This window comes from Aegilops tauschii, chromosome 2, assembly GCF_002575655.3.
Source record: "Aegilops tauschii subsp. strangulata cultivar AL8/78 chromosome 2, Aet v6.0, whole genome shotgun sequence".
NCBI lineage: Eukaryota > Viridiplantae > Streptophyta > Magnoliopsida > Poales > Poaceae > Aegilops > Aegilops tauschii.
Window position 1 is genome coordinate 293,968,162 of NC_053036.3, and position 72,089 is coordinate 294,040,250.

Genomic DNA, 72,089 nt, shown 5'->3' on the forward strand with positions numbered 1-72,089 from the left:
ATGCCTAGCTAAGGGCGTAAAACTATAGCGCTTGTTGGGAGGCAACCCAATGAGTATTTTTTTCTTTTTGCTTTCCGTTCTTGAGTGTTAGCACAATTATGCTAATGTTATGATTGTGTTTTTTGTGTTTTAATTAGTGTTTGTGCCAAGTAAATCCTATAGGATCTTCTTGGGTGATAGTTGTTTGATCTTGCTGAAAAAGACAGAAACTTTGTGCCCACGAAAATAGTTTTCATAAATCACAGAAAAGAGATTTTGCTCTGATTCGTTTTGCATAAGATTAATATACAAATTACCCTGGTCGTCCTACTTTGGTAGAATTTTTGGAGTTCCAGAGGTATTCGTTTAAGTCAGATTGTTACAGACTGTTCTATTTTGACAGCTGTTTTCTTTGTGTTGTGTGCTTATTTTGATGGCTCTATGGTTTTCTTTGATGAGTTTTTGCCATAGAAAAGTTGGAATACAATAGATATAATATAAAAACAAAATATGAATTGGTTTGATACATCACTTATAGTAGTGGTTTATTTTTCTTATACTAACGAATCACACGAAGGTTTTGTTGAGTTTTGTGTGATTGGAGTTTTCAAGTTTTGGGTTATCTTACGATGGGTGAAGGAAGGATGTAAGAGCCTAAGCTTGGGGATGCCCTGGCATCCCAAGCTATTATCCAAGAATGAGCAACCAACTAAGCTTGGGGATGCCCCCGAGTGGCATCCTCGCTTTCTTCCAACAACTATCGGTATTTTACTTGAAACTATATTTTTATTCGTCACATGATATGTGTTTTGCTTGGAGCGTCTTGTATGATATGTGTCTTTGCTTGATTTATTTTGTGTTTTAAGTCATCAATCCTTGCTGGACACACCTTTTTGAGAAAGCCAAAATATTATCATGACTTGTTAGAATTGCTCTCTATGCTTCACTTAAATCTTTTATGAGCTAGGACTTGCTCTAGTGCTTCACTTATATCTTTTTGAGCACGGTGTGCTTTGTTAATTTTGAAGAAATGCTCTCTTGCTTCACTTAGATTTATTTGAGAGTTAGTAAAATTTTGAAGAAATTCTCTCTTGCTTCACTTAAATTATTTTGAGAGAAAGAAAATTTGTTATGCTCATGATCTTTACTTATATTTGTTTGAGCTTATGAAAAGCAACACATGAAAATTAGTCCCAAAGTGATAGATATCCAAGAAGGATAAAGTAAAAGAAAATGTCATGAAGATCATTGGACAAAATAAACTTGATTCTTAGTAATAGTTTTGAGATATGATGATGTGATATGTGAGTTATGTTGATGAGTAATTGTGCTCTAGTAAGAATATTGGTGTTAAGGTTTGTGATTCCCTATGCATGCACGAAAGTCAATAATCATGCAATGAAAATTATATCCTACTTGTGGTGCATTATTCGGTGTTAATTATGCTTAATGCTTGCTAATGAGATTATTCGTTTCTTGGTTGGTCGCTTCCCAATCTTCTAGCCTTCATTTTGCACCAAGTATGATCTCTACTTGTGCATCCAAAATCCTTTAAACCAGTTTTGCCACATGAGTCCACTATATCTACCTATATGCGGTACTCTTTTGCCGTTCTAAGCAAATTTGCATGTGCCATCTCTAATATTCAAAATAAACTTCTCTTTTGTGTGTTTGTTTTGCTCGCGGAACGGTAACGGGTGGCTAATATTTTCCATGCTAGATGTGTTATTCTCAAGATGAGTGTTTATTCACTTGTCATTGCACGAGAGTAAGGCAAAGGTTTTAGCGATGCCCAGTCCTGAAATGCAAAAAAAATTGAATTTACTTTATGTTGTCAAATAATAAATTCCTTGGAAAGTGTTGGTATGGAGGGCACCCATGGATACGGCTAGCCATGGAAAGTGAAAGAATGGTGGAAAAAGGAATAAACTTTATTTTCTGTTTGGGAACCGCCTATGACATATCTAGCATGGAAAGTGTTCGGCACTCTAAGTCGTTTTCGTTGGTGGGATGGATACACCTCCCAAAATGTTTTATCTCTAATTTTTCGCTTTGAGCTCTGGCACCTCTACAAATCCCTACTTCCCCCTGCGAAGGGCCTTTCTTTTACTTTATGCAATTTTTATTTCTGAAATTTGAGTCTCCATCTTCTCTCATAAAAATCACCAACTAGGAGGCAATATGATCGTGCTCAAGTATTGGGTGTAGTTAATATTCGAGTGTGTTTCATGAATGGATCAATGTTTGAGCATGATGGGCTAGGGATAACTTATTTTAGCATTGATATTTTGAAAGACATGGTTGCTTGTTGATATGCTTGAGTATCTAAATTATTATGGCAAAACTAGACTATTGCTTTGAATCGCATAAAAGTCCAAAAGTCCATGCTATAAAGAAAAGAATATGATATGACTCGATGAACAGCACTCCACATCAAAAATTCTGTTTTTATCACCTACCTACTTGAGCACGAGTAGGAGTTAAGCTTGGGGATGCTAATACGGCTCCAACGTATCTATAATTTTTTATTGTTCCATGCTGTTTTATTATCAATCTTGGATGTTTTATAATCATTTTATATCATTTTTTGGTACTAACCTATTGACATAGTGCCAAGTGCCAGTTGCTGTTTTTTCCATGGTTTTTTACATCGCAGGAAATCAACATCAGACGAAGTCCAAATGCCATGAACCTCCACAATGATTTTTTATGGGCCATAAGAAAGGCAATGGGCCCTGGTTGCACCTGGGGGGTGCACCGAGGGGGGCACAACCCACCAACGCGTGCCAGGAGGCCCAGGCGCGCCCTGGTGGGTTGTGCCCACCTCGGGTGCCCGGACCACCTCTTTGCTCTATAAATACCACAATATTCCAGAAACCCTAGAGGCGGCGTCAAAATATTCATCCAGCCGCCGTAGAGTCCAGAACCACCAGATCCAATCTAGACACAATCACGGAGGGGTTCACCACTTCCATTGGTGCCTCTCCGATGATGCGTGAGTAGTCCTTTGTAGACCTTCGGGTCCGTAGTTAGTAGCTAGATGGCTCTCTCTCTCTCTCTCGCTAGATTCTCAACACAATGGTCTCTTGGAGATCCATATGATGTAACTCTTTTGCGGTGTGTTTGTTGGGATCTGATGAACTTTGAGTTTATGATCAGTTATATCTTTTTATATCCATGAAAGTTATTTGAGTTTCTTTGATCTCTTATATGCATGATCTCTTATAGCCTCGTATTTCTTCTCCGATATTTGGGTTTTCTTTGGCCAACTTGATCTATTTATCTTGCAATGGGAAGAGGTGCCCGGTAGTGGGTTCGATCTTATGGTGCCCGATCCTAGTGACAGAAGGGGAACCGACACGTATGTATCATTGCTAATAAGGATAAAAAGATGAGATCTATATCTACCGCCATATAGATAAACGGATCTTGTCTACATCATGTCATCGTTCTTATTGCATTACTCCATTTTTCCATGAACTTAATACACTAGATGCATGCTGGATAGCGGTCGATGTGTGGAGTAATAGTAGTAGATGCATGCAGGAGTCGGTCTACTAATCTTGGAAGTGATGCCTATGTAATGGTCATTGCCTGGATATCGTCATGATTATTTGAAGTTCTATCAATTGCCCAACAGTAATTTGTTTACCCGCCGTTTGCTATTTTTCTCGAGAGAAGCCACTAGTGAAACCTACGGCCCCCGGGTCTTCTTTCTCATATATTTGCCTTGCGATCTACTTTTCCTTTGCATTTTTATTCAGATCTATTAAACCAAAAAATACAAAAATACCTTGCTGCACTTTATTTATTTGTGATCTATTATTTTAATCTACTACAATTTATCTCACGTCCGCTTGCCAATTTCTGGCGCCATTACCCGAAAGGGATTGACAACCCCTTTAACACGTCGGGTTGCGAGGTGTTGTTATTTGTGTGCAGGTGCTGTTTACGTTGTGTTGCTTGGTTCTCCTACTGGTTCAATACCTTGGTTTCATAATTGAGGGAAATACTCTACCGTCGCTGTGCTACATCATCCCTCCCTCTCCGGGGAAATACCGACGTAGTTCTAGCTACCATCATGGTGGCGTAGTGAAAGTAGATGAAGGAACAGACGTGACTATCGTCCCCTCCGGAGAGGAAACTGAACTCGTCCTGGCAAGATCAGGTGCATATCAGAACAAAGAGGAGCGGGGCCATGGAGAAAATTCCAAGATCACGACAAGGAAGAAGGTGGTGCAACGGCCAGTGCACTTTGTTAGCTCCCTACTGCAGGGGGCTAGATCGAGGTATTCTGGCGTGCAAAAGTTGATCTTTGGCCTCATCATGGCCTCAAGGAAACTGCACCACTACTTCCAAGCTCACGAGATCAAGGTTGCCACCCGCTTCCCCTTGCAACGCATACTAAGGAACCCCGAGGCCACTTTCAAAATAGTGGAATGGGCTTTGGAGTTATCAAGCTTTGGTTTGAAATTTGAGAGCACGTCAACTATTCAGAGCAGAGCACTGGCGGAGTTTATTGCGGAGTGGATGCCTATGTCGGTGTTCTGGGAGGGGGTCCCCCGACTTGCCTGCCTGCGGCCCACGGCGTGGCTAAGTCAGCGGGCCGTACGGCCCATCTTCATCAACAAGGCATCCAAGACCCTCGCGAGGGGCCAAGCCTCGCAAGGCGGACGACGCAAGACCTCCTCAGGAGCGGACCCTCTAGGCGGGCTCACGAGGAGCGGAGATATCAAGGTGGGGCAAACCTCACGAGGCTCTCGTGACGTGAGCCATGACGATCGGCACCAGGCGGGCGCCAGGCGGGCACCAGCGCGCGCAGCATCCTTGTTTCCTCTTTGGTGCTAAGGAGGCAAGCGCAGGCGAGGAGTACCGAGGCATCGGGCAAAAGGTTGCCATATCGGTGCAACGAGACCAAGACCAGAAGGACGGCAGGACGGAGGTCATCGCGGAGCCCAAGACTGCGTCACCACCAGAGCCTTTCGCAGGCGAAGACCACTTTTGTCAGGATAGCTTGTACTAGTTGTCCCCCTTCAAAATTGCCCGCCGTTGTTGGCTCCCTTCCCGCTCAATATTTGGGGAGAGGACCAGGGTCTATATAAGTAGAGCTAGGCACCACAGTAGAGGACAGAGTTCTGATCTGCAGTGTTCTCATCCACCAGTTCACCGAGCACAAGAACATCTCAACCTCAGGAGGCTGTTCTTCCCCTTGTACTGTTCATCATCAGCCCAAGAGGCAATCCACCACCGCCACACTGGAGTAGGGTATTACACCACAACGGTGGTCTGAACCAGTATAAATCTCATGTCTTTCTGTGTTGCGAGTTCGTCGAGTTCGTCCGCGAGATCTTAGTGAGCTAGGGCGTGGATCGGTAGGAGGGAAAGACTTCGCGTGCACCCCAGAGTTCGAACCTTAAGGGTTTGCCAGAACCCCACATCCGACAAATGGCGTGCCAGGTAGGGGTGTGCCGGAGCTTCTTCTCCGCCAATCGATTTGCCGACGCTCCGCGGCCATGATGTCCAGCGACCCAAGGGCTGACTCCGACCGCTGGGCAGCCTGGCCGGCCCGGGCGGCGCCACCTGCCCACGAAGCCCTCGACCCCGCGCTCCAGGTGGCGCGAGCGCCGTCCAATGCTGCAGGGCGCGGGCGGTGCGGCCAAGCGTCGTCCACCCTCACCTCGCGGCAAGTGCGAGCCGCCGCAAGGGCGGCAAGCCACGCCGCAACGACGGTGCCGCATTCACGGCGGGAGCAGGCAAACATGCGAGCAGCACTCACGGTGGCGCGAGAGCTGCTGCGGTGCCGGCTGATGGAGAGCGGCCGGGATGCACTGCTGGAACGCGTTGCCGAGCCGCTGGATGCAGCGGCATCGGGAGCACCGCCCTTCTGTCATCAGCTTCCTCCTCAGGCCACTACAGGGTCCCACGGCGGGCCCTGCCGCAACCACGCACCATCAGGTGTGCCAGGGGGCTTCGTCAACACCAGCACGGCTGACGGCGCCGGGGGCTCTGCCGCCCCCGTGTCGCCCGCGGCAAGCATGAGCACAAGCGTCGCCTCCCATTGCCCAAGTGGGATGCCGCGCTAGCATCCTCAGGACGCCACACTGGGCCGGGTAACATGGAGTGTGGGGCACTACAGCCAGGTGTTCGGGGTGACGGCCCCGGAAGCCTACGTGCACCGCATGATGGACCAGGATTACGCACAGGAGGACGATCCTGGCTCGTTCACCAGAGAAGGTTGGGAAGAAGAGGTGCTGGGAGTCGAGGCCTTCCAGGAGCCGTCGGGGAACCACCACGACCGCGTGTGCAACGACAAGTACAGGGTACCCCTAATCCCTCAGGAGCAAGCTTACGCTAACCATGAGTCGCAGGAGGAACAGATCACCACAACGGCTGGCGGCCCAAGCTCGACGGCCTCCCTGCCAGCAGGGGGATCACGTTGGGGGCTGCAGGAGAGGGGTCGGGAGCCAGGCCCCTCCCCATGGCGCGCGAAGCCAGGGGACACCCGGAGGTAGGCCCTCTGCCAGGGAGGTGCCGGCGAGCCTTCCCCCGGCAGAGGACCCGTGGTCGCCGAGGGCACCGCTGGCGTCCCCTTTTCCCCCTTTGTGTCGTCCTGGTAGCCGGTCGGCTCAAAGGTGGTCGAGGGTGGCGCAAGGCGGGCCCCTCGTCTGGCGATATAAAGCAAGGCCGGTACCTGTGAAGAAGGCCCAGTGCCTGTGAAGCTCGCCGCCCGTGACACTCTCACGTAATAATGAGTTGGGGCTGTACACGCCCCGGAGTCTCAGGGGTGCCGGCCTCAGGCCCTGGGGCTCCCTCCCACACCTAGTGGCAGCACTTAGCTCCGCGCTGGTGAGAAGACTTGAAGACCAGAAGACTAGACTAGGTGCCGGACGCGTCCATTTGCTTTGGATCTCTCTTTCTGTAGCTTTGCTTTCTGGATCTGGATTTAAGTTGAAGCCTAGTTTTTGTCGATGCGCGCGGGGGTGCCTCTTCTCGTTTGAGCAGTTTATTGCTTTCTGGATTTCGTTTTGTCTGGGACTCATGTCCGTCGCCTTCCCCTCACAAGCCCCTCGCGGGCGGGACTGCGCGAAGCACACGCGGGGCGAGTGCGCGCTAACGCTGCAACTGGCGCTTGCCTCTCGCGGGGCCCCTTCTGACAGGTCGACAAGCTCCGCAGGATTCTCAGAAACTCGTAGCCTCGTGACCTAGCTCGAGGCTGGCACTGACTAAGGTAAACCACGACGGGGAACTCGCTCCTGGACTCATGAGTCCACGAGGGCACAGATTCAATACCGCATAGGAAAGTAAAGGTTGCAACCTGATTACATGAGGGGCTCCCCCTCTCAAAATGCTCTTACAAGTTTTCCAAGGGCCACGCCCGAGTTTTTGCGTACAGGGTAAAACAACAGGGGAACATGGGATCAACCAGATATGTCACTCGCTACATCGCCATCGGACGCGTCACTCGCGTCGTCGTCATCTTCGCCGGCACCATCGCCGCCTTCGGCGACGCCTCCGTCGCCGTCGTCAACCACGTCGCCTTCGTCTGCGGCGACCACCACCGCGTCGTCGTCAGAGGCAAAGGCTCTAACCAGCGCGTCCACGTTGTCCTCCACCCACCGCACCAGATCGCCCCGGACGGCCTGCGGTACAGGGGCAATGGCGGCGTCAAAGTCGAAGTCGGGGAAGGTGTTCCTGAGGTGGCTAAAGACACGGGAGAACGCGTGCCCGAGCAGTCCCCGACTTCTCTCCTCCACGAGCCGGCGAGCCCTGTCAGACCGGGTTTCCAGGCGCGTCACCACGTCGGTGAAGAAGGTCAGGTGGCTGGCATAGTCATTCGAGTGGGGGCAGGAGCATTCTTGTCGCAGATGTAGCCCAGGGCGGTATTGGCCCTGTTCCGGAGGTCCTGAAGCATAGGAGCATGCTCGCGCTCTAGCGTCCGATGTTGGAGCACTTCCTCCCTGTTTTGCCATGCGACGGCCTCGGCGTCATCGACCCGCTCCCGAAGAGAAAGCAGCTCGGCGTGGGCGGAGGCCAAGTCCGCCTGCGCCGTGACCAGGGCGGCAGCCGTGGCCTCCGCACGCCTCTCAGCCTCGTCCAACCTGGGCGTGAGGGCAGTAGCCCTGCCCGCACCCTCCGTACGTGCGAGCTTCAACTTCAAGTCATACCTTCCCTCCAGGTCTGCGCGAACCTCGGCCACCCGGCGGTCCACCTCCTCTTGGACCCTGGCCTCGCGAATCCCGACGGCATCTTCTGCTTGGGTAACTTGACGCTCCCTCGTCTCCAATTGCTCAAGCTCGAGGTTGCGCTCCACGGCCTCCAGCACCAACGCCTCCTCGCGCTTCCGGACCTCTTCCTCCTCGGCGGGCGTCCCCCTCGGCGACGCAAGGGCGGCTCTGCGCGCCTCGACCTGCTGCTCTAGGGACACGCTCCAGGCATGGAGCTCTGTAACACCCATGATGCGGCTATAACTCCCACGTGTCGAGGCACGACTTAGAGGCATAACCGCATTGTAGGTATTGTCGCAAGAAGGGTCATCTTCACACAATCCCATGTAATGAACAAGAATGGGATAACGAGAGTTGGCTTACAATCGCCACTTCACACAATACATAAATTAATTCATACATCATCCAAAATCCACACATAGACCGACTACGGTCAAATCCAAATGAAAATAAGATGACCCCAAATGCCAGATCCCCGATCGTCCCAACTGGGCTCCACTACTGATCATCAGGAAACGAAACATAGTAACGACCACGTTCCTTGTCGAACTCCCACTTGAGCTCGATTGTGTCACCTGCACTGGTATCGTCGGCACCTGCAACTGTTTTGGTAGAATCTGTGAGTCACGAGGACTCAACAATCTCACACCCGCGAGATCAAGACTATTTAAGCTTATAGGAAAGGATGGTGGTAATGAGGTGGAGCTGCAGCAAGCACTAAGCATATATGGTGGCTAACTTACACAATTGAGAGCGAGAAGAGAAGCAACGCAACGGTTGCGAAGCTAGAAATGATCAAGAAGTGATCCTGAAACTACTTACATTCCTGCATAACTCAAACCGTGTTCACTTCCCGGACTCCGGCGAAAAGAGACCATCACGGCTACACACACGGTTGATGTATTTTAATTAAGTCAAGCGTCAAGTTCTCTACAACCGGACATTAACAAATTCCCATCTGCCTCATAACCGCGGGCACGGCTTTCGAAAGATAATACCCTGCAAGGGTGTCCCAACTTAGCCCATTATAAGCTCTCACGGTCAACGAAGGATAAACCTTCTCCCGGGAAGACCCGATCAGTCTCGGAATCCCGGTTTACAAGACATTTCGACAATGGTAAAACAAGACCAGCAAAGCCGCCCGAATGTGCCGACAAATCCCGATTGGAGCTGCACATATCTCGTTCTCAGGGCACACCGGATGGGCAAGATGTCGGGTTGGCATAGACCCTGGTTGCCAAGGGGGCGCCGGACATCGCCCAGTTTGGGCCAGCACTCGAAGGAGCACTGGTCCGGGGGTTAAATAAAGATGACGCTCGGGCTCGCGAAAACCCAAGGGAAAAAGGCTTAGGTAGGCAAATGTAAAACCAAGGTTGGGCCTTGCTGGAGGAGTTTTATTCAAGGCGAACTGTCAAGGGGGTCCCATAAATCACCCAACCGCGTAAGGAACGCAAACTCAAGGAACATAACACCGGTATGACGGAAACTAGGGCAGCAAGAGTGGAACAAAACACCAGGCATAAGGCCGAGCCTTCCACCCCTTTACCAAATATATAGGTGCATAATTAAATAAGAGATATTGTGATATGCCAAAATATCCATGTTCCGACATGGAACCAACTTCAACTTCACCTGCAACTAACAACGCTATAAGAAGGGCTGAGCAAAAGCGGTAACTTAGCTAAACAACGGTTTGCTAGGAAAGGATGGTTAGAGGCTTGACATGGCAATATGGGAGGCATGATATAGCAAGTGGTAGGTAGCGCAGCATAGCAATAGAATGAACAACTAGCAAAGCAAAGATAGAAGTGATTTCGAGGGTATGGTCATCTTGCCTGCAAGGTTCTCAGAGTTGTCGAAAGCTTGATCCTCGTAAGCGTACTCAACAGGTTCCTCATTCATGAACTTGTCTCCCGGCTCTACCCACAGCAAGAACACAAGCAATGGAACCACAATCAATCACGGGAAATGCACAAGCAACATGATGCAATACATGCATGATATGCGAGATGTGATATGCGATGCATATGCGTGCTCCGGAAGAAAAAGGATGAAAAAGGCAGTAACTTGGCAAACCAAGTATGCCACTGGAAATATGAGATGATTTCGGTCGAAGTCGATATAAAGATCACCGGAAACAGATGCACGGTTTGCAAATGGCAAGCAAAACAAGAATGACACGATTCTGCGATTAACAGCATGATAGCACTTAGAATACATCAGGTAACTATACTACAGCACCCCAACATAGCAACAAAGCATATGACAGTGATCTACAGGAGATTCTTGACAAAAGATGAACAATGAGCTACGGCTAGATCACACAATAACAGGCTCAAACAAGCATGGCAAAAGTGCAAAAGATATCAGCTTAACAGACAGTGAAAATACTGAACATGACTGAAACAACATCAGGTAGCAATGTTCAGAGCAAGCAAAACACATGCTACAGGAACTTAACATAGCAAAACAAGGCATGGAATGAATCTACTAAATGCATAGAACAAAAGTACCTTACTGACCATGAGCCAAAAAGGATCAGAAGATATGATGGCACCCATGTAAACATAGCAAGTTTCGTTAACAGGTTTCAGACTTGGCAGAAAACAGAGCATGGTATTAACAGAAATTATGAGGGCACCCTTGTGAGCTTGATTCACTCATCACAAAGCAATTCATGACAAAACAAGCATACCTACAGCAAGATGGCATGTTCAAGAAGCTAACCATGGCAAGAGCAAGTTCATAGCATGTATGGATCAACTACAACAACCTTGGCAAAATTGAATATCATGTTAACAATCTGCCAGGAACATTTTATAGCAAAAGTAGAGCAAGATTAAGATATGCTAGGGTACTCCATAATTGCAAACAGGGGCATGGATGGATAGAGCACAACTATATCTACAAAACATCCTTACTTAACACACTCAAAAGAAGCATGGATCTCACTGTAGACACATGGATACATGGCATCAAAATAACAGCAGTAACAGACAGCAAAATTCTAAGTCCCTGAAAACAGAAACATCACGAAGCCTAGTTTGCATGCTTGTGCTAGTCACCACATAGATCACAAAAATACATGGCATACACCTCTGTAAATCCGGCTGGCATAGATCAAAACACCTGTAGAGCTCGTGCCCAGAAGATGCACACATCAAATGCAACAAAAATAACAAAACACGAAGTTCTGATAAGTAACAGCAGTAAACATCATATAGCACTCTTGCACCAGAGATTTGGGCATCAAGATGGACTCAAACGAGCATGGCACAAGGGAACAAAATGAAGAGCATCTTGTAATGAACATTTCGATATATCATGCGAATGAAACGGAGCAGTCTGCAATGAGATATGCCATGATGAACAGAGTAAAATAATGTGAAAATATTTGGGACTTGGAAGATTTTTCGGGGTCAGCCTCTCCGATCCAGATCTAGGGATCCGTGGCACGCGAACCGAGGCAGGGCGGCTCGCCGGAGTTGGGCGGAGACGGCCGGAGCTTGGAAAGTAGAGGGAGGAGGCGCCGGAGCTTGGGCGGAGGGCGCGGCGTTGGGGCACGCTGGCGCGGGACGCGCGGGCCCCTTGACCGGGCGCGGCGGCGAGGGAGAGGAGGTGGCGGCGGACGGTGACCGGTGGGCGAGGCGGCGAACGGCGGCGGGGCTTGGGGCGGGGCGGCGCCGCGGGAGGAGGCGGAGGTGCGCGAGGGCACGGGCGGCGTACGGGCTCGGGTGGGCCCGACTCGGGCTCGCCGGGCCACGCGGTGGAGGGTGGCGGCGGTGACAGGTGGCAGCGCGGGATTGGACGCGGGCGGCAGTGGTCGTGTCCGGCGCCGGGCGGACACGTCCGGCGGCGCGGAGGAACGGGGCTAGGGTTGATCTGTGCGGAAATTTCGGGGGCTCACTTATTTATAGCTAGAGGGAGCTAGGAGACTCCAAATGGAGTGCGATTTTCGCCCACACGATCGTGATCGAACGACCGAGAGCATGGAAGTGACTTAGGTGGGATATTAGGCTGTTTGGAGGGGGGTTTTGCTACAACACACAAAAGGCCTTTGCGGTTACCCGGTTAACCGTTGGAGCATCAAACGACCTCCAAATGGAACGAAACTTGACAGGTGGTCTACCGGTGGTGTACCAAGGCCACTTGGAAAACCTCGGTCCATTCCGAGAACGTTTAACACTCTCTCACGAAAAGAGACAAGAGGGGGTGCGCCGGTGCATGTAGGAGTGTCGGGTTGCAAAACGGACAACGGGGAAAATGCTCGGATGCATGAGACGAACACGTATGCAAATGAGATGCACATGATGACATGATATGAGATGCATGACATGAAAAAAAATGCAAAATGAAGACGAAACCCAACCATGGAGGGAATATCATAACACATAGCCGAAAATGGCAAGAGTTAGAGTTACAAATATGGAAAGTTACATCCGGGGTGTTACAAGCTCCCACGCGTGCTTCTCCGCGGTCTCGCGACGGCGGTCGGCCTCATGAGACTCCTCTAAGGCTCGGGAGCAAGCCTCGCGAGAAACCTTGAGGGATGCCTCAGCCTTCGCATTGTCAAGATCACGCTGGTAGCGGCCGAGATTGATAGCCACCCTCAGGTTGCGCCATTCCTCCGCCAACCGGAGACCTTCAGCCTCAAGGCGCGAGTCGACACCTGCGAGTTCTTCACCGAGCCGGCTCATCGCACCCATCGCCTCTTGGAAAAGCTCGTGACGAACGACGCTCCGCACGCACTCGAACTCGAACGCACGGCCCGCCTCGTCCATCGCCTCGGGGGCTGCGGGCGGGGTATCAAGCGGCGCACCACCTCTCGGTAGGGGGCTGGGGGCTGGCGCTGCACCTGACGTCAACCAGTCCTCGCGAGGAGCCCAAGCCAATCGGGGCTCGCTGCTTGAAGAGGAACCGAAGATCGAAGGCAACCAGCTACTGTCCATGACCAAAGGAGGGGTCTTGGGCACGCCCGCCAAGCTCCACGCCAGACCGTGGGGGAGGGGCGACAAAGCCGCGGGTTCAGCGTGCCATGAGGGCAAGAGTGCTCCTTTAACCAACCCTGCCCCAGGGGCAGCAAGCGGACTCGGAGCGCTCAAGGCCAACGGGGGAGTCGAGAAAGGAGGAAGCCGTTTCTCAGAAGGCGCAGCCGCCTCGGTGGAAGGAGCCCTGAAGAGCTGACGTTAGGAGAAGAAAATAGCGCGCAAGAAACCATAAAAGTACGGTACTTACACGTTGACGGCGATGTACTTCCTACGCTTCAGCGGCCAAAAGATGTTGTTGCCGCTCGAGGATCCTTTCCTCTTGTGGAGCTCCTCTAAGTCCACACAGAGTCAACCGAAGCGCTGGATGTGGCGGCCTGCGTGTAGCGAGGCCGAGGAGGAGCTCGGAGGGCCTACTTCAGGGGTGCGCGGCTGCGGTGAACAGTCGGGCGCCGCCTCACCACAACCTCCCGAGGCTCCTGGAGCCTTGGCCTCGGGAGCCGCATGCTGCGTCTCCTCAGTGACCGACGCCCCAGGAGAGGGGTCGCAAGCTCCCGAGGACGACGCCCCAGGACCACCACTCAGCATGTGCTCCTCAGCACTCGAGCCACTGGCCCTCGTCGGAGCTCGCCCTCCTGCACCCTCACCTGGGGCGAGCTCGGCACCGGCGGCAAGGAAGGGAACCACGTCGACGGGGTTCTCGCGGGACCCCACCAGGCCGATTGGGCGCAGCCCCCACTCATCAAAGGAAGGCATGCTCGCAGAAAATGCGGCTTTGTTCTCGCAGCAGTACAGCAGGCAGCTATTCCTGGGCATGTCGTCCGGTAGAGGGACACCTGATAGGACCGTGAGCACCGTTTTCCGCGTCGTAAGAGGAAGCCCCTTCTCCTGAAACCTCATATGGTCCTGACTACTGAGCAAGTCCCACATTGGGCGGGAATGGCGCTAAAGCGGTGTGACTCGGCGCTTGACGAACTCCTTCACCACCATAGGCTCAGTCACACCGCGCTCCTTCAACCTCATCAGCCTAGCCCAGACGGGAGCGAGGCGGGGGATCGTGAGCTTCTGATGGCCCCAGCCGGAGTTTGGAGCAGCAGGCCCCGCCGGAACTTGGAGTAGAGGGCTGAGCACGCCGGCGTCAACAAACACCCATCATGTACGGAACTCGCTCGTGGATGAAGGAAGCTCGAAGTCAATCCCCGCGCCCGCCATCGCGGCCACGGCCTGGAAGCTCATGCACCCCGAGCTCTGACGAGGATCAGCTAGATGCAATGAGAAGAAATGGCGGAGAAGGGCCGCCGAGGGAGTGATGCCCACCATGGCTTCGCACAAGAAGGCAAAGACGGCAAGAAGGGTCACAGATTGAGGGTCAAGGTGCAGCATGTGGATCTGATAATGCTCGAGCACTGCGTTGAAGAAGGTGGAGAAGGGAGGAATCAGGCCAGCCCAGAGGGCATCTATGAAGATCGGGACCTCAGTGGCTGCCCATGCCATGCGAGTGCGAGACGCGGGCCAAGCCACCATCTCTCCCCACTCATTGGAACTGGAGGCAAGCATGGGGCGCACCTTGTCCATGGCCTCGTCGTTGAGCGCCCGAGGCCGGCCGAGCGCAGGCTCAAAGGGCGGAGGCGCACTTGGCGAAGACAGAGGTTTCTTCCCCTTTTCAGCCTGTTTCGGCGCCATGGCGATGAAGCAGGCGGAGCGCAAGTCAGATTGGAAGGGCGAAGCAGAGTCTCGAGGAAGCAGGGAGATTGGGAGAGCCAGGCGTGGGCGAAGGAAGAATAACTGTGTAGGCTGCGCGGGCCGCATAGCCAGGCGGATTCAAAGGCAGCGTGGGGAAGCGGAGACGCCCACGTCCAATCAACCGCCACACGTCAATTGAGGCCGCAGGCTTTTGGGGCCCGCGATGCTCCGTACTTGACCCTTGGCTTCGCCTCGAAGCCAAGCCCAAGCGCCTTGGGCCCGGGGGCTACTGTCGGCGTTCTGGGAACGGGGGTCCCCAGACTTGCCTGCCTGTGGCCCATGGCGTGGCTAAGTCAGCGGGCGGTACGTCCCATCTTCATCAACAAGGCATCCAAGACCCTCGCGAGGGGCCAAGACTCGCGAGGCGGACGGCGCAAGACCTCCTCAGTAGCGGCCCCTCTAGGCGGGCTCACGAGGAGCAGAGATATCAATGCGGGGCAAACCTCACGAGGCTCTCGTGACGTGAGCCATGACGATCAGCACCAGGCGGGCGCGAGGCGGGCACTAGCGCGTGCAGCGTCCTTGTTTCCTCTTTGGTGCTAAGGAGGCAAGCGCAGGCGAGGAGTACCGAGGCATCGGGCAAAGGTTGCCATATCGGTGCAACGAGACCAAGACCAGAAGGACGGTAGGACGGAGGTCATCGTGGAGCCCAAGACGGCGTCACCACCAGAGCCTTTCACAGGGGAAGACCACTTTTGTCAGGATAGCTTGTACTAGCTATCCCCCTTCAAATTTGCCCGCCGTTGTTGGCTCCCTTCCCGCTCAATATTTGGGGAGAGGACCAGGGTCTATATAAGTAGAGCTAGCCACCACAGTAGAGGACAGAGTTCTGATCCGCAGAGTTCTCATCCACCAGTTCACCGAGCACAAGAACACCTCAACCTCAGGAGGCTGTTCTTCCCCTTGTACTGTTCATCATCAGCCCAAGAGGCAATCCACCACCGCCACACTGGAGTAGGGTATTACACCACAACGGTGGCCCGAACCAGTATAAATCTCGTGTCTTTCTGTGTTGCGAGTTCGTCGAGTTCGTCCGCGAGATCTTAGTGAGCTAGGGCGTGGATCGGTAGGAGGGAAAGACTTCGCGCGCACCCCAGAGTTTGAACCTTAAGGGTTTGCCGGAACCCCACATCCGATAGCCTACCCCTGACGAAGAAGCACTGGAGACAGTTATCCCCGGCAAGGAAGCACCCCAAGAATGGATCATGTACTTTGATGGTGCCTTCTCCCTACAAGGTGCAGGAGCTGGCGTGCTTCTCGTCACACCCACTGGGGAGCACCTCAAGTATGTGGTTCAAATGCATTTCCCCCTGGTGAAGGCTACCAACAACACTACGGAATATGAAGGACTCCTTGTCAGGCTCAGGATCACAACAAAATTGGGAATCAAGAAGTTGATCATTCGCAGAGACTCCCAACTTGTGGTGAGGCAGGTGAACAAGGATTATCAATGCCCATTGATGGAGGCATACGTGGAGGAAGTAAGAAAGTTGGAGGAGCACTTTGATGGATTACAAACAGAGCACATGCCACGTGCGAAGAACAACATTGCTGGTCATCTGTCAAAGTGCGTTGCGCAAAAACTTCCTATGGAACCAGGGACTTTTGTTCTCCATCTGACTCAGCCCTCCGTATCCCCGGCAAGAATGGCCAGAAAGAGGAGGAAACTGGACTCCGGCAAGCCTCTCCCGGCAAAGCTTCCCGAAGCCCCCGACGGAGAACTTGGCAGGAACAACTCCACTTCGCTCGGTGAGCAACACCCTCCCGCCCAACTACCAGTCTTTGCGATTGAGGCATGAGCTCCCACGAACAAGGAGGTGCTGCTGACCCTTGTTGTCGAGCCTCAGGCTCCAACTTGGGCGCGACACATAGTCCATTACCTCCAAACAGGATAACTTCTCGAAGAGCAAGAAGAAGCTAAAAGAGTAGCCCAGAGGGCCAGTATGTATCAGTTCGTCGATAACACGCTATGCAGAAGGAAGCCCAATGGTGTGAAATTGAAGTGCATTTGCCGGGAAGAGGGGAAGGAACTGTTGGCAGAGATACACAAAGGCATGTGCGGCTCCCATATTGGATCAAGGGCCCTGGTTGGAAAATCTTTCCGACAAGGTTTCTACTGGCCCACAACCCTCCAAGATGCAATTGAGTTAGTCACCAGATGTGAAGCCTACAAGTTCCACTCCAGGAATATCCATCAGCCTGCTCAAGCTCTCCAGATGATTCCTTTGTCATGGCCATTTTCGGTCTGGGGGCTCGACACCTTGGGACCCTTTCCCCATGCTACCGGGGGCTTTGAATTCTTGCACGTCACCATCGACAAGTTTAAAAAGTGGCCGGAAGTGGAACCCGTGGGGAAGGTAACTGCACAGTCAGTTATCAAGTTCTTAAAGGGATTGGTGTGCCGATTCGGAGTACTCGCCAGAGTCATCACTGACAATGGCACCCAATTTACAAGTCGCGCCTTCATGCAATATGTTCAAACCCTCGGAAGCAAGGTCTCATTTGCCTCTGTTGCCCATCCCAGAAGAAACAGACAAGCTGAGAGGGCGAACGCTGAAGTGTTGCGAGGACTCAAGACAAGAACATTTGATAGGCTGCAAAAGTGTGGCAGACGCTGGATTGATGAGCTGTCGGCGGTTCTTTGGTCCCTCCGTACAACACCAAATCAAGCCACCGACCAAGGTTGTCAGAATCGCGATTTTGAATCAGATCGGAGCTTCGATAGTAGGATCGCAAATCGTAGAATCTTCACTATCAGGATCGTAGAAACGTAGATTCTAAGAACTAAAATCGTAGAATCAAAGGGCTAATCTTGGATCGTAAAGTCGTAGAATCGTATAACAGAATCACGATTCTGATAACCTTGCCACCGGCCAGACTCCCTTCTCCCTAGTCTTTGGGGCAGAAGCAGTGATCCCCACGGAACTCATATACGGGCCACCTCGAGTATTTTCCTACGACGAAGTAGAGCAATAGCAACACTGGCATGATGATGCCGTGTTCCTCGAAGACAACCGTCTCCAGGCTGCTACGCGTGTCGCACGCTACCAGCAAGCTCTGCGTCGCTATCACAGCCACATGGTTCATGCCCGGAGCTTTGAGGAAGGCGACCATGTCCTTAGGCGTGTTCAGTCCACCAAGGGTACAAACAAGTTGACGCTAAAGTGGGAAGGCCCTTACTGTGTAGTACGAGTCACCAGACCTGGCGCAGTCCATCTGTAGACGGAGATGGCATTTAGTTGAAAAACTCATGGAACATTGATCGTCTCTGTAAGTTCTACCCGTGAGGCAGGGCTATCGGGCCCTACCCGGCAGCCACACTTTTGTACAAGCCTTGCCGATGTTGCATGTAACCCTTTGTACAAAGATAGGTGCAGACCTTGAGCAACAGATAAATAAACAAAGCGCCGGGGGCCCCATAAACTTGCATGCATGCATAAAGCATATCATGAGCATAGCATGATCATGTAGATAAGTTCATATGTAGCTTTGTTTTCATCCGCGGTAAGCTACAAGGTTCTTTGCGCGGACTCAGTCCCGAAGAGAACAAACAGAGACAAGCCTACATATCGGTCCCCTATAAGGCAAACAGACAAGTTCCTTCTTATCCATACGCGTTCTGTAAAGTGAAAACTTGTCCATATGAAAACCTCGTCACCTTCAAAGCATAGGTGCTCCCATCCTATGTCCCGAACATTGCTTCAGGTCAGGGTGGTTGTAGTGGCCTTTAGCGAAGGAGGTTCGACGAGGAGCTGGTCCCTTTCCATAGTTTTGTGCCCGGCAGGCCAAGCCCCGTAGCAACAAACAGAAGGCACCGGCAAGATAGCTTGTCGGAGAAAACTTGTTTACTCAAACGTATAGAGGCATTTCACCTCTGCATGGACATGGTACATGCACAAGTACCCGACAAGGTTGGGCTTTTTCCATTAATATTCAGATAAGCAAGTACAGGTCTTATAGAACACAAACATGGGTAAAGAAGATTACATATTTTAGACTAAAGTTTGGCAAATGCCTACACATTTTAGACTGAAAAAAGATAAGTGCCCCATAATCCCTTTTTTTTCCCTCTCCTCGTAGGAACTATCGCGGGAGGTGAAGAGGGCAAAAGGAGTGCCTAAACGGGAGCCCAGCCTGACCCCGTCAGGACCTGCCAGGCATAGCCTGACAAGATCGGGAGTGGCGAGGCTGCAAAGGAGGGGGACGAAGAGAGCAGCTCGGCGGTGCCCTGGCACCACCCCCAGGGCCAGCAAGATGCCCCAACACAGGCACCGGCGAGGAGAGCCTACCGGAGCTCAGCTGGAAGACTGCTAGAGGAGGCGAAGGCACTAAGAGAGCATCCCCGTCCTCGGCAGACATCCGGAAGAGGCCGGTGATGATGGTGCCAGGGAAGGAGGGACGAGCGGAAAGATGAGGCAGCGGGCCGGCAATACGAGACGAAGGCGTCGGTGCCATCGTACTCCGACCTGACGGCTGCCACCCGCTTTCTCCGTCTTCCCTCATTTTTTCTTCATCACCATCGCTCCGGGAGGACGTCGACCCCTCAGCTCGTACCTCCCTCGGAGAAGCGGCAGACGGCGGCGTCCGAGGCGTGCGAGGAGCGCCACTCCCCACCTTGGTGGACAAGAAGATACCGCCATCTTCAGAATCAACCCCGACCCCGCTACAAGGAGCAGTGCTGGGATTACTAAGGATCCCGAGCACTGCACTACAGGCGGGCGCAGGAAGCCCCAGAGGCCTTGCCGACGGGATGACAAGCCTCGACGACTTGTGGCAAGGGCAAGTACTCCCCACCAGGCGGCTGGCTTGTGTGGGGGAAGCGGGCGCTCCACCATTTTGGGGAAGCGCAACGCCTCCCACACTGCGATCGATTCGGTGCCCGCATCTGCGACCGCCGCATCTCCTACAACCCCGGAGCATACACACTCCCCGAACATCAACATGAGTACTCGACGTCATCACCCCTGAGCTAGAGCCCGAGGCCTGGCCCCGGTCTCCCCCCTCGACATAACAAAGGAGAGGGCAAGAAATAAAAAGGAAGAGGTGCGTGGATGGGCTCCTTCTGATCCGACCCGTCCAAGCTACCACTAACGGCCGGATCCGATTACTGCCCCCTTACGCCAATGCAAGAAGACCCGGCCTTCGCCATGACACTCTTTTCCGCACCACGCGCCTCCGTTACCTACCCCACTCGATGCATGCAACATACGTGGCAAAGGATAAGGGCGTGGTGGGATGAGTGAATTGGCAGTTACTCCCCCGTGGGTTAAAGTCATTCATGGGCCATTACAGAGATGGCCCCACTACAATTGGCATCACGCGATGCACGGAAAAACCGGAAACTGACTCAAGCGCAGGTTAATGAAGAAGCAAAGAAATTCTCAAGAGATGAGCTACCACAAACTCTTCGCCTATGTACTAGATAGGGCCTACCCCGACAACGCTCGACAGCGCGTTCGGGCCAGGCCCGGGGGCTCCTGTCCGTGCAACAAACCCTGGTGTGTGTTGCCTGGACTATACACAGGCCCAAGGGCAAGGTTACAGCATCCAAGACAAGGCCACACAGAAGAGATAGCTCTTTGAGAAATTAGAGGGTGGATCAAGAAGACCAAAACAAGCCAAAGGGGCAAGATATCACTAAGGAAAAACCTCCCTTGCTGGGCAGGCGAGCCTGGTCAGGTCGAGGCCACACCACAGACAAGTCTCAAGACTCTTGCCGGGGATGCCAAGGGCGGAACACCCCGCCAAGGCTCCATCGCTCCACCTCACAGCAATGCAATTCACCTATCAGTGCGGTGTCGAGCCCCCAGGTGATTAAGTGGCAGCCATTTGGCACGTGGCAACCATTTCTGAGGAAGATCACCCCTAAATGACACCCGTCCAGAGGCGTGTCACATAGGCAGGCAAGAAGGTAGTTGAATAGCATGGCAAGGCTTGCCAGGCTACGCCCATGACGTGACACTAAGCGGTGCATTTAATGCGCCTTGTCCTATCTGCAGAGTTAGGTATGATAGCACTGTTTGCTATCTAATCAGTGCATAATGACTGATTTGCCACTATGGTAACCCCTTGACCTATAAACCCAGGGCCGAGGCAACCTTAGAAAGGATTCGGACACTTGTACACTTATACATGCGTAGCCGCTCTCGTCCTGAGGCGACCTTGCCAGGCTTGAGCACTGCGCATTCATCATGGTCCTCCCATCAATCCACCAAAGCAGGAGTAGGGCTTACGCCTCGCGGCGGCCTGAACCTGGGTAAAAACCACCACGTCACCATTGTTGTGCTGCCCTATGGCCTCCGCTCTATGTGCAACGCGCCCTCCCCCCTTGCCGAACCACAATGGGCCGATGGCCCCATAGGTGGCCGTGTTGAACCACGACAAAAACCCAAAAAGATTTCTCGTTCTTCTTTTTCTTGTTGGGAGCTTTCCTGTGTAAATAGTTTTTCTCGTTCTTGTTTTACTTTCTTCAGAAAAACAAAAACTCCAAATATATTTCAGTGTGTTTCTTTGAAATTATTTTCTTTTCTTTGGGTCGAAAGGAGAAGACCATGATGAAAACTTTGAGTGGCTCTCATATGCATTGTTGTTGATCCAACAAAGAGCCCATATTACCTTGTCTTCTGCTTTGAATAAATGTTTACAGATTCGAGCTTAGTTCAATGCACGTGCACTCTTATTATTATTCACACCGTTCGGACCGTTTGGTCATGCAAGTGAAAGGCAATAATGACGATATTTGATGAAAAGATTGAGATGGAGAAAAGCTGGTACGAACTCGACCTATTTTGTTTTTGTAAATATGATTAGCTCATCGTTCTTGATTCAGGCCATTATGAATGAAACATGTTTGCAATGACAATTAGAGATTATAGTTACTCATGCCATGCTTAATTAGCTAGGAGTTGATAATGGTTTACCTTGCGTGCCAACATGTTTTTTAAATGGTTATGATGTAGTATGATAGGATGGTATCCTCCTTTGGATGATTTAAGTGGATTGAGTTGGCACATGCTCAGGAATGTAGTTGAATCAAAAACAACATAGCCTCTACGATATTTATGTTCATGGTGATTTATATCCTACTCATACTTGCACTCAGTGTTGATTAATTTCAATGCATGTTTATGACCATTGTCGCTCTCCAGTTGGTCGCTCCTCAATCTTTTGCTAGCCTTCACTTGTACTAAGCGGGAATACTGCTTTTGCATCCACTTCCTTAAACCCAAAGTTGTTCCATACGAGTCCACCATACCTACCTATATGCGGTATTTACCTGCCGTTCCAAGTAAATTTGCATGTGCCAAACTCTAAACCTTCAAATAATAATCTGTTTGTATGCCTGAATCGCTCATATAGCGACCGGGGGATGTCAGTATCTTCCATGCTAGGTGGGTTATTCTCACGATGACTGTTTATTCACTTGTCATTCACGAGAAAGTGGCTGGTAATTGGGATGCCCAATTCTATGCTCAAAATCAAATCAAAATATAACAATAAAACAAAACTCCCCCAGGACTGTTGTTGGTATGGACGGTACCCGTGGATGCGTTTAGCTGTGGAGTGTGATTGTTGGTGGAGGGGGAGTAAAAACTTTACCATTCTGTTTGGGAACCGCATGTAATGTATCTAGCATGGAAGATAGTGAGATCTCTTGGTTGTTATGTTGACAATGAAAGCATACCGCTCAAAATTATATTCATCTCTGTTTAAAAAAATCCAAGCTCTGGCACCTCTGCAAATCCCTGCTTCCCTCTACGAAGGGCCTGTCTATTTACTTGTATTGTTGAGTCATCATCATCTTATAAAAAGCACCAGCTGGAGAGCACCACTGTCATTTATATGCTTTGTTTTTAACTGATGTAGAGTATGAGTGTGACTGGATCTCTTTTGCCATGAATTATAATGTATAGTCAGTCCTTGATCTTTAGGGGTGCTCTGCATTTATGTTTTGCGGTCTCAGGAAGGGCTATCGAGATACCATTTTGTCACATTATATCATGATTGTTTTGAAAAAGTGTTCTCATCCGAGATTTATTATTATTACTCGCTAGTTGATTATGCCATTGATATGAGTAAATGTGAGACCTAAATGTTATTGTGAATACGGTTATTTCATAATCTTTGTTGAAAACCTGAATATTGGCTAGACATATTTGCAACAACAAGACCAAACAGAGTTTGTAGAAGTTTTTCTTTGTCACTTTCAGTTTGTCGACTGAATTGCTTGAGGACAAGCAATGGGTTAAGCTTGGGGGAGTTGATACGTCTCCATCGTATCTACTTTTCCAAACTCTTTTGCCCTTGTTTTGGACTCTAATTTGCATGATTTGAATGGAACTAACCCGGACTGACGCTATTTTCAGCAGAATTGCTATGGTGTTATTTTTGTGCAGAAATAAAAGTTCTCGGATTGACCTGAAAATTTACGGAGAATATTTTTGGAATATATAAAAAATACTGGCGCAGGAATTAACCAGAGGGGGTCCACCCAGAGGCCACAAGCCCGGGGGTCGCGCCCCCTAGGGCGCGCCTACAGGGCTTGTGGGCCCCCTGGACCTCCTTTGACCTCAACTCCAACTCTATATAACCCTATTCGGGGAGAAAAAAATCAGGGAGAAGGATTCATTGCGTTTTATGATTCGGAGCCGCCGCCGCCTCCTGTTCTTCATCGGGAGGGCTGATCTGGAGTCCGTTCGAGGTTCCGGAGAGGGGAATTCATTGCCATTATCATCACCAACCTTCCTCCATCACCAATCCGCCATGCGTGAGTAATTCCATCATAGGTTTGCGGGACGGTGTTTGGTTGGATGATATTTATCATGTAATCGAGTTAGTTTTGTTAGGGTTTGATCCCTAGTATCCACTATGTTCTGAGATTGATGTTTCTATGACTTTGCTATGCTTAATGCTTGTCACTAGGGCCCGAGTGCCATGATTTCAGATCTGAACCTATTATGTTTTCATGAACATATTTGTGTTCTTGATCCTATCTTGCAAGTTGTAGAAACCTATTACGAGTTATGATCCGCATACCCCAAGGTGACAATAATATGGATTCTTTCCGGTGAGTTCGTACCAGCTTTTCTCCACCTCAATCTTTTCATCAAATATCGTCATTATTGCCTTTCACTTGCATGACTGAACGGTCCGAACGGTGTGAATAATAATAAGAGTGCACGTTCATTGGACTAAGCTGGAATCTGCAAACATTTATTCAAAGGAGAAGACAAGGTAGTATGGACTCTTTGTTAGATCAACAATAATGCATATGAGAGCCACACAACATTTTCATCATGGTCTTCTCCTGAAGACCCAAAGAAAGGAAAAAGAAATTCAAAGAAATGCACTGAAAATGTTTTTGGAGTTTTTTGTTTTTCTGAAGAAAGTAAAACAAGAACGAGAAAAACTATTTACACGGGAAAGCTTCCAACAAGAAAAAAAGAACGAGAAATATTTTTGGGTTTTCTTTTAGTACTACTACTAAATAAACATGGAAAGGAAACTAAAAAGAAACTACAGCTAATTTTTTTGGATTTTCTCAAAGTTTTTTAAACACACAAGAAGAAAGCGAGAAAAAGAAATAAGCTAACATGGATAATACAATGAAAAAGTATGAAAACCAACAACTGAAATGAACGTGTGAACATGAATGTAATGACGGTGAGAAATACGTACTCCCCCAAGCTTAGGCTTTTGGCCTAAGTTGGTCTAGGGCCACGGCTGGCCTGGCGGATATCCAAAGTTATAGTCGGGGTTGTACTGGGATGCGACAGCTACTGCCTGAAGGGCTGCAGCATGGAGGCGAGTGGCCTCCACCTCTCTCTCATACTCGTTTGCCTCCTCTCTAGTTATAAAATATCTCCCTCTTACCTGAAAGTTAAAGAAGGCAGGAGCAGGAAGGGTAATACGGACAACACACTGCTGGTCAAAGATTAGTTGGTACTGGAGGGGTTGTTCGTTCCTCTCAAGAAACTGGTAGCGTACCATAGCATTATAATCAAGAAAAGCAGGTGGTAACTCAATGTCATTCCCCCTTATGGGTACCCCAAGATAATTAGCTAAACGGGTTGCATAAATCCCACCAAATAAATCTCCATCTTTAGCATTAAGATGTAACCTCCTCGCAATAATGGCCCCCAAGTTATATCGTTTATCACCCAACCACCGCACACTTGAGGACACTAAGATCCGATGCACAAAGGTGGCTATGATCATGTTTACCATTAATGCATCTACCTATGAAGAGAGCAAAATAATGTATGGCAGGAAAATGAATGCTCCCCATTGAGGCTTGTGTAATATTTCTAGTTTCTCTCATAGTAATGCTAGCAAGGACATCATTATACTTAGTTTTGTGAGGCTCGCTGTGAGTGCCCCATTACGGGATTTTGCATGCAGTATTAAAATCTTCAAGGTCCATGGTATATGATTCATCATAAAGATCAAATAAAACTGTATGGGTATTGCGCTGAGATGTAAATTTAAACCTTCGCTCAAATGAATCAGTGAGTTGATAGTATTGAGGACACTTATCTGATACGAAGTCCTCAAGATCCGCATTCCGTACATACGCATCAGATTCCTCTTTGAAACCTGCATGAACCATTAATTGATCCAACGACCTTTCGCAAGGCCGTACTTGAGCTTCTCTTGGTGGTTCAAGGTTCGGCTCATGTATTGCGATCCTTGGGGGTTGCTTCCTTGAGGAACCACCTTGGTAAACTTTCCTAAACATTTTTCTTCCTCTGAAAAATTTCTGAAATTTTTAGTAACTCAAAATAAAAGTGAACCAAACTCAACAAAATTGATAGCAACTACTCCTACAAGTGTCCAGAGGCTATGTCATGCATCAAAACTACTTTCGACCATATAAATTTGACATGCGAGCTCAAGAACAAGGTCACCGCAGCAGCAAAAATTTACAATAAATAAAGCACTAGAACAAAAACTAATTGGACCACTGGAGGAGTCACATACCGAAGAACAATCCCCCAAAACATTTTTGCAAATGGACCTTTGCACAAGGAGATCGAAAATGGCAGCAAGATGAGCAAGAACACGGGTTTGAGCAACGGGGTGATTTTTCTGGAGGAAGACGATGTGGATGGGTGCTGGAATAAGTGAGGGGGACCCACGTGGGACCCACAAGGCAGGGGGCGTGCCCAGGGGGTAGGGCGCGCCCTCCACCCTTGTGGCCCACTAGTGCAGTCCCCTGGTGCATTTTCAGTGCCAGAAATTCTAAAATGTTTTATAAAAAAATCATACTAAATTTTCAAGGCATTTAGAGAACTTCTATTTTCGGGACATTTTTTATTGCACGGATAATTCAAAAAATAGACGAATAATACTATTTTTGCTTTATTTATTCTAAATAACAGAAAGTAAAAAGTAGGTACAAAAAGTTGTGCTTCCTAAATTCATCCATCTCATGCTCATGAAAAGGAATCCATTAACAATGTTGATCAAGTCTTATTAACAAACTTCTTTCGAATAAGAATTTCCGAATAACACTAGGTTACCTCAACGGGGATATGTATGTCCCCAACAATAAGAATATCATATTTCTTTTTGGCAGTAGGAAGAGGGAATTCAAAACCTCCAATAGTAATAGTTGAAATTTTTCCAATAGAATTGATACTATGAACTTGAGGTTGTTTCTTCGAAAAGTGTACCGTATGTTCATTACCATTAACATGAAAAGTGACATTGCCTTGGTTGCAATCAATAACAGCCCCTGCAGTATTCAAAAAGGGTCTACCAAGGATAATCAACATACTGTCATCCTCGGGAATATCAAGAATAACAAAGTCAGTTAAGATAGTAATGTTTGCAACCACGACAGGCACATCCTCACAAATACCGATGGGTATAGCAGTTGATTTATCATCCATTTGCAAAGAAATTTCAGTAGGTGTCAACTTATTCAATTCAAGTCTACGGTATAAAGAGAAAGGCATAACACTAACACCGGCTCCAAGATCACATAAAGCAGTTCTAACATAGTTTCTTTTAATAGAGATGGTATAGTTGGTATTCCTGGATCTCCTAGTTTCTTTGGTATTCCACCCTTAAAAGCATAATTAGCAAGCATGGTGGAAATTTCAGCCTCCGGTATCTTTCTTTTATTTGTAACAATATCTTTCATATACTTAGCATAAGGAGACATTTTCAGAATATCGGTCAAATGCATACGCAAAAATACATGTCTAAGCATTTCAGCAAAGTGCTCAAAATCCTCATCATCCTTTTTCTTGGATGGTTTAGGAGGAAAGGGCATGGGTTTTTGAACCCATGGTTCTCTTTGTCTACCATGCTTCCTAGCAATGAACTCTCGCTTATCTTAACGTTGATTCTTTGATTGTGGGTTATCAAGATCAACAAGAGGTTCTACCTCCACATCATTATCATTACTAGGTTGAGCATCAACCTAGAAATCATCATTAACATTATCACTAGGTTCATGTTCATTACCAGATTGTGTCTCAGCATCAGAAATAAAAGGTGCCTTTTTCTTACTCAAAGCATGTAAAGGAGATGCAATGGTGCTAAAATCCTTAACAAATCGACGGTAGAAACCGGCTAAACCAAGGAAGCTATGCACTTGTTGCAAGTTGGTTGGTTGGGGCCAAGTTTTAATAGCATTGATCTTAGATTCATCAACATGAACACCCTTAGAAGACACAACAAAACCCAAGAAAACAAGCTTATCAACACCAAAAAGGCATTTGTCCATATTAGCATAAAGGTGCTCTTTCCTAAGGGTTTGTAACATGGTTCTAAGATGGGTGACATGATCTTTGAGCGATTTGCTAAACACAAGAATAGCGTCCAAATAGACCACAACAAATATGCCAATATAGGGTCGAAGAACAAAATGCATGACTCTTATGAAAGTACCGGGTGCTTCGGATAAACCCATTGGCATAACAAGCCATTCATATAAGCCAAATTTGGTCTTAAATGCGGTTTTCCATTCATCACCTTCTTGGATGCGTATTTGATAGTAGCCACTTTTAAGATCAATTTTAGAGAAAATGGTGGCTCCTCTAAGCTCATCTAGCATATCATCTAGGCGTGGAATGGGGTAACGATAATGCACAGTAATAGCATTGATAGGACGACAATTGGAACACATGCGATATGTACCATCTTTCTTGGGAACAAGGATTACCGGTACGGCACAAGGGCTCAAACTTTCTCATACATGTCTGTTGTCGATGAGTTGTCGTACTTGCCGTTGGATCTCCTTTGTTTATCCTCTGGGTTGACATGGTAGGGAGCCTTGTTAGGAAGGGGTGCTCCGGGGATGAGGTTGATTCAGTGCTCGATGCCTCGTAGTGGAGGTAGACCCGGAGGTAGCTCGTCAGGGAATACATCTTGGAATTCCTGCAATAGAGAAGATAACACTAAAGGTAGATCGTGAGAGTTGTTAGTTTTGGGTGCCTCGTCCTTGCACAAAAGGACATAGTGCATGGCACTTGATGGGTTCTCACACAGTTCTCTCATCTCACTTTTGGTGGCAAATATGACGAAGTTCTTCTTGTCGCTCATCGTGGAGGCACTCAATTTGGGCTTGTGGCGCTCACTCTCTTTTGGGTGGTTCACGCTCTCACTATTCTCTCCACGATGGGTGGCTTGCTTGTCGGCGATCACTTGACTTGGAGACATAGGTCGTAGCACATACTCCTTTCCCTTCATCTTGAAGCTATAATGATTCGTTCGCCCGTTGTCGATGACACCTCGGTCAAATTGCCATGGTCGTCCAAGTAGAAGGTGGCAAATGGACATCGGAATGACATCACACTCCAAAGTGTCTTCTTATGCTCCGATCTTGAAGGAAACTTGCACCATATGCTCGACGTGGATAGTGTCGGAGTCGCTTAGCCATTGGACTTTGTAGGGATGCTGGTGCTTCATCTTGACCAATGGAGCTTGGAGCATAGTTCTTCACTTGCCAAGTTATGACAACTCCCTTCGTCGATGATGATCTTCACGGACCTTCCATTGATGTCGGCCTTGGTGTGGAAGATATGGCCTCTTTGGTCTTTGTCTTGTTGATGTTGAAGTGTCAAGACCTTGGAGACAACGAGAGCGGGGCTCGAATCCTCGTCACAAAAGACTTGATCATCTTCATCTTCGTTCACGCGCCGGTGCATGGCCACTTGCTCAAGGGCTTCCATCTCCTCTTCACTCATGGAGTCATATGTTCCGTCGTTGTTGTGGATCATGGTGCGCTTGTTGGTGCACTCAAAGGACTTGTGGCCTCGGCCACCGCATGTGAAGCACTTGATTATACTTGTCTTTACGGTCTCATCGGTTGGGGTAGATGTTGATGAAGCTCTCGGCATGAAGTTTCTTGTAGTAGGAGGACGACTTGAGGTTGTCGAAGTTTTCTTGTAACTTGACTTGTCGCCGATGCTTGGGGTAGCTTTGGTTGAGGTATAAGGTGTTGGAGTCGTTGAAGCTTGGTTGTTGAAGCCGTAGCTCTTGGAAGAGTACTTGGTGTACTTGAAGTCATCTTGCACTTGCCATTCCACCTTGGTAGCTTGATGCACTAGCTTGATGAGGTTGGAGTAAGGATGGAAGTCGGCGATCTTCTTGATAGGATGATTGAGTCCATTCAAGAAACGTGCCATAGTTTGCTCATCGTCTTCCATGAAATTTGTTCAAATCATGGCGATCTCCATTTCCTTATAGTACTCTTCAACGCTCTCTGTTCCTTGCTTGAGGAGTTGGAGTTCCTTGAAGAGGTCGCGGTTGTAGTAGGTTGGCACGAAACATGCTCTCATGACATCCTTCATTTGCTCCCAAGTGGTGATGGTTGGTTCACCTCTTGTTTCTCGTCGCTCAAGGACTTGTTCCCACCATATGAGGACAAAGTCTTGGAACTGAAGGGATGCCATGGCGATCTTCTTCTCTTCCTCATAGTTGTGCAAATGAAAGATCTTGTCGACCTTCAATGCCCATGATAGGTACTCTTCGGGATCGTTGCTTCCGGTGAACTTGGGCATGGTGAACTTGAGCTTGTCGTAGTGTTGCTCTTCATTGTGTTGGGGTCGGGGATGATGACACCCATGTGTAAGTGCATCTAGTGCCCCTTAGTGATTTTGGTGTATTGAAGACTTATAGGTTAAGGGACTGGTGCGTTTGTGAGTGTACACAGGTTTATAAGTCTATGAGGATTTGATATTTACAGAGAAAGTCGACCCCTAAAAATGAATGTCTTCGACTGAAGACTCTGGATTTCTGAAGACTTTGAAAGTTAAGAAATTGGTCTGACCATGAAGACTTAGTATTCATACGAGGAACATGAAGCATGAAGACTTTTGTTTTCGTAGTTTCATTTTCTCTTTCTTGAGTCATAGGAAACACCGTACTATTAAAGGGGGTCGAGGAAATACTAAGAAAAAATTTCCATGTGATGCTCATCTCAAAATCCTACACCTACCAATCCCTTCGAGTGAAGCCATTGGAAATCTCATACAGCTCAGTCAATTTCTTCAGTGACAGAGATGAAGTTCTTCTGGTCTCTGAGGAATTTGTTCTGACTGAGGAGTTAGGAATTCGCCAGTGCGGATTGCCTACAAGTGAGGAACATGATAGCCCTGAGGAATTTGAGCCTCAAATTTCGGACCGTTGCTGTGCTACGAGCCAGCTGTCTACCCACCTAACGGTCATATCATTGAAGGGCATTTATGTCTTATCATGTCGGGCTGCTCCCTAGGCTATAAATAGCCGCCCCCTACAACCACTAGCTGGTTGGCTGCTCCAAGAGAAACTAACACTTGTCATTGAGAGCATCCCATCCCCCGAGGACTTTGAGCGAAAATCATCAAGTGAGGAAAACCCAAACCCAAACACCTACAAACCCAAAGTGATTGAGCACCACTGAAGAGATTGATCCTGCGTGGATCCGACGCTTGTTACCTTTGAAGACTGTGCATCTTCCAGACGGTTAGGCGTCATGGTCTGAGCATCCAAGAGGAAATTGTGGTCGCCGAGCGACCGAGTTTGTGAAGGTTTGGGAGTCACCTAAAGACTTACTACGAGTGATTGGGCGAGGTTTGTGCGACCTTAGCTCAAGGAGAATATGGTGAGGACTATGTGTCCGGGACTGGGTGTCCTCAGGTTTAAATACCTAGCCGCTCCAACCAGACGCACAACTGTCACAGTAGTTGGAACTGCTCTACCAAATCATTGTCTTCAACAAGCCAACTGGTTCTATTTCCTCAACTCTCTCATTTCCTCATCACTGTGTTGTGTGCTTGTTCATATCTGCTTGAAGACTTTGACTGAAGACTTCCTCAATTTCCTCAGTTCAATTTCTTCAGTGTGTTTGTCTTCATCCTGTTATCCTGTGCTTACGCTTTCCGTACTCTGTGCTTGTTTTCATTTCATCATGATGACCATGCTTATGTTTTGTTATGTTTGCATCTGAGTACTTATTCCACTGCAAGTAGTTCTTCGCTTAGGAATTTCCTCACCCTGAAATTCCTCAGTGAAGAATTCATAAAAATCGCCTATTCACCCCCCTCTAGTCGATATAACGCACTTTCAATTGGTATCAGAGCAAGGTACTCCCTTGTTCTGTGTGATTTTGGTTTAACCGCCTGGAGTTTTAGTTATGTCGACCGTAGGTATGATCAAGGTCTCTGCTGGGTGTCCTACCTTTGATGGGACATACTACCCCTACTAGAAGAATAAGATGCGAATGCATCTTGAGGCAATTGATAACGATCTCTGGTATGTTGTGGAAAATGGTGTTCCCTCTGTCACACCTTCTGTGAGTGCTGCTGATGTGAAGAGATTCAAGCAACTCGATTCTCAAGCAAAGAGCATCATATGTGGCCATCTGAGTAAAGGGCAGTATGGCAGAGTGAGTGCTTTGGAAACTGCTAAGCTTATCTGGGATAGGCTGTCCAAAGTAAATGAAGGAGACTCGACACAGCGTGACTCTAGAGTTGACGTTCTTCGCAATCTCTTCAACCGCTTCAAAAGACTAGACAATGAAAATGTTCAGCAAACCTTTGATTGCCTCACTGACATCTCAAATGAGCTTCAAGCACTTGGTGCCACTGACATCACTGATCATGAGGTGGTGAAGAAATTGCTGAGATCGCTTGATTCCTCATTTGACACTCTGGCACTGATGATACAAGAGCGTGGAGACTACAAGTCACTTGATCCCGCTAATATCCTCGAAAGGCTAAAGACTCATGAGTTCCAGCTTGCTGAGAAGAGAGATCTCTATGGTTCGAGCTATGGCAGATCACGCGCCCTGAAGGCCAAGGTAGTGTCTGAATCTGAAGGTGAAGATTCCGGTAGCAGCCTTGGTGATCCTGAAGAACTGAGCCATGAGCTAGCAATGCTCGTGAAGAAATTCCAGAAGTTCTCAAGGCGTGGTCGTTTTGGAAAATCCTTAAGAAGTGATGATTCCTCATCCCGTGACTACAAGAAAAGGCTTGGTCACTACATTCAAGACTATCCTCAGTGGGAAAAGGAATCAAAGAAGAAGAAACAAGGATTACAGTTCTGATGACTCAAAGAATAAGAAGAAACCTTCAAAGTATTCATCATCAAAATCCTCAAGGTCTTCATCTCACAAGAAGGGCAGCTCTAAGAAGGCTCGGGCATTCATTGGCAAGGAAATGGACTCTGAAGCTGAATCTGAGGAACATGAGGAAGAGGAGGCATCTGAGGAGTCAGAATCTGGTGTGGCGAGCCTAGCCCTTGCTACTGCGTTCGTCAGCAAGTCCATCTTCAACTCTGAAGAAAATGGCTTCACCAACAAGGCTGACGAAGGCGATGATGACTACGCTCCCACCTATTGCTTCATGGCAAAGGGTGCCAAGATACTCAAATATCCCTCCTCTGAATCAAGTGAGGATGAATCTGATGAAAACCTCAAGCCTAGCTACTCTAAACTTGCTAAGATTGCTGTGAAACAACAAAAGGCTTTTGAAAAGGTTCAAAACATGCTAGACAAAAGTGATGATATGTTTGGTGAAGAAATGGATCGCACTAAAACTTTGACTGAAAATCTTCAGAGACTTCAGTCCAAGTTTGACAATCTTCAAAGTCATCATAACACTCTCTTATCTGATCATGAGAAGCTTTCTTATGAATTTCTTCAAAGAAAGTAAGATCTTGAAAAGCTAAGGGAGAGTTATGAAGATCTTCAGAAGGAGCGTGATTCATTACTTGCTCAACAAATCAGCGCTGCTCAGGAAGAATTCATTCCTCCATGTTTGAAGTGCATTGAACGTGAATCTGCTAATTCTTCACCTGAATGTTCAAATGCTTCTACTGCTACAGATTCTTCACCTATCTCTGCTATCAGTAATTCCTCATCTGAGGATATTGCTAGTATAACTGACAATGCAGGGCTGAAGGAATTGTATATGACAGGCATCTACAAAAGCCTCAAAGGGCATCAGGCTCTTTGTGATGTGCTTAAAAAGCAGATCCTCAACAGGAACCCTAGGAAAGAGGGTATTGCCTTTGAGAGGAAACTCAACGCTCATGGAACATACTAGAAGCATGAGCAGTACCCCAAAACCTCATGGGTTGCTGCAAAGGGACCTCCAGTAGATCCTTCTACTTTATATGGCTTTACATGTGAATCTCCTCATTCTACTGATGAGTCATTTGACTCAAACTATAAGCTGTTCAAAAATCAGAATGGTAAAGTATTTGCTAGATATGTTGGCACTAACTGCAGGAACGGTTCTCCTATGAAGAAAATCTGGGTTCCCAAAAGGTGCCTTGAAAATCTTCAGGTGAATGTCATCATGACACCACCTGTGAAGAATAGGAACCCCAGATCAAATTCTTCATATGGACCAAATTCTTCATATGGATCCAAGTCCTCATATGGACCGAATTCCTCACATGGATCAAATTCCTCAAAAGGATCAAAGTCCTCATATGAACATCATCGTGCTAACACCTCTGTTTCGCAGGGACGATCTAAGGGCTATGAATATGAGCATTATTCTTCTAACCATTATGTTCATAAGTCTTCGAAGAATTTCTCTGCTTATTCATATGCTTACCCTAACTCCTCTTATGTGAAACGAAGTGGACTGGCTTCTATGCCACCGTTCTCTTATGGAGCTCGCAGAATGATGAACTCTTTGCCACCCCTTCAGCTGTGGGTGGTGTCACACCCTGATTTTCATGCCACAACACTTAAGCTAATAAATAATGATAAAGTGTGGTTTGACAAAAACTTTTGCATTATTTGGCTTTTATTTGGAGTTGGTTTTCTCTCTGTGTTTTTAAAGTGCTCTTTAAAGTCAACACAACTCCACCTTCTATACTTCATCTCCTTGCCCCAAACTTCTGCCCAATGATCATGCCATGTGTATAGTGCAATATAGTATTCTCTTACAAAAATAATTTGGCCAAAAAGTATTTTCTAAAATTAGTTTTCCAAAAAACCCTGATTTGAGGTTTGCACTGCAAGTACTTGATTTGGGGTGTGAAAAATCTTTCAAAAGGTATATTTGAATCCTATTAGATATAGGACTCCCATAAACCACAAAAATATAATTTTAAAAGTTATTTTCCTATTTTATTTAAAAGCTTTTTCTTAAGGCTAGAAATGGTCTTTAATAGGGAAAAATTATTTTATTGTTTCAAAAATATTTGACAAAAATCAGGGAAACTCAGTGGACATATATTGTCCATATATATGAGTTTCAACACATGGTCATGTTCAAAATATTGGACAAATCCTCCCAAAACCATTTCTGCCCATTTCCAGGATTTGAAATATTTCTACAGGAAATATTTTCATAAAAATATAAGGAAAATCCAGCAAGTCACAAATGCATATTGTGATCACCTTGCAAAGCCTCATATCAATCAAGGTCATTTTGGTTCACCAAAATGCCCCAAAACCCTCTCTGGCCAGAATCAAATTTGAACAACTTTGTACTACCAACTTTCTCTCCATGACCCCAAATTTTGTGAGCATGTTCACAGGACCAAATGAGGCCACTACACCAAGTGGTGCATCAAGGGGAAGTGATTTGCTCAACTAGATCTACACAAGTTCATTTCTGCTAATTTCTAGGGTTTACAAAAGTTGCATTGGCAACTTTGCTCAAATGAGCTCAAAATTGGTGGAAGGCCCTAATTATATGTGACATTTCACCCTGTGGAGTGTCATGACAAATGGAGATCATCTACTTGCCCAAACCAATATCAAACACCTTCTGCCACTTTACCAAAATTCTATTTTTGACCTCTTCCACTAATCTCCATGGGCTCAACTTTGTACCACAGCTGCTCCTGACCCTCTTCTACCTCCAGTAGCAATGGCAGCATCTCAGATCAATTATTGGGGGGTAAAACCACCTCTTTCTCTCTCTGTTCACCCATGGCAACACCTCTCTCTCTCCTATTTCTATATTCCAGCACCCACCTAGCATCTCTCCACCCTAGGGCATCCAAGGAAACCCCAAGGCACAAAGGGACATGCCCTGGCCCTTTAAAAATGGCCATGCCAGCCATTTGCACGCTCTAGAGCGTGCTACAGTGCGCTCCCGCGCTGTAGCCGCCCCCTGCCAACCACCCCCGGCCACCTCGGGCCTCCCCAGCGCGACCGACGAGGTGCCTCGGCGTCTGCGTCACGCTAAACCCCTGTCCCCCTCCTCCTTCTCCCTCCCGCTGCACCTCCTCGCATGCGCACCGGCCGCCCGAGAGCTCCAATGAGCGGCCTCACACGCGCGGCATCTCTGGCCTTACCCCGCTCTCTCCCTTAGCTCCCCTCGGTGTAGTCCACGCCTAGCAACACCCCAGACACGGCGCCAGCTCCTCCCGAGCCCTGTGGCGATGAGCAGGATCTCGCCGGCGCACGGGTCCACGGCACCCCGCCGTTCGCCTATTTAAGGGCCTCCCCGAGCCCTACTCTCCTCACCACTCGCTCTCTCACTCCCCTAATCACCCCCTACACCACTCACCCCTCTCCAGACGAGCCTGGGCTCGAGATCGAGCTCGAGCTCCGCCGCCTCGGGTCGCCGTCGGTCCCATGGTACAGGCCACCCGCGGCCCTCTTTATTGCTTCTATGGAACGCCCATAGCCCACTGATCGATTCCCCCCTCTTTCCCGCTCGTTGTGCAGTCGGAAACGACCGGAGCCATCGACGCCCGACGCTCCTCCGCCGCGAACCTCGTTGCCGGCAAACCACTGCTCCCCTCCGGCCAACTCCGGCACCACCCGAACGGCGACACGACGAGGAGTCCAACGGTGCCATCAGCTCACTCCGCCGTACCCGGAAATGTCGCCAGTGAGCTCGCCGGCCCTCGGTCGCAGGGTTAGGGATGACAGGCGGGCCCCGCCTGTCGGCCTCTCTTCTCCCTCGCCTCCCTCTCTCTCACTGGCGCCTGGGCCCCGCCCGTCAGGTTCAAACCTGGCGCGCGCGCGCCGCTCGGCTCGCCTGGGCCAAATCGCATCTTGGCCTGTGCGCTGCGGCTGTTCTGGCCCAGTTGCACAGTGGTCCTTTCCCTATTCTTTTTCTGTCACTTTCCCAAAAATTCCACAGGATTAAATATTCATCCAAATGCAATAATTCCAACTCCCATATTTTTCTAAAAATCCCACCTATTTAATGGTATAACTTTCATTCATGTCCAACCAACTTTTATGTACTGTTCATATTCAAATTCAAATTTGAATATATTTAAACCCCTCTAAAAATCCATTTCTTCTATTCTGCTACTCCAAATCCAAAACTAGGAATTTTCCCCTTCTTAGTTTTCACCCTAGTATTTAACAAAAATGAGTTGACATTTTTCTGAGCACTTTGGTTTCTGTTTTATTATTGCCTTATTTTTTCTCATTATTATATTGCGACGATAGATTGCGTTGCTGACGAAGGAGTTGGACCAGAAGACTTTGAAGACCCAGAAGACTTTGCTGAGCCAGGCAAGCAGCCCTTTGACCATGTCTATGAAACCCTTTTTATGCATGTCATATAGCACTTTTATTGCTTGCATTGGAGACCTGATGATGAGGTGACCCCATGGGGTGGTTTGCCACCGTTACTTCCTCATTGATACTTGCATGGTGCATGACCCTACCTCCTATGAGGGTTATGCCGGTGGGAGTAGGTAGGATGCTAGAGTAGTTGCTACGCAAAAAGGGATGGGAATATGCATGGTGATGGAGACAAAGTATATTCAAAAGACTTTTTCGAAAACCTCGTCGGGTGCCACTTATGCCCGAGGGAGATAGTGAGATGGGTAACCACTTGATGACAAAGTGGTGTACCGAGGCAAGTGTGTGTGTTGTTTTCAAAAACGGATTAGATTTAAGATTTGTCGACTGTCCCAACCTTACATGCGCAACCACTCTACCCTTATATGGGAAAGGGCATTATTGATTACCTAGGCCGATACTAGCATGGTGCCTGCATTACTAGTGACGGGAGAGTTGTTGCTCTCTCGGGACGGGGTCGTGCCAGGTAGGGCGGCCAAGAACATGTTTATGGGGCACCAGACACACCGTTGGTACCCCGTGCCAGTGGTATGTGATGAATATGGGAGCGAGGCTCCACAATTTGAAGTTGTGAAATGTTGGGCACGGGGGTTACTACCAATCGAGTGGACTCTATGTTAGTGTCGTCTAGGGAAAGATAGTGATCGGGTGCTTACCCCGGGTACTTGAGGTACCGCGGGTCGTGGATGACACGGAAGTTCCCCGGATCTTGTGGGTAAAGTGTGCAACCTCTGCAGAGTGTAAAACTATTTGAATAGCCGTGTCCACTAGGGATGGCAATGGGTAGGGTATGGGCGGGTACGACCTTTTTCTGCCCAAACCCATACCCAATTTTTTTCTATACCCACCCATTTCAATATCCATGGGCACAAAGGGTACCCATGCCCATACCCATCGGGTATTCTATACCCAATGGGTATCCGGTGGGTACAATATATAACATTGGCGTGATAAAGGTAAGATGAGAAAAGGATCTAAAACTGAATAAGGTACTGATCCATCACAATCTAATTTGCACTTACATCAAAAGTTCACAATGACGATTGACACACAAAGGTCTTAATCTCCATTACAAACTAACTTTGAAAAAAAATCAAGTTTGCAAACTTGCAATGCTAAGAAAATCAACCAAACAACATGGATTGAATAACAACAATGCACGCCCATGCTTCAATGCTAACCGCCAAGTAATGAGCCACTTGCTGCTCATTTTGGTCTTCAATAGTGATTTTAGATTCCCATTTCTCCTACAAAAAATAATAAAAAGTATAAGAATGTACTCAATAGCATCATCTGTACAAGATAAATTGTAAATGGAGGCAATGTAATGTTACCATGGCTTCTTCTTCATCTTCAAGAATAGATTGAATCGCAAAATGATCGGAAGTGACATTATCTAAAGCAAAGTTATTCGAAATTTAGTAAGAAGATAATCAAAGAAAAATAATAATGCATAACTACTCCTGAAAGAAATAAATGGATTTAAAACTAATCGACTTTCCCAGCATCACCTTTTGTCAACCTCTATTTTGTTGTTTTGAATCTATGGATTTCTTAGCATCACACGTTTCCAAATGAGACGTTAAATGTGATGTCCCATGAGATTGTTCCCCACTAATTTTCTTGTGTTAGAACACACATTCAGCTTTCAATTTCCTATCAACAATTACCTCCTCAAAATCATTCCTAACCACAGATCTACGTTTTGTCTTGGAACCAGATTGTGTACCACTATTCACTACCTCACTTTTAGTACCATTACCTTATTGTATTGCTGACATATTCGCAGCTGACCTCTCTTCTGCCGGTGAGAGTGACAAGCCAGTGTTAGGAGATGTCATTCCAACAACCTTAAAAAATAGTCAGAAAATTATGAGGACAGTTTATGCTTACTGTATGCCATATGATACAGAAAGACAAATGTTCAGAGAACTGAAACTAATTAAAAGACGAATGTTCAGAGAACTCAAACTGCAAATTTATGCATACATATATTCTGATCCATGACTAGAAAAACACTCACCTATTCCCTCGAACTGACGTTGCTCTGCTTCTCCTCTCCAAGTCCATCAGTCAACCAGCTACTAGTGTGCTCGACACACATAGTGAGGAGCCAACAACGGCGCAGGGCGGCTTGTTGATTAATCATGTTCTAGCAAGTTGAAACCCTTTTAGTGGCCCGCTCCTGCCCGCTCCCTCTCCTGCCCGCTCCCTCCCGCCGGCGGCCACTCCGGCCCCGGCGTCCACTTCTCCTCGGCGTCGGCCGCCCCGACCGCGCCGCCCATGGCCTCGTCTCCCCCGCCCTCCGTCGCCGTCGGGCGCTCCCGTGAGGACAGATGGCTCGAGTCGAGCCCTTCTTCCGCCGGGTCGCCGCCCACCTACCGCCAGGTCCTCTGCCGCCCGCCATCGCCACCCCGGGCGCCCGCCCCCTCCCGCTCTCCTTCCCCTGCGTCGTCGCCAACGGGCTCGGCTCCGCCGCCTGCCCCGCGCCCACCCCTCCGCTCCGAGTTTTGCCGGATGCCTGGGGAGGAGGTGGATGCGCGTGTGCCCTGGCAGGTGGTGGCGAGCCGCAAGCGGCCCCGGCCGCGCGCGCAGGGCAGCCGCCGACGTGGCCCAGACGTGCATCCCCGCCCAAGGCCGTCTTGGCTCCGCGAGGGGGACTGCCCCCGGTGCTTGGGCTCGGGTCATCCCCTCTCCGACTGCAGGAAGGATATTCGATGCCATCGTTGTCGATTCTTCGGCCACAAGGCCAAGGCTTGCTCCCTCCCCCGGGCCGTCGCGTCCTCCTCTGATGGGTCACCCCCTCCGCTTCGGCGCCGCGTCCCAGCTCCGGTCGCCGCGGATGGCCATCCCTCGTCCTCAGGATCTTTGGCCGCCACGCGCACCTCTTCGGGCCTGCTCACGCCTGCGTCGGGCGCTTCTGGGCATGGCGCACCCGTGCTCTCCGGGTCCGCCCAGGGCGCCGGTTCGCCCTTCGGTCGCGAGTCCCCCGTGTCCTCCGGGTGGACCGCGCCGGCGTCGTCTCGGGCCGCCCTGCCATCTCCTGCCACCTCGGCCCCGGCGACCTCCTCGCGGACCTCTTCGCCGACCTCGGTCGCCTCCTCCGTTGCCACGCCGCTCTCCGGGCACCCAGCGCTTCGCCCCGCGGCCGCTGTGTGCTACCTCCCGCGCTCCCAGGAGGTCATCGTGGCGGAGCGCGCGCTGGAGCGCGCGCTGCTCGTCATCGTCGCGGGATGCCGAACGGGCGTGTCACGCGAGGAGGTGGCCGACGCTATTTGCTCCTAGTGCGATCTTGCCGCCGATGAGTTCTCCATCCATAGGCATGCTCCTGAAGACTTCCTCCTCCGCTTCTCCAGCATGGAGTCCCGTGCCCGTGTCGCCTTGAGCCGCGTTCGCACCTCCCGGTTCAGGTTGATTTTCCATCCTTGGGGACGCGAGGCCGGCTCTGAGCCCGTTAAGGCGCTCTTCCTCGTGTCGCTCGAGATCTTCGGCATCCCTGATCATGCTTGGCACCGGGCAGCCGCCGAGACACTGCTTGCCCCCTTCTGCAAGGTCGAGCATCTTGCCCCCGAGACCCGCAGCCTAGCCGACATGTCAGTCTTCCGTTTGAGTGCGTGGACTATCAACTCGGACGCGATCCCGCGCTCCTCCGAGCTCCTCCTGCCAGGCGACGACGCCGTCGAGCTGGACGCCGACCCGGATCGCGCTGAGCGCCTCGCGCTTGGGCTCGCGCGTTTTCCTGTCCGGATCCATGTGGCGTCCTGCGTCGATTACCGCCGGCCACCCCCGCCTCAGGCTCCGCCTGCTTCCGATGATGGAGCGGCGCGTGACTCCCCTCCGCTGCCTCCACGCTGGCCGCAGCACCATCAGTTCCCCCCAGCTTCCTCCGGTGGCTCCCGGAGGCGCAATGGCCGGGGCGGCCGCCGGCGTGGCCGTCGCCATGCGCACGTTCCTCCTCCGTGCCGTGGTTGGGAGGGAATCTTGGGACCCCACCCAGATGCTTTTCCCCCCGCTGACCGGGTCTCCACGCGGCTACGATTGGGATCCCGCTCTTTGCTGACCAGTGGTGGGCCACGTGACGCGCCATCCCCCGCGCCGGAGGCCAGCCCATCCGACCCTGTGCAGACCGCTGGGTCCCAGGTGCCTCGCGATGCGTGCATTTCAAACCGGCCAGCCGGCGCAGCGCTTTCCTTCCCAGGCCCCGCTGGACCACCCCCCGCGATCCCAGCCAGCCAACCAGGAATCGACACCACCCCTCCTCCTGACGTTGGACCCTCGCTGCGCGTGCCGTTGGGTGCCTTGGACGGGCCCATCCGAATCCCCCCTCCTGTTGCTGATTCGACCGACGCGGGAGATCCGTCGGCAGCCAATCCCTCGCCCTCGCCCCGCCCCCTGTCCCCACGCGGTCCGGATCCCGAGCCGACAGAGACCCCACCCCGCTCGGTCGCGGCCTCTCCTAGCGCGCTCTCCGACCGCATGCACCGCGCCGATCCCGAGCCTGTGGCGGGCCAATCCTGCATGGACATGGTGCTGCATGCTGCTCCCAGCGGGCCGGTCGATGATACGTCGGCCCCATCGCCCATGCAGCCCATGCAAACCGCGGACGTTACTGCGCCCGACGTGGATCTTTCCTCCTTTGTCGAGGCCATCTCGGTCAGGGCGTCTTCGCTACTTCCGGCGCCGAAGCCTCGCCGCCGTAGGAAGGAACTGCCGGCCAACTTCACTCCTCGCCGGAGTTTTCGAATTGCGCGTGTGGACCAAGGGCTCAACTCCGAGATGAAGGCCAAGCGTGTTTTGCTTTGCCGTCTCGGTCTCATCTCAAGCGACGATGCGCCAATCTCCGACGAGGTGCTCGGCAAATACGCCCTCCTCTTCGAGCAACCATTGGCGTTAGATGTGCTACAAGCTTTCGCGGACTTCTTTGGGTGGCAACTACCCAGCTCGCTGCCTCCTACTCAGGGGCAGCTCATTGTAGCCTAAGGGGCTGCCTCCGCGTCATCTCTAACGTGCCCCCTCCTCCCCTATGGATTGTAACCTAAAGATAATTTTTTGGAATGTCTGAGGCCTTAACTCCGGCGCTAAGCGCACCGCCGTCCGCAGCGTGATCTCCGATGCCGCGCCTACCATAGTGTGTCTCCAAGAGACAAAGCTCGCGCATGTCTCCGACGCCATAGTCTTGGAAACGCTCGGTCCGTCCTTTGAGGAATTTTACTTCCTCCCCGCGGACGGCACACGCGGTGGCATCCTCCTTGCTTGGCAACGAGCTACCATCTCCCTCTCCAATCCCCTCATCGGTGAGCATCACATGACGGCCTTGGTCTCCTCCTTGGCTGGCGAGGGCCATTGGTGGCTCACTGGGGTATATGGGCCTCAAGATGATGCCGCCAAGCTTGAGTTCCTTGCCGAGTTACACGACGTGCGCGAGTCCCGCGTCGGCCCATGGCTTATTGGTGGAGATTTCAATATGATCACCTCGGCCTCGGAGAAGAACAACTCTAACATCAACCATCGCTCAATGAGCAGATTTAGGCGTTTCATCGCCGATGAGGAGCTTCGAGATCTCTATATGCACGGCCGACGATATACTTGGTCCAACGAGCGTGACGCCCCTACTCTGGTGCGCAATGACCGCATTCTTTGCACCTCCGGTTGGGAGATCGCCCACCCGCACTGCCTACTCCGGTGCCTCTCCTCCACGGCCTTCGACCACTGCCCGCTCCTTGTTGACTGCGTGGCCCGCCCTCCGGGAGCATGACGTTTCCACTTTGAGAGATTTTGGCCGAAATTGGAGGGTTTTCACCAGGTGGTTACCGAGGCTTGGGCCTCTACTCCGCCGGACGCCGATCCCTTTAGACGGATCATGACACGTCTCAAGGCGACGGCCAGGAGGCTGCAAAGCTGGAGCGCACGCATGATCGGCAACGTGTCCTTTCAGCTTATGGTGTCCCGCGAGCTCATTGCGAGACTTGACGCTGCTCAAGATCTACGTCCGCTTTCCCCCTCGAGACCTGGTTTCGTCGGAAGCTCAAGGCGTCCTACCTTGGCCTTGCATCCCTCGAGCGATCCATCGCTAGGCAGCGCGTGCGCCTCTCTTGGCTCCGAAGCGACGATGCAGCGGTTTCCTATCTCAAAGTGCACGCGGCCCACCGCAAGCAGAGGAACCTTATGACGAGTTTGCGCGTCGGCACCCAAACTGTCACCGACCACGATGAGATGGCCGAGGCCGCCTTCACCCACTTCTCAGACGCCCTTGGCAGCACCTCCGATCGCGACATCACGCTTGATCTTCATGCCCTTCGGGTGCCGTAGTTCGATCTTCTTGCGCTTGATGCGCCTTTCACCGAGGAGGAGATTTGGAACGTCGTCAAAAGCATGCCAGCGGGAAAGGGGCCCAGTCCCGATGGATTCACCGCCGAGTTCTTGGTTGCCTGCTGGGAAACGATCAAGCCCGACTTTCTCATGGCTTTCGACAAGTTCCACGCCATGAATGGCCGTGGCCTACAGAAGCTCAATGAGGCCCTTCTTCTGCTGCTGCCCAAGCGTGCTGATGCGCACTCCCTCTTTGACTACAGACCCATCAGTCTCATACACATCTTTGCCAAGCTGGTCGCGAAGCTTCTCTCTCTCCGTCTCGCTCCTCGGCTGAATACCATGGTCTCCACCAACCAGAGCGCGTTTATTGCGGGGCGATGCATCCACGACAACTATCTGCTCGTGCAGCAGACGGCTTGTCTCTTGCACAACCTGAAGGCACCACGCACGCTTCTCAAGCTGGACATAGCTCGTGCGTTCGACAGTGTTTCGTGGCCCTTCCTCCTGCAACTTCTGCAGCACCTGGGGTTTGGCCCACGTTGGCGTGAGTGGATTTCCATGCTTCTCTCCACGGCTTCCACGAGAGTTCTCATCAACGGCCACCCAGGGCCTCCGATCGACCATGCTCACGGCCTTCGTCAAGGCGACCCGGTCTCGCCCATGCTCTTCACCTTGGTCATCGACGTGCTGAACTCCATGCTGCTGTGTGCGGTTGACCTTGGCCTCCTCCATTGCTTGACCAACCGTCATGCAGCTTCGAGCATATCCCTTTATGCCGACGATGTGGTCATCTTCTGCCACCCGGACCCTCACGACCTCGCCACGATTCGCAGGCTCCTCCACGTCTTTGGCCTCGCTTCTGGGCTGCACACCAACTTTGACAAGTGCTCGGCCACTCCTATTCAATGCGCTGAGGATCACATTGCTGCTATAGCCGCGGAGTTGCAATGCCCCGTCACTCACTTTCCCATCACCTACCTCGGGCTGCCCCTCTCAGTCCGCAAGGCCTCTTCGACAAGCTTGGAGCCGATCATTGACAAGCTTGGGCGCAAGCTCTCTACATGGCGGGCATCTATGCTATCCAAGGGAGACCGCCTATCCCTTGTGCGCCACGTCCTTAGTGCCATCCCCACGCACTTCCTCATGGCCATCGCATTCAGCAGCGCTGCCATTAAGAAGGTGAACCGGATCATCCGCGGATTCTTATGGGCTGGATCGAATAAGGCCAACGGGGCCAGTGCCTCGTCAACTGGCAGCGTGTATGCCGGCCGATCTCCCTCGGGGGCCTCGGCATCCGAGACATCCAGCGTACGGGCATCTCTCTCCGCGTTCGCTGGCTATGGCTGCAACGTACCGATGCTACTCGCCCGTGGCGCCACCTTCACATCCCCCACGATGCAGACACGAGTGCAATATTCAGAGCCTCCATGACTTGGCAGCTGGGAGCTGGAGATTCTTGCAGATTCTGGACCGACCATTGGATCAGTGGCAGGTTCGTGGCCGAGATTGCCCCTCTCGTTCTAACTCTTGTCCCAAGACGCCTTCGCAAGGAGAGATGCGTGCGTGATGGGCTGCAGCAGCGCTCTTGGGTTCAGGATATCCGAGGTGCGCTCGGGCCAGCGGCCATGGTGCAGTACGTCGAGCTTTGGCGTTCGGTGCGGCACATTGCGCTCTCTAGCGGGCCGGACATGCTACGTTGGCGATGGACCTCCTCTGCTACGTACACGGCAAGCTCCTGCTACAAGGCCCTATTCTTTGGAGCCTGTGAAGACCCTTTCTGGCGGCTCACTTGGCGGCCTTGGGCTCCTCTCCGCGTCAAATTCTTCCTGTGGCTGGCCATGCAAAACCGTTGCTGGACCGCGGAGCGCCTGGCTCGCCGCGGATTGCCCCACAACGACGCCTGCGTCTTGTGTGACCAGGAGGATGAGACCATGCACCACCTTCTTGCCGGATGCTCTTTCTCTCGCCAAGTTTGGCACGAGATCCTCGGCTGGGCCCGCGTGCCCATTAGCCTTCCGGACCATGACACACCATTCCAATTGTGGTGGCAATCGTCTCTCGACCTCGCGCCCACTTCCATGCGCAAGGGCCTAGCCTCCCTCATCATCTTCTCAGCCTGTTGGATTTGGAAGCAACGAAATGCCTGTATCTTTGACGGAGCGACACCATCGATTACCTTCACATCCGACACCATCAAGGACGAGGTGCGTCTATGGGCCAAGGCGGGTGCTACCGGACTGCAAAACATTATCCCCGGCGCGTAGTCTCTAGTTTCTTGCCGTGGGGCTGAGCACACCCCTATCTGTTGTGCTCCTTCGCTTGTTCACCATGCCTAGTGCGCACATGGCACTGTAAGCGTTGTAATCCCATGCTTGTACTCTCCTTCTATCAATACAAAGATACGCAGCTTGCGTATTCACGAAAAAAATCTTCATGGTCTCTGCCCTCTGCCAACCATGATCGCTAGAGGAGCAGCAAAGAGCCCAGCCAGCGGCCAGGAAGGGTAGCCAGGGAGAGGCCCTATCCAGCGGAAGGAAGGGCGGCCAGGGAGCCGCCCTGGCCGGCGGCAAGGAAGGGCAGCCAGCGAGCTGCCACTAGGCGGCGGCAAAGCTGGACGGCGACGACCAGACTCCAGAGAACTCAGCGCTAAGGGACTGGGAAAGTGGGAAAGGATTAGGAGTTAAGTAGTAGCAGGGGAGAGGAAGATTTGAAGAATCAATTCAAAGATGCAGATTTTAGAGGGGCGCGTCGGTTGGAGATGAACCGACGAGGATTCATTAACTCTGCCCTCGATTGCTTCGTCTTTCGAGGTCGAGGAAAAGCAGAGAAGATAACTAATGTTGGTTTACGAGGGGTCTGGTGGGATGGCCAGCTACGGGCCTTTAGTCCATGGGCTAGTTAAGAACTGAAGATAATTACTGTACGTTTACCCACATATTATAGGGTTTAATTAATTTATTGATTTTTTGGGTATCCATTGGGTTACCCATGGGTATAAGTTCATGCCGATACCCTACCCATGCATGTTCCGGGTATGGATACCCATTACCCATGGGTATGAAGTGGTAGAAAGTCTCACACATGCCCACTGTTTTCGGGTAGGGTACCCGTGGGTACCCATACCCATGGGCAAAACTGCCATCCCTAGTGTCCACGGTCAAGGACAATTGGGCGGTGCTGCTTAAACTATGTCAAGAGTTTTGCAAATCGTGTGTGTGTTGATAAAACTATTTGGGTTAAGTCAGATGGCTTGACACGATGATCAAGTTGGATTGGTGTCCAACTCCGCTTATGTTGATATCTTTAACTTGTTCGTACGGATATCTGTACTCTCATGATGCATACTTTACATGTGGATAGATCATGTCATTGCACTCAAAACTAGCTTTCTGCAAACTACCTACTTAGTGCTATATCATTGCATTATTGTGCCTTGTTCCAATCATGGGTTGCTTGCGAGTACATTCAAAGTACTCATTGGCTTGCCACTGGTTATTTAATTGGCCAGGCATGGAAGAACAGGAGTTCGAAGAAGAGTTCTTTGGAGACGAACATGCGAACTAGGACGTTTCCCAGTCAGAATGCCTGTATGGTTAAGGCAGATGGCATGGGTTCTACTTATCGATGAAGAATTTTCGCTGCTTAAGTTTATTTGGTATTCAGCCCTTGTGGCTTATCTATGTAAGACTTGACCCTAATGGTCATAATTTGTGTAAGACGGTATGTATGGATGTAAGAATCTTGTTATTCAGCTTCTGTGTGTTCAGTGAGAATTGATCTCTGGGATCACTGTACACGTGCATTTGGCGATCACGACTTATGAGTCGGGGTCCCCAGAGGTGGTGAAGAAAAAGAACTAATCTCTTATGCAGGGTCAGGTCTCCAGACGTGCTTAAACGTCTGAAGAAATTGCTGGAGACCTGAATTTGATGGAGTCCTCAATAGTGGATGTACAAATCACATGACTAGTGACAAGAATCTATTGGTGGACGCTCCCTTATCTCCATCACATCTGAAGCATATCACCTACACTGACAAAGGAAAAAGCAAGGTATTGGGTGTTGGTAAGGTTGCGATCTCAAAGGATCGACACATGGACAAAGTCATGCTTGTCGAGTCCTTCGGATTCAACCTCATGCCAGTCTCAATGCTTTGTGATCTTGATATGGTTGTTATCTTTGGCAAGTATCATTGTGTTGTGATCATGGAAGCTGACCATTCCAAAGTCTTCGAAGGCTTTAGGAGAGGAGATCTGTATATTGTTGATTTCTCTATAGGACCACAACCAACTATATGTCTACTTGCAAAAGCTTCAGAAGGCTGGCTATGGCGTCGACGACTAGGTCATGCTGGCATGAGGAACTTGCACACGCTCGCGAAGAAGAAGCATGTCATTGGCACTGAGAATGTCAAATTCCTCAAGGATCGCCTGTGCGGAGCCTGTGAAGCTGGAAAGATGACCAAGGCCAAGCATCCAGCGAAGACTATCATGACTACCACTCGACCATTTGAATTGCTTCAAATGGATCTCTTTGGTCCTAACCATTATTCTGCATTCACTAATGAAGCCTCTCTATATGGCTTTGTCATTGTTGATGATTACTCTCGTTACAAATGGGTGCATATTGTCACTTACAAACGTGAAGTGCAGGAAGTCTGCAAACGATTTTCCTCGAGGGCTTCAACCAACTTTAGTGTGAAGATAAAGCACATCAGAAGTGACAATGGAACTGACTTCAAGAATACTGGTCTTGATGACTATCTTGATGAACTCAGTATTACTCATGAGTTATCTGCTCCTTATACTCCTCAGCAGAATGGCGTCATGGAGCGCAAGAGCAGGACTCGTTGAGATGGCTCGCACTATGCTTGATGAATACAAGACGCCTTGTCATTTCTGGATTGAGGCAATTGATACTACATGCCACATCATCAACAGGGTATATCTTCACAAATTCTTCAAGAAGACTGCATATGAACTCCTCACTGACAAGAAACCCAACGTGAGTTATTTCAAAGTCTTCGGTACTAAGTGTTGGATTAGAGATCCTCATCAAAATTCTAAATTTGCACTGAAAGCACATGAAGGTTTTATGCTTGGTTACGGAAAGGACTCGCACACCTACAGAGTCTTCAACAACGTCCCCCACAAAGTTGTTGAAACTGTAGATGTGCTGTTCGACGAAACTAATGGCTCGCAAAGAGAGCACCTACCTCCTGTGCTAGATGAACAGTCACCTGAGGAAACCATCAAGTTCAAGGCTACTGAGGATGTCATTCCTACCGAAGAATCTGCTGAAGAAGTCATTCCAGAACGTGAAGAACATCATGCTGATGCACCTGAGGAAATTGGTGCTGAAGAAAATGCCGATCCAATTCCTCAACGACAACCCGCTCATCCTCGCGTTGCAAATGAAGTGCAGATTGAGAAAATCATCAGCGACATCAACGCACCAGGTCCTCTCACACGCTCAAAAGCTTCACATTTGTCTAACTTTTGTGGGCACTTTGCTTTTGTCTCTATCACAGAACCCACTAAGGTAGATGAAGCATTTTTGGAGCCTGAGTGGATTCAAGCTATGCAAGAGGAATTACATCAATTCGAGCTCAACAATGTCTGGGAACTGGTCAAACGTCCAGATCCTCTCAAGCACAATATCATTGGCACAAAGTGGATCTACCGCAATAAGCAAGATGAAAATGGCCTTGCGGTGAGGAATAAGGCACGGCTTGTAGCTCAAGGCTACACACATGTTGAAGGAATTGATTTTGATGAAACTTTTGCACCTGTTGCTAGACTTGAGGCTATTCGCATATTACTTGCTTATGCTAACCATCATAATATAATCTTATATCAAATGGATGTGAAAAGTGCATTCCTAAATGGTAAGCTTGAGGAAGAAGTATATGTTGCTCAACCCCCAGGTTTTGAAGATCCAAAGCATCCTGACAAAGTCTTCAGACTCAATAAGGCCCTCTATGGCCTCAAGTAGGCCCCTCGGGCGTGGTATGATACTTTGAAGGAATTCCTCATGAAGAAAGGCTTCAAACCCGGTTCACTTGACCCAACTCTTTTCACCAAAACCTATGATGATGAATTATTCGTGTGCCAAATATATGTTGAGGATATTATCTTTGGTTGTACTGACCAACGTTATAGTGATGAATTTGCCTATATGATGAGTGAAGAATATCAAATGTCTATGATGGGAGAATTGAAATTCTTCTTAGGTCTTCAAATTCGTCAACAGCACAATGGCATATTCATATCTCAGGAGAAATACCTCAAGTATGTATTGAGGAAATTTGACATGCAAGATTGCAAAGGCATCAAAATCCCTATGCCCACAAATGGCCATCTATGCACTGATGAAAATGCTATTGACTTCGATCAAAAGGTATACCGCTCCATGATTGGCTCTTTATTGTATTTATGTGCATCTAGGACAGATATTATGCTTAGTGTTTGCATGTGTGCCCGATTTCAAGCTACACTGAAGGAATCAAACCATAAGGCTGTGAAGCATATTCTTCAATATCTAGTTCACGCACCAACACTTGGATTATGGTATCCCAAGGGCTCAGCTTTTGACCTCATTGGATATTCAGACTCTGACTATGCTGGTGATCGTGTGGACCGCAAGTCAACATCAGGCACATGCCATTTCCTCGGACGATCCTTGGTTTGTTGGTCCCCGGAGAAACAAAACTGCATATCACTGTCTACTGCTGAAGCTGAGTACATTGCTGCTGGTTCTTGCTGTGCTCAATTGCTATGGATGAAGCAAACTCTCAAGGACTACGACGTCAACATGAAGAATGTGCCTCTCTACTCTAACAATGAGAGTGCCATCAAGATTGCTCATAACCCAGTTCAGCACTCGAAGACAAAGCACATTCAGATTCGTCATCATTTTCTTCGTCATCATGTGTTGAAGGGCGACATCTCTATTGAGCATGTGAAGACTGAAGAACAGCTAGCCGATATCTTCACAAAGCCCTTGGATGAGAAGAGATTTAGCAAGTTGCGGTGTGAGCTAAATATCCCAGAATCTTCGAATGTCCTTTGAAAAGGACACTGATACGTCTCCAACGTATCTATAATTTATGAAGTATTCATGCTATTATATTATCTGTTTTGGATGTTTATGGGCTTTATTAAACACTTTTATATTATTTTTGGGACTAACCTATTAACCCAGAGCCCAGTGCCAGTTTCTATTTTTTCCCTTGTTTCAGTGTTTCGCAGAAAAGGAATATCAAATGGAATCCAAACGGAATGAAACCTTTGGGAGCGTGATTTTTGGAACGAGCGTGATCCAGGAGACTTGGAGTTGAAGTCAAGGAAGCTTCGAGGTGGCCACGAGGCAGGGAGGCGCGCCTGCCCCCCTGGGAGCGCCCCCACCCTCATGGGACCCTCGTGGCTCCCCGGACCGACTTCTTTCGCCTATATATATCCATATACCCTAAAAACATCGGGGACCATAATAGATCAGGAGTTCCGCCGCCGCAAGCCTCTGTAGCCACCAAAAACCAATCGGGGCCCTGTTCCGGCACCCTGCCAGAGGGGGGATCCCTCACCGGTGGCCATCTTCATCATCCCGGCGCTCTCCATGACGAGGAGGGAGTAGTTCACCCTCAGGGCTGAGGGTATGTACCAGTAGCTATGTGTTTGATCTCTCTCTCTCTCTCTCTCTCTCTCTCTCTCTCTCTCGTGTTCTTGAGGTGGTACGATCTTGATATATCGCAAGCTTTGCTATTATAGTTGGATCTTATGATGTTTCTCCCCCTCTACTCTCTTGTAATGGATTGAGTTTTCCCCTTGAAGTTGTCTTGTCAGATCGAGTCTTTAAGGATTTGAGAACACTTGATGTATGTCTTGCCGTGCTTATCTGTGGTGACAATGGGATATCACGTGATCTACTTGATGTATGTTTTGGTGATCAACTTGCGGGTTCAGTGACCTTGTGAACTTATGCATAGGGGTTGGCACACGTTTTCGTCTTGACTCTCCGGTAGAAACTTTGGGGCACTCTTTGAAGTTCTTTGTGTTGGTTTGAATAGATGAATCTGAGATTGTGTGATGCATATCGTATAATCATGCCCGCAGATACTTGAGGTGACATTGGAGTATCTAGGTGACATTAGGGTTTTGGTTGATTTGTATCTTAAGGTGTTATTCTAGTATGAACTCTATGATAGATCGAACGGAAAGAATAGCTTCGTGTTATTTTACTACGGACTCTTGAATAGATCGATTAGAAAGGATAACTTTGAGGTGGTTTCGTACCCTACAATAATCTCTTCGTTTGTTCTCTGCTATTAGTGACTTTGGAGTGACTCTTTGTTGCATGTTGAGGGATAGTTATATGATCCAGTTATGTTATTATTGTTGAGAGAACTTGCACTAGTGAAAGTATGAACCCTAGGCCTTGTTTCCTAGCATTGCAATACCGTTTACGCTCGCTTTTATCACTTGCTACCTTGCTGTGTTTATATTTTCAGATTACAAAAACCTATATCTACCATCCATATTGCACTTGTATCACCATCTCTTCGCCGAACTAGTGCGCCTATACAATTTACCATTGTATTGGGTGTGTTGGGGACACAAGAGACTCTTTGTTATTTGGTTGCAGGGTTGCTTGAGAGAGACCATCTTCATCCTACGCCTCCCACGGATTGATAAACCTTAGGTCATCCACTTGAGGGAAATTTTCTACTGTCCTATAAACCTTTGCACTTGGAGGCCCAACAACGTCTACAAGAATAAGGTTGTGTAGTAGACATCAAGCTCTTTTCTGGCGCCGTTGCCGGGGAGGTGAGTGCTTGAAGGTATATCTTTAGATCTTGCAATCGAATATTTTAGTTTCTTGTTTTATCACTAGTTTAGTTTATAAAAGAAAACTACAAAAAATGGAACTAAGAGTGCCTCATATGCTTCATCTTTTTAATGTCTTCCGTGAAAATAAGGATTCCGATAATTGTGCTCAATTGCTAGAGGAAGAATGCATTAGAATGTTTGGCACTAAATCTTTATATGATGAGCATGATTCCAATGTTGTTAGTACGAATTCTTTGAATACCCATGATGCTAATGATATGCAAAGCCACAAGATTGGCGATGCTATGTTTGATGAAGATGATATGTTTAGTCCCCCAAGTTTTGATGAGCAAATTTATTATGATGAAAGCATGCCTCCTATTTATGATGATTGTATTGATAAAAGTGGGTTTGGAAGAGTGTCAACTTTAGGAAGTAATGATCCCACTATTTTGGAGGATGTTGATTATTATTGTGATAATTATGAAAGTGGATTTGGAGAGGTCATGACTTTATTTAGTGATGAATCCACTATTTCGGAAGAGGCTCCAATTGATTATGAGAACAAAGTTGCTATCTATGATGATTATTGTGATGACTTGTATGCTATTAAGAATAATGATAACCATGAAACTTGTCATCATGATTTTCAATTGGATTATGCCTCACATGATAGTTATTTTGTTGAGTTTGCTTCGAATGAGAAGAATTTTGCTTATGTGGAGAGTAGTAAATTTTCTATGCTTGTAGATCATGAAAATAATGCTTTATGTGATGGTTATATTGTTGAATTCATTAATGATGCTACTGAAAATTATTATGAGGGAGGAACATATGCTTGTAGGAATTGCAATAATATCAAGTTTCCTCTCTATGTGCTTAAAATTTTGAAGTTTTGCTTGATTTGCCTTCCTATGCTAGATGATTATTGTTCCCATAAGTTGTTTGCTCACAAAATCCCTATGCATAGGAAGTGGGTTAGACTTAAATGTGCTAGTCATACTCTTCATGATGCTCTCTTTATGTTTCAATCCTTATCTTTTTTGTGAGCATCATTGAAATCATCATGCCTAGCTAGGGGCGTTAAACGATAGCGCTTGTTGGGAGGCAAACCAATTTTATTTTAGTTTCTTGCTTTTTGGTTCTGTTTAGGAATAAATAATTCATCTAGCCTCTGGTTAGATGTGTTTTTATGTTTTAATTAGTGTTTGTGCCAAGTAGAACCTTTGGGAAGACTTGGGTGAAGTCTTTATGATCTTGCTGTAAAAAACAGAAACTTTAGCGCTCACGAGATTAGCTAAAACTTTTTACTGGAGAGTTCTATTTAGTTGATTCTTTTTTCAGATGATTACTAGACAAACTCCTCAGGTCTACCAATTTATTTCAGAATTTTTGGATTTACAGAAGTATTGGAATGATACAGATTACTACAGACTGTTCTGTTTTTGACAGATTTTGTCTTCTATGTGTTGTTTGCTTATTTTGATGAATCTATGAGTAGTATCGGAGGGTATGAACCATAGAGAAATTGGAATACAGTAGATATTACACCAATATGAATTTAGAATGAGTTCACAACAGTACCTAAGTGGTGATTTATTTTCTTATACTAACGGAGCTTACGAGTTTTCTGTTAAGTTTTGTGTTGTGAAGTTTTCAAGTTTTGGGTAAAGATTCGATGGACTATGGAATAAGGAGTGGCAAGAGCCTAAGCTTGGGGATGCCCAAGGCACCCCAAGGTAATATCAAGGATAACCAAGAGCCTAAGCTTGGGGATGCCCCGGAAGGCATCCCCTCTTTCGTCTTCGTTCATGGGTAACTTTACTTGGAGCTATATATTTTTATTCACCACATGATATGTGTTTTGCTTGGAACGTCATGTAATTTTATTTTGTTTTGCTTTCTGTTTGAATAAAATATCAAGATCTGAAATTCTTAAATGAGAGAGAGTCTTCACATAGCTAAATAATTATTTAACTACTCATTGATCTTCACTTATATCTTTTTGGAGTAGTTTGTCATTTACTCGTGTGCTTCACTTATATCCTATGAGTAAATAGTTGAATGATTTGAATATCATAAATCTGAAATTATATAAGTTTCATATGCTTATCCCATGGGGAGTAATGACTTCACATATAAGAAGTATAGGTGGTAAAGTTATTGAAGATTAGCAAACATTGTATTGGTCACTTGAACAATTTATGAAAGAATATTGAGGGAAGAGAGATTTCACATATAAATATACTATCTTGGACATCTTTTATGATTGTGAGCACTCATTAAAATATGACATGCTAAAAGGTTGATGTTGGACAAGGAAGACAACGTAATGGGTTATGTTTTCTTATATCCGAAATAAAGTATATTGTGATGGATCGCCCAACACGTTGAGCTTGCCTTTCCCCCTCATGCTAGCCAAATTCTTTGCACCAAGTAGAGATACTACTTGTGCTTCCAAACATCCCTTAAACCAGTATTGCCATGAGAGTCCACCATACCTACCTACGGAACCACACCTACCTATGGATTGAGTAAGATCCTTCAAGTAAGTTGTCATCGGTGCATGCAATAAAAATTGCTCTCTAAATATGTATGATCTTTTAGTGTGGAGAAAATAAGCTTTATACGATCTTGTGATATGGAAGTAATTAAAGCGACGGACTGCATAATAAAGGTCCCTATCACAAGTGGCAATATAAAGTGACGTTCCCTCGCATTAAGATTTTGTGCATCCAACTGTAAAAGCGCATGGCAACCTCTGCTTCCCTCTACGAAGGGCCTATCTTTTATTCTTGTGCAAGAGTCATGCTGATCTTCACCTTTCCTTTTTACATTTTATCCTTTGGCAAGCACATTGTGTTGGAAATATTCTGATATATATATCCAATTGGATGTAAGGCATCATGAACTATTATTGTTGACATTACCCTTGAGGTAAAAGGTTGGGAGGCGAATCTATAAGCCCCTATCTTTCTCTGTGCCTGATTAAAACTTTGAACCCAGAAATATCGCGTGAGTGTTAGCAATTGTGAAAGACTAAATGATAGTTGAGTATGTGGAGTCCGCTAAATCAAAGCTCTGACATAGACTCTTCGTGAAAATAAGATGAATTGTAATTGTTTGATGATTGATAACACGGTTTGTTAGTTTTCAAGAAAGTTTAAGATCTATACTTTAACATGTGAATAGCTTGTTACTTGATCATGAGAAGCTTTATGAGATGAGCTACTATTATGATATATAAGGATGCTAGAAAAGGTGATTGAAATTATCATTGATCAAACTTGTGCACTTCCTAGCATTCACACTTCATAAATTATTTCTTTTATCATTTACCTACTCGAGGACAAGCAGGAATTAAGCTTGGGGATGCTGATACGTCTCCAACGTATCTATAATTTATGAAGTATTCATGCTATTATATTTTTTTTGAGGAAGCATGACAGTGGGAGAGGCTCCCACTGACTTTGTATTACTCACAGAGGAACAATTACATATGTGTTACAAAGGGTTTTTGTGCCCCCCCGGCCATGCTAGCTATCCACGGTCCTAGTGACCCAAATTTACAATGTAATTAGACAGGAAGGGATGAAGTTCCTCTCGGCAGTTATGTGTAAGCAGCTCCAAGAGATGCTTGAATCTAGCTAGCCATGCTCCATAGGAGTGCTGGATCCCTCTAAAGTGTTGATTGTTTCTCTCCATCCAAAGACTCCAAGCAGCCAAGAGAAAGATATCCATGAAGAGAGGTTGTCTCCAATTATCCCTACCTCCATGCAGAAGAGCCAGTCTGTTGTCATCTATCGGCCATGTCATTCCAACTACATCCCAGCAGCGCTGACTAAAGGGGCAATTGAAGAACAGATGTTCCACCATTTCCTCTGGAGGGTTTTGACAGAACATGCATGCATAGCTTCCCCCCACGATAACAAAATGTCTGCGTTTGAGCATATTCCTGGTATTCAGACGATCAACTAGGAGTAGCCACCCAAACATCTTGAATTTGATCGGGCTTTTAGCTTTCCAGAGCCATCCAAACGCCTCATCTGCCACAACCTGTTTGTAGCAGTGGTTATAAAACTTCTTGGACAAAAAACGTCCGAGCATGCATTCCCAGACATCACAGCTATCGGCGGCCAGCCGATTTTGCGGCAACCCCTCCTGGATCTCTTTGATTTCCTCTCTCGCCTGGGTCGAGAGAGGTAGACTAAAAATCGTGGCTGGGTCAGTTGCAGTAAGAACCTTAGCAATGGAGTCGTCCTCATTCAAGCAAAATGAAAAGGCTCGTGGGTATATATCCATTATTGGGGAATCCTGAGTATTATCAAACCAAACATCCTTCCAGACAGAGCACTAGAGCCATCCCCGGGGGTGACTTTAGTGATCCCTCGGAAGATCCCACTGAGTTGCATCACATCTTTCCACCAGAAAGAGCCCACCGCCTCAGATGCATGCGGTATCTTGTTCCTGTAGTAGGCATCCCAAACAAGCTCCACCCAAGGAACATCTTCATGATTATAGAATTTGAATAGATGTTTTAGGAGGAGGGCTGCATTCTGTGTTTTAATATCAATAACACCAAGGCCTCCGCAGCATTTTGGGCGGCAGACAAGTTCCCAGGCCGCGAGAGAGTTACTTTTGACCCCATCGTCAGAGTTTTTAGCCCAGAGGCAATATCTACGCAGCTTGTCCAGATGTTCAATCACCTTTGGGTGCATTTTGATCATGCTATTATATTATCTGTTTTGGATGTTTATGGGCTTTATTAAACACTTTTATATTATTTTTGGAACTAACCTATTAACCCAGAGCCTAGTGCCAGTTTCTATTTTTTTCCCTTGTTTCAGTGTTTCACAGAAAAGGAATATCAAACGGAGTCCAAACGGAACAAAACCTTCGGGAGCGTGATTTTTGGAACGGACGTGATCCAGGAGACTTGGAGTTGAAGTCAAGGAAGCTTCGAGGTGGCCACGAGGCAGGGACGCGCGCCTGCCCCCCTAGGCGCGCCCCCACCCTCTTGGGCCCCTCGTGGCTCCCCGGACCAACTTCTTTCGCCTATATATATATCCATATACCCTAAAAACATCGGGGAACATAAATAGATCGGGAGTTCCGCCGCCGCAAGCCTCTGTAGCCTCCAAAAACCAATCGGGACCCTGTTCCGGCACCCTGCCGGAGGGGGGATCCCTCACCGGTGGCCATCTTGATCATCCCGGCGCTCTCCATGACGAGGAGGGAGTAGTTCACCCTCAGGGCTGAGGGTATGTACCAGTAGCTATGTATTTGATCTCTATCTCTCGTGTTCTTGAGGTGGTACGATCTTGATGTATCGCAAGCTTTGCTATTATAGTTGGATCTTATGATGTTTCTCCCCCTCTACTCTCTTGTAATGGATTGAGTTTTCCCCTTGAAGTTGTCTTGTCGGATTGAGTCTTTAAGGATTTGAGAACACTTGATGTATGTCTTGCCGTGCTTATCTGTGGTGACAATGGGATATCACGTGATCTACTTGATGTATGTTTTGGTGATCAACTTGCGGGTTCAGTGACCTTGTGAACTTATGCATAGGGGTTGGCACACGTTTTCGTCTTGACTCTCCAGTAGAAACTTTGGGGCACTTTTTGAAGTTCTTTGTGTTGGTTTGAATAGATGAATCTGAGATTGTGTGATGCATATCGTATAATCATGCCCGCGGATACTTGAGGTGACATTGGAGTATCTAGGTGACATTAGGGTTTTGGTTGATTTGTATCTTAAGGTGTTATTCTAGTATGAACTCTATGATAGATCGAACGGAAAGAATAGCTTCGTGTTATTTTACTACGGACTCTTGAATAGATCGATTAGAAAGGATAACTTTGAGGTGGTTTCGTACCCTACAATAATCTCTTCGTTTGTTCTCTTCTATTAGTGACTTTGGAGTGACTCTTTGTTGCATGTTGAGGGATAGTTATATGATCCAGTTATGTTATTATTGTTGAGAGAACTTGCACTAGTGAAAGTATGAACCCTAGGCCTTGTTTCCTAGCATTGCAATACCGTTTACGCTCGCTTTTATCACTTGCTACCTTGCTGTGTTTATATTTTCAGATTACAAAAACCTATATCTACCATCCATATTGCACTTGTATCACCATCTCTTCGCCGAACTAGTGCGCCTATACAATTTACCATTGTATTGGGTGTGTTGGGGACACAAGAGACTCTTTGTTATTTGGTTGCAGTGTTGCTTGAGCGAGACCATCTTCATCCTAGGCCTCCCATGGATTGATAAACCTTAGGTCATCCACTTGAGGGAAATTTGCTACTGTCCTACAAACCTCTGCGCTTGGAGGCCCAACAACGTCTACAAGAAGAAGGTTGTGTAGTAGACATCAGACACACATCCTAACACTTATACAAAATTGATGACATAGATGTGCAACACACGAAGAAACGTTTTTCTTCAATCAATGAAGACTAACACTCTAAGTGTGAAGAAATTAACAAAGAATTTGATTCTCAGAGCCCTACGACAATTGTACGCGGTGTCTGAAATCATCATTCTTATACGGTGGGTCACGCCACCACCAAAAGTTGAAAATCTACAATTTGAGTTTTTTCCTCATTTTTGAAATTCCTCAGTTGCTTCTTTTTCTTCAACTTTTTGATGTCTTCAATCTTTCCGTTGTTGTTCATCATTGGCTATATATATATATATATATATATATATATATATATATATATATATATATATATATGTATATATATATATATATGTATATATATATATATATATATATATGTATATATATATATATATGAGTTTATGTCCTCTACAACATTCACTTATTGCTAATTCTTCATGTTGCCTTTTCTGCTAAGTGAATGTGATCGGACCCTTCCCCCTCTATGCTAAACTCAACCCAGTCTATTCACAAATTCCTCATATGTGTTCTATTTGAATCTCGTTCAAAATCTTCGCTGTGTCCTTGTCAGCTGAAGAATTTGCGAACGAAACATTAAAATTATCTTATCTGGATTTTTACTTTTGCCGCTCAAACCGTTCCACATTCCATGATGGATTTATCTATTCACCCACGATCTCGCACGATCGCCACCTCTCAGTACGTGGGTGACACATGTCACACGAATGAGAAGGGTCAGGGGCACGTTCGTCCAATTTCCTCGGACGAGCGGTTTTTCACCTCAGCTATAAATACCCCTCCCCTCCTCACTCACTCTTTACTCCGCTCGACCTCACTCCCTCGCTCAAGCTCTCAAACCCTAGCACCGCTGCTACTTCCATCATCGCCGGTGAGGAAGAGCTTAGCTGCCTCGACCTCGTCGTCGTCGTACTCGCGCCGGCCACGAATTTCTTCACTCTGCCGCCGCTGTCGCTGTCTTCCTCTGCCAAGTTAGGGCATGGAAGATCTGAACTGACGAACTTCTAAATCTACACCTCACAGTTCGTCGTGTTCTTCGTCAAGGGTAATTAAAAGTTACTTTTACTGCCCTTCTTGATTCTGATGATTTCTACAAAATCTTCAAAAGGTGTTTATTCCTAAAATCTTCACACACTAAACACCTCACACAACATTTGTTCTTGATCTGTTTCCCTAAGCAACATTTTTCTTCAAGATTCCTTAATTGTGTGGATTTTCAATCTGTACAACTCTCAACCTAAGTCAAAGAACGCTTAGTGAAATTCCTCAAGACTTATCTGGTCAAATTCCTCAAACTTGTTCTTTTTGCAAAAACTTATAAGAACGCATATGACCTCTCCAAATTCTTCGCAACTATATTTTGTTCACAGGTACACATGTCCGCTGCTGAATCCTATGTTCTCATCAACTTAACTCATTTGCAGTGTTCCTCGAAGAAAAGTTGCACACCTCATCTGAGAAGTCAATAGTTCGAAATCTTCAGTTGAAGAAAATGGCTGACGGCAAGAAACCTCAGAAGGGAGGAAAGAAACCTGAAGTCAACACTGTGTTTAAGATCCCTGATGACATCTATGCAGGGTACTGCACACCCCCTGAGGAAACAAAGAATGAGCGCAAAGTGCGCATTCAGAAGATTGAGAGGAGATGGGCCAGAGAATGGAGGGATTACAGATATGTAACTCCTACGTACATGAAGAAATTTGTTGTACACCCTCCATGCCCAAGACCTCCACTGGCACCAGGCCAAGTTGCTGATCCCTCAAGCATCAGAAGAGGTGAGGAATTTCCAAAGGAATGGGCCAAGTGCCAAGCCAAGCTGGCCAAAGTGGCAAAAGAAGTAGCGAAGAAATTCAATGAAGATTCTGCTACTGCTGCTGTTGAGGCCTCTGCTAGCAAGCCTAAGAAGGCCATGCCCAAGAAGCCTGCACACAAGCCCAAGGCTTCTGCACAAATGTCCTCACAGCCAACATCTGCAATGCTCTCACGGCCTAGCTCAGCAAAGCCCTCACGGCCAATTCCTCAAGCTGCTCCAGCTCCTCAAGTTGCAAAGTCCTCAGCTCCTCCTTCCAAATCCTCAGCACCTGTGCATCTCGCCTCGTGCCAAAGGACATCAGGCCTCTCTATTGCCTCAGGAGCCTCTGCAAGTTCTTCGGGTCCTCCGCATTCCTCAACTGGCCCACTCTGCTGAAGACCAAGGCCACTGCTGGAAGAGGCACAAGACCAAGTCCTCACAAGAAGCAGGTCGCCTTCCAAGTACCGTCTAATGAAGACGAAGCTGATGATGAGGAATTTTCTGAAATCATCAGAGTTAGACAGCAAAGGTTCGCTAGAGCCAAAGGCACAAATGTACCTCTGCTTTTGGATCCAAAGTTGATCCTCGACTTCATTGATCTCTGGCACAAGGACCCCAACACTCCTATGCCTGACTTCAATCTTACACCTGGTCAAAGTCACGTGCTTACCGCCTTCATAGGTGAAGAAAAATGGAAATTCGAGAAGGCCAGACAGTTGAAGAAAGCGCAGTACAAGAAGGAGCGCTTTCTGAAGAAGAATATTGTCAAGATGACCATTGATGAACTTGTGGTTGTTCAATCTGAAATCAAGAATCCGAGTGATGATTTTGATCGCTACTATGCTGATTGGCTTGGAGCCAAAGTCAGATTCGTCAACTTGACCAAGGGATTTACCTCAAATGTTGCAGCCCCAACGCAACAACAAATTCTTCAGGCTGAGGCATCTGCTCAGCCGACTGAAGAACATGTCAGTACTGCTGATGAAAATCAGGCTGCTGATGAAACTGCGAGTACCAGGGCTGATGACTGCATTCCAGCCGCTGATGAAACTGCGAGGGCAACCACTAGTGTTGCGACTGAAGAAATAGTCAGGCCAGCTGAAGCTACAACCGCTGTGCCTGAAGAAACTGACCATGCCGGGGCAACTGCATCAGTTGTGCCTGAAGAAAATGAACCAATTTCCTCTGCTCCTCCTGCGCCTACACCAAGTCCAATTCTTCCTTCTGCATCAGAAGCTAAGAAGACCAAGGCTGCGGAGCATGCAGGAGTGAAGAAAAGGAAAGCATCAACTTCATCAGAATCTTCAGCTCCGAAGAAGATGAAGAAATTGACAAGCTCATTTGAGAATCCTATTGATGCTGTTCCAGTCTCATGCATTCCATCAAAGGAACTGGTTCCTTTTGGTGAAGACTATGAGATCCCAAGTGGATCCGATGAAGATGTTCCTTCTGCTGCTTCTTCGGAGCAGTTGGACGAAGAAATTGAAGTGGATACAATCCCTTCAACCCCAGTTGTCTCATCGCCCGTGCCTCAGTTCACAGCTGAAGAGGCAGGCGTTGAAGAAGAAGATGAGGATGTGGACATTGGGAGCACAACACCAGTGATGAATGATGACTTTTGGGAAAGTCAGCACCCCAATTCTCCTTTGTTCACTCCTCTGCAACAAATTCCTTAGTCCCCAGTGCATACTGAAGTTCAAATGGGCTCTGAAGAACCTCGCACCACTCCATCCATTCATGAAGAAATTCCAGCCACTAGTGCTGATGAACAAGCTGCTGAAGAATTGAAGAACCAAGCTGCAACTGAAGAAGAAACTGAAATTCCTCAGCCTGTGGTTCCTGAGATTGCGATTCCTGAGGTTGTGATGCAATTGACTGACACTCCTCAGCCCAAGCCAAAGGATCCCTTCTCCAAGAAGCAAAACTTCAAGGCTGATGACTTCTTCCACGAGCATGTGTTCTTCAAGGAGTACAACCCGTATGACTCTGCTCGTCTTAGAAGGAAGCATTTTTGGACTGCCAGCCAAGCCAACTTCTATTCTTCGCTGCTTTTCAACAAGGACAAAGTCTTCGACCATGAGCATATTCCTCATGTGGACATGGAATCGCTGCCATGCTTCGCCCCAGTCCTCAGCGTTCTTCACGATGCTGGACTGCTCAACTTTTGCACTGACATTTGCGATTGGAATGAAGAGCTAATTCTTCAATTCTATGCAACATTGCACATCACAGGAGATGCTACAGATGTGAACTCTTGGGTGTTGGATTGGATGAGAGAGAATACTCATTTCAAAGCATCGGCCTCTGAATTGCTTCATGCCCTGCCTGTCAGTCCTCCCCTTGAAGGTGCTCGTTGTATATACCATGAACCTGAGCTTACAGATCACTACATGCAAGTGTTGATGAAGCCACTGAAGCCCGGTCAAGCCCCAAGGACCAAATTCCTCGTGAAGGAATTGTTGTATGTGCCTCGGACTGTCTATCGCATTCTGATGAAGACATTGAGTCCAATCAAAGGCCACGACTCTAATGAAGAGGAGGTCGTTGGCATCATGAAGTATCTGCTTTTCAACATCATTCATGGCGTTCCTGTCAACTACCATGATTTCTTTATGAGGACTCTGGCCAATGTTGCATTATCTCCATTTGAGTTGAAGCCTTACACTCCCTGGATTATGAGATTCCTTAGAACAAGGTCTTCACTAAACTACAAGGCTGTCACACTCAACCATGGAAGCTACTTGCCCCCCATTGAAGTCCTCAAACGGACATTTTCCTCTGCTAATGAAAAGGGCAAGTGAGGGAGTCCTGGACTAAGGGGTCCTCGAGCGTCCGGCCTGTTATCCATGGGCCGGACTGATAGGCTATGAAGACATGAAGGCTGAAGACCGTACCCATGTCCGGATTGGACTCTCCTTGGCGTGGAAGGCAAGCATGGCGATCATCTATGAAGATTCCTTCTTATGTAACCGACTCTATGTAACCCTAGATCCCCCCGGTGTCTATATAAACTGGAGGGTATAGTCCGGATAGGGGATATTCATTACCATAGTCATACAGGCTAGACTTCTAGGGTTTAGCCATTACGATCTCGTGGTAGATCAACTCTTGTAATACTCATATTCATCAAGATCAATCAAGCAGGAAGTAGGGTATTACCTCCATAGAGAGGGCCCGAACCTGGGTAAACATCGTGTCCCCCGTCTCCTGTTACCATCGATCCTAGATGCACAGTTCGGGACCCCCTACCCGAGATCCGCCGGTTTTGACACCGACATTGGTGCTTTCATTGAGAGTTCCACTGTGTCATCGACGAAAGGTTCGATGGCCCCTTCAATCGTCGATAGTAACGCCGTCCAAGGAGAAACCTTCCTCCCCGGACAGATCTTTGTGTTCGGCGACATCGTACTGCGGGCCAACTCGGTTGGCCATCTGGAGCAGATCGATAGCTACGCCCCTGGCCATGAGGTCAGATTCGGAAGCTTGAACTATGTCGTGGACGTTCGCGGAGACTTGATCTTCGACGGATTCGAGACCACGACGATCGCTCCCCCTCGTCCCGATGAACATGACTTAAATCGGTCATCGGATCACACCCAGGAGATGGTTCCTGTTGCTGCAATGGCCTTAGAAACGGAGCAGGTCGAGCCATCCGAGACCACAGAGTCCGTGGCGTTGGAGCCGCACACGGACTCGACATCCTGCAATATTTGCGTCAACAGAACTCCGGACTCGTCCCCGGCTATAAGTTCCGGACCATGAACGCCTGCGGACACCGAGCTGGATCGGTTGTCGATTTTCGAATTCAGCGCCGCAGACATATTCCGGCACTCACCTTTGGGTGATGTGCTAAACTCTTAAAGAATTTGTCCTTGGAGAAGGACTCACAGCCGAACTATGTTCGGTTCGAGCTAGAGGCTGATGATGGGGAATTTTGCTTCCCACCCGCCACCCACTTTATAGCCACTGTCGATGACCTAACCGACGTGCTTGATTATGGCTCCGAAGACATCGACGGTATGGACGACAATGCCGACAAGGAGCAAGGCCAAGACCCGTCATTCACTGTACGTTAGACGGCCACCTCTTCATACGATGTGTACATGGTTGACACACCTAAAAAAACTAGCGACGATGACAAAGAAGATCCAGTTGCGAATAAACCTTCTGAGACATAGTCCAAGCGCCGGCGCCCTAAACGCCGTTCTAAGCCTCGTCGCTCAAAAGATGGCAACACTGGCACCGGAGAAAATAGTACTCCGGGCGACGCTGAAAACAATGAAGAACCTGTTGGAGCTGCATCCGAACAGGAGGAACAAGACAACGGGCAAGTTAACCCTGATAAATAGGCCATGCCGAATGACCCGGATGACGATAGTTATCGTCCAGTCTCCGAGGATGAGGAGAGCCTCGGCAGCGAGGATTTCATTATATCTGAGGCACCCCTCGAGCAGGAGCGCTTCAAGCGCCAGCTAATAACTATTGCAAGAAGCCTGGAGAAAAAGCAGCAGCAGCTCCAATCCGATCAATACCTACTCATTGACAGATGGACCGATGTCCTGGCAGCCGAAGAATACGGCCCCAAACGCCCAGCCAAGAGTTACCCAAAGCGCTGACTGCCACCTCAATTCGATGAGGAGGCACCAGATCCCATACCTCCCTCGCGTAATGCGGAACGACCACCACGCGGTCGGGATAGTGCGGCGGACCGACCACCTCGCGGTCGAGATGAAACGACAACTCAGGCTGAACAACAGCCCGCCTCACCGCCTCGTAAAAATAGGGACAGAACAGCTCGGGACCATACATACAACCTTCGGCAGGACCTGAACAGTAGAGCAGGACACACCAGATCAATCTACGGATCGCGAGGACGCTTCCCAACTCGGGATGACAGCTACCTATTCGGACATGACAAACCCAGTCACGCCCGGGCCGGTAACCACGGACAGACTTCATCGGAGGTGCGCCGTGACACGGCCCGATATAGAGGCGCCGCACACCCTCTCTGCTTCACAGATGAAGTACTGGATCACAAATTCCCCAAGGGGTTCAAGCCCGTCAATATTGAATCATACGATGGCACAACCGATCCTGCAGTGTGGATCGAAGATGTTATTCTCCACATCCATATGGCCCGAGGAGACGACCTCCATGCCATCAAATACCTCCCACTAAAATTAAAAGGGCCAGCTAGACACTGGCTGAACAGCCTGCCTGAAAATTCTATCGGCAGCTGGGAGGACTTGAAAGAAGTTTTTCTCGACAACTTCCAAGGCACTTACGTCCGTCCACCAGATGCCAATGACTTAAGTCATATAGTTCAACAACCTGGAGAATCAGCCAGAAAATTCTGGACTAGGTTCTTAACCAAAAAGAACCAGATCATTGACTGTCCGGATGCCAAAGCCCTAACGGCATTCAAACACAGCATCTGCGATGAATGGCTTGCCCGCCACCTCGGCCAAGAAAAGCCGAAGTCTATGGCAGCCCTCACGGCACTCATGACCCGCTTTTGCGCGGGTGAGGATAGTTGGCTGGCCGTAGTACAAACACAGCCAACGAGGCAGGCCCCTCTGAGGCCAAAAACAGCACCGGCAAGCTCTGGTGCAATAGACACAAATGCCAAAGTAATGGCGATAACACCAATGACACTGCAGTTCACGCCGGATTCAGTGGCTCCAAGCCTGGCCAGCGAAAGAAACCTTATAAAAGGAACAGTGAGGGACCATCCAGCTTGGACCGCATACTCGATCGTCCGTGCCAGATACATGGCACCCCAGGCAAACAAGCCAATCATACCAACAGAGATTGCCGGGTTTTCAAACAAGCCAGCAAGTCAAAAGCTGAGAACAAGGAAATGGGATCACAAAGCGAGTACGACGACGAAGAGCCCCGGCAGCCGAACACTAAGCGGCAGAAGAAATTCCCAGCTCAGGTCAAAACGGTGAACATGATATATGCTACACACATACCCAAAAGGAAGCGCAAACGCGCACTCAGGGACGTCTACGCGGTAGAGCCAGTCGCCCCAAATTTCAATCTATGGTCATCATTTCCGATCACCTTTGACCGACGTGACCACCCAACTAGTATCCGTCATGGCGGATCGGCCGCACTGGTCCTTGACCCAATCATCGACGGATTTCACCTCACACGTGTCCTAATGGACGATGGTAGCAGCCTCAACCTGCTCTATCAGGATACAGTGAGGAAGATCGGCATTAATCCCTCACGAATAAAACCCACAAGGACTACCTTTAAAGGAGTCATACCAGGCGTAGAGGCCCGTCGTACAGGCTCAGTCACGCTGGAGGTGGTCTTCGGTTCTCCGGACAACTTCCGAAGCGAGGAGTTAATCTTCGATATCGTCCCCTTCCGCAGCGGCTACCACACACTGCTCGAACGAACCGCGTTTGCTAGATTCAACGCAGTACCACACTACGCTTATCTCAAGCTCAAGATGCCCGGTCCACGCGGCGTCATAACAGTTAATGGAAACACGGAACGCTAAATCTCTTATTAACAACCTCTTCTCAACTTGTTTCACTATAAATAAGATAATACAATAATAGTAAGAATATTTTCAACACAAAAGCTCTCTCAAACAAGAGAAAGCCTCGTCCGATTAATCCACTTTTTTAAAGATCTCGAAAACTTTGTTCCCGTTCGTGTGCATCCAGCAGGAATTGAACCCGCAAATTTACCAATTTCCCCCTGAGGGTAGGAAAATCATGATCGGGATAGCGGACGTAAAGCTATTGAACTTAGGTATGCTCTTTCCTTTTGTCGAAGTGGAATCGTAGAACAGAATGTCCGTACCGAGGAGCACACAGCCGCCCTAGCAGCAGATGTACAAAACGGCCTTCTCAAGCAGAACTATAATCCGGCTACCAAACCCCCGGACATCGTTAAGAAGGTCCGGACTACACTGCAACAGGACAACTCAGCTTGTAAAGAGCTTGATTAGCAATTCGGCCTCCGCCCCACGCGTACATAATTATGCGCCCAAACAATATGGATGAAGGCATAGCTAGCTCGCGATCCACAGTGCGGCTCGACCGACCCCAGGATTCGCGTACCTTTTTCTTTTCCATTTCAGGACAATTCTCTCTTTTCGAGACTTCTTCTGACAACCTGTCTGTCGGACACACCAAGGAGGCAAGGAGCTTTGGCGCACAAGGGAACCCCGAGGTGGCCTCTGGTAACGATTGCTATACCTGTTTTACATACCCGCACGCAACCCGCACTTGGTCTTGGCATGTTAAATAGCCTTTTTTGCTCATCATATTGCATGTACAAATATGCCTCGACGTATTAGTCACATTATAAAAATAAAGGGAAGCGTCAGTTTTTACCTAATCTTCCCCTTTCTTCCTTTGAATTTATTACTTGTTGCACGCGTACATTCTGGTACGTATTACTGCGCCAGGGGCTGCATCATGCCCCGAATTACGGCAACAAAAGTCTGAATACTTTTACAGTATAGTTCGGCACCCCGAACTTATAGCATTATATGCATCGGCTCCGAATCATGTCTTTGGTCAATAGTTGAGTTGCCCGGCTCCTGTGCTTACTACCTTACATTTCGCTATATCGGCTAGGGTAGTAAAGGGAGAACTACTGCGATTGTGTCCCGGTTCTTCCGGACGAGCACCTCAGTAGAGAAAGCCGAAAACTGACTGTCATGATGCGGCGAGAGCTGGTCAGCTGTTCGAGAGGTCCCAAATCATTAGAGATTTTCTCCGCTTCATGCGAGGAATCGGTTTCCCCGATTAGGCGTATGTTACGCCCCTAGTTCGGTCTTCCGAATACAAGGGGCTTTGCTGAATTTGTTATTGTCAAACTCCTATGGCTAAGTGAGGGCGGTAAAGGCCGCATACTCTGATTGCCTTGTTCGTTGCGCTGAACACCTCCTTTAAGGACCAGAATGTGGAGTAAAGAGTGTTTAGATTTATCCCGAACACCCCCGTACTACCTACGTGGGGGCAGAAGCCGACGACTGGTCAACCCTTAGATCTCATAAACGGCCGCACAGGAGGTAAAATTTAAATCACAAGCATTATATTACACAACATCATTGTTCCATATTACAGGACAGGATAATACGAATGTTTTCATGGGAATATAACATCCTTCAAACATTGCTCCGCTACAAGGCGGGACCCCTCCAGGACACTATCAAAATATAGCTCGGGTCGACGATGCTCGTTGCCCTCAGGCGGCCCCTCGGTCACCAGCTTCTTGGCATCTAGCTTCGCCCAATGCGTCTTGACGCGGGCAAAGGCCATCCGTGCACCTTCAATGCAGACCAATCTCTTCACGGCTTTGAGCCATGGGCAGGCACTCACGAGCTGCTTCACAAGTCCGAAGTAGCTGCTGGGTACGGGCTCGACAGGCCACAACCGGACTATCAAGTCCGTCATGGCTAGCTCGGCCGACCTGTGCAGCTCGACCAACTGTTTCAGCTGGTTGCTAAAGGGCACCGGATGTTCTGGTCCAAGAATTGAGACCAGAATAGCTTCTCCGTAGACATCCCCTCTTCGGCTCGATAAAACTCGGCAGCATCTGATATGCTGCGCGGCAGATTTGTAAACGCCCCTGGAAAACCCAAATGCAGGTCAGTACAAGGAATGTTTCCATTGCCTACTGGCTTTGCATAGCGAAAGACTTACCCGCCGTAATCTTCTTGGCTGCCTGAATTTCTTGGAGGGCGCTCTGGGCTTCGGCTCGGGCATCCTGTGCGCTCTGACGGGCCTTCGCAAGTTCGGACTCTTGCATCTTAAAATCGCGCTCCAAGGACTCGACCTTCTCGACGGCGTCCTGGAGCTCTTGCTGGGCCTTGCTAACCAAGGCCTCGTGCTTCTCGCGCGCGGTGCGTTCCTTGGCCGCTTTGTCCTCGGCCTCGGCTAACGCCTTTTTGAGGGCTGCCACTTCGGCCGTGGCCCCTAATAAAGTTCATGACACTTTAGTCAGCTTGAACAATTTATTCTTGAATATACCGGGAGGTTCCTACATACCTTGGCTATCCTCCAGCTGCTTCTTCACGAGGCCGAGCTCGTCCTCGGCCCGCTCCAGTTTCTGCTTCAGTCCGGAGACCTCCCCGGTTTGAGCGGTAGCAGCCTGCAACAAGGCCTGCTTATTCACACAGACACCTTTTTTTTAGACTCCTGCGATAATTATCTTTGATCCTCTGTTCGGCTTTTTCTTTCCGAACACTGAACAAATCATCAGGGGCTACTGTCTACACTGTGATATTCTTCCTACAATCACACTACTTACCTCAAAGCCCATGAGAAGGCTAGTGCAGGCCTCGGTCAGTCTGCTCTTGACGAACTGAACCTTCTCGATCACCATGCTTATGAGGGCATGGTGTTCATCCACAATGGAGGCGCCTCGTAGCGCCTCTAGCAGATTATCCGGTGCCTCTGGTTGGACAGAGGTCACCGGCAGAACAGGCACATCTCCTCCTTTCGAGGAAGGCCGTTCGCTGGACTCCATAGCTGTAGGTCTCCGGAAGGGTATCCGGCCGAGGGCCGAAAGGAACTCGGGCCCCGTCACCAGTCCCGATGGGGGCTTTTTCCCCCATATGCCCGGCGGCTGAGGAGCCATCTTGGGGCTCCACCCTAACGATCTCCGGAACCTCCCCCCGGTCCAGGAAGGTCTTTTGGGACACCACCTCATCATCACCCTTGGGCGAGGCAGAATGAGCAGGTGGCGGAGACATGCTATCCATCTCCTTCGAGTCTAGCGAATCCTCTGTCAAGGATCGCGGGGAGCCATCGCGTGCCGGGCTGCAATGACAAGGTTTAAAGTATATCAATAATACAAACCGGGAAGGCCAGACGTTTTTGGACTCTGATACTTACGATGCGGCCCGAGGTTTGGTCCGGCGAGGTCGCTCCGGGCTGCTATCGACATCCCACGCGGAGTTATCCGCGAAGGAACTTTTTTCCCTCTTGGGTGCTTTTGCCTCCGATTCGTGGGGACCGCCCTCCTCTTCCTCCCCACTCCAGGTGGGGAGTCGTTTTTCTCCTCCTCCTCGTCGTCGTCATTAGCGGACGAAGAAGGAGTTTCGTCTTCGGACGACACGTCCAGAACGCCTTTTCGGCGAGGGCCCTTCTTGGCCCCTTTGGCCGCTTTCTTGGCCGTCTTCTCTGGCACCTCATAAGGTGCTGGAAATAGCATTTTCGTCAGTAATGGGAATTCTTGGTCTTCGGGCAGTGGAGCCGGATAGTTAATCCCCTCTGCTACCGCAATCCAGGCCTGAAAATATGGGTAGGAAAGCTTAGGCTTTTCCTCAAAATATGCTAGTAAAGGGTACACCTTGAAAACATTATGGAACTTACCGAATTAGCCTGGCGTTTTGAGCTAAGCCCACGATCCTCGGTCGTGGGCAGTGGCGTCTCGCCGGCCTTGAAGAGCACTTTCCAGATGTCTTCGTGCATCGTGCCGAAGAGCTCTAGTAGCGTCTGGTGCTTGGCTGGATCATACTCCCACAGATAGCAAGTCCGGCGTTGGCACGGAAGAACTCGACGAATGAGCATGACCTGGATCACGTTGACGGCTTGATTTTTTTGTCTATCATGTTCTGGACGCACGTCTGGAGCCCAGTCAGCTCGTCCGAGGGACCCCAGGTTAGGCCCTTCTCTTGCCAGGAGGTGAGCCGCATCAGGGTTCCAGATCAGAATTCGGGGGCCGCCGCCCAGTCGGCGTCGCACGGCTCGGTGATGTAGCACCACCCCGATTGCCACCCCTTCACCGTCTCTGCAAAGGAGCCTTCAGGCCAGGTCACACTGGGCATCTTGCGCACCATGGCGCCTCCGCACTCTGCTTGTTGACTGCTCACCACCTTCGGCTTCACATTAAAGGTCTTCAGCCATAGGCCAAAATGAGGTGGGATGCGGAGAAAGGCTTCGCACACGACAGTGAATGCCGTGATGTTGAGAATGAAGTTAGGGGCTAGGTCATGAAAGTCTAGCCCATAGTAAAACATAAGTCCGCGGACGAACGGGTGGAGAGGGAATCCCAGCCCGCGGACAAAATGTGTGAGAAACACAACCCTCTCATGGGGCTCGGGAGTAGGGACGATTTGCCCTTTCGCCGGGAGTCGATGAGAAATCTCCTTGGCCAAATGTCCGGCCTCCCGGAGCTCCGTGATGTCCTTCTTCTTAACGGAGGAGACCATCCACTTGCCTCCAGCTCCGGATCCAGACATGATTGGAGTGCTTTCTCGAACGAGGAGAAGCTAAAGCTTGGGCGCTGGACCTCAAGGGCGGAAGGACTGAAGGAGAGGAAGGGTGTGGGTGAAGGAAGGGAATCCTTATCCCCTTATAAAGGCCGCGAATATCAAGCGCCTCCCCACTCGCCCTAAAAACTCGCCTGTTCCCAAGGGCTGTATAAATGGCGCGGTTGGATTACCCATGCCCACATTGATGAGAATCCCACTATAAGGGGGCACGATCTCTGCTTCGACAGGACCTGCCAATGGCAACCACATCTCGGGACATGGAGCGTTGGGCACAAAATGATCCGGAATTATGACCGGTCAGACGTGATGTCATGCAACCAAAATTTGTCAGCGGATTGAACTCGTGCAAAATTATATTCTCTCTGTGGTTGTATATGGTGTGTGCGTGACAGGTCCGGATACTATCATCGCGTCCGAAGACTATCTTGGAGTTCGGATAGAAGGGAACCCGCCTTGCAATGCCGAAGACAATCTGCGCACCGGACTCCTCGTCATTGAAGCCAGGTTCAGCGGCTACTGAGGGAGTCCTGGACTAAGGGGTCCT

At 48.6% G+C, this 72,089-nt stretch overlaps 1 protein-coding gene across 1 annotated transcript; it reads left to right on the forward strand.

The window, feature by feature from the left end:
* The first annotated feature begins 42,246 nt into the window (after window positions 1–42,246).
* On the forward strand, window positions 42,247–42,696 carry LOC141040956 (uncharacterized). The gene has a single exon (XM_073507069.1). The coding sequence runs from the start codon at window positions 42,247–42,249 to the stop codon at window positions 42,694–42,696; it is 450 nt and encodes a 149-aa protein (XP_073363170.1).
* Window positions 42,697–72,089: the final 29,393 nt, after the last annotated feature.

Coding starts and splice junctions, on each gene's coding strand:
- LOC141040956 (XM_073507069.1), top strand. CDS start 42,247: ATGACGGCCTTGGTCTCCTCCTTGGCTGGCGAGGGCCATTGGTGGCTC.